The following is a 72,089-nucleotide window of genomic DNA, read 5'->3' on the forward strand; positions in this document are numbered from 1 at the left end:
CATATTAAATTGCTTGTTGTATTCAAAAAATATTTCTTTTGCTTTTGTAAGTTCCAAAGTTCAAAATAATTAAGTTTCACAAAGAATCCGATTCTATTGCATAACGGTGCTTAATTACCTATAACCCATGGTGTGTACCCATAACGAACATATGTGGGAAATACAGTACAGTTACTATTTCCCCTATAGCTGTTATCTTACTATAATCTATTCGTTCATAGAAGTTACTATTTCCCCTATAGCTGTTATCTTAGTATAATCTATTCGTTCATAGAAGATGTTTAAAATATACACGCATTGAAAATATAAAAGGTATTGAAAACCTTTAAACCTATGATTTTATTGTGTATTATTTTAAACAATATTTAGAACAAATACGATTCACTGCCATATTGAAACAGTTTACGAAAACCGTTAATTTTCTATAATAATGACCGCTATGTTTGTATAATAAGTTTAAAATAATTTTAAAACTTATAAATACATGTTTTAGCCTAAACATTGTGTAATATCCTAAATATTTACATAGGTATTAAACAAAAGATTTGAATAAAAGACCTCGTTTTTTCCAAAATGTATATTTCGATTATACATATATAATGCTGCCAAATGACGAATGTATTCTTAAATTTTCTAATTTTTAGTATCTTAAAAGGTTATAAACCAAATTTACTACATTCTATTCAAATATAAGTGCTAAAAAGGCCATTAACTACAAGCAATTAAACGTCCATTTAATATTTTCTAAATGGCGCAGTAATTTTAAAATATTGACATTTTAAATTTCAGAAACTACCATTTTTACAATAGAATAACTCAGAGGAGTGCATTCTGTCCTTGTTATATTGCAGTTGTAATTGTTCTCTCAGTATATATAAAGGGCATCTTTTTTAAAATAAGTGTGTTTTTTTTATTAAAGATCAACATGTTTATTTCCCGATGACTCTGATTTCTCTTCCTTAGCCATTTTTGGATTATACGTTAAACATGAACAGTACAGTTAGGATATCAATTATCTTTTCAATCCTAACAACAACTAAAGGAAACGTGCCATTAGAACGTGATACGTGTTTGTAAACCACATCTTGCAGGCACGTACAGCTCGACCATGAACTTGACCACACTCAGCTGTGGTTTCTACACCGGTTCTGACCATGGTTCTCCATTCAAATCATTCTAATCCCATCTCTATTCTTCATTTCTCAAAACATATTCATGATATTTCCCCGAACAGCATTATATTACATTCTTGAAGCTCTTTTCTTATTGGAAATTATATATTAATACAAACTCTCCAATAATATAAGTTTTTATTTTTGTGAGGCCTTTCGTACTCAATGAGAACATCTTCGGACCTACACAACTGAATAAAAGTAATAATAACATAAATAATTTTGTACTAAATAAAAACATATGTCATTACAAATACAAAGAGATAATATTCTATGACAGGACAGTATAAGATCCGGGTTCGAGTCCCGGCAGAGCAAGTACTTTTTGTGATGCAATGTTTATATAATATATATATATATATATATATATATATATATATTTATACAGGGTGAGTCAGAAATATGGTAAAATATTTTAAGACGTGATTGTAGAGCTAAAAATAAGAGAAAAATGTTATATAAAGGTAGGTCCGAAAACGCTCCATTAGTGAGTAATGGCTGGCGAAAAGATTTTGCTTTGTTTTCAATTCACCTGGTGAAATTAAGTGATTCTGATATGTTTTGTTCTTACTTTTTTAACTCAAATAAGATGGATGTATGAGGAAAACCACCTGAAAAAACCAAATAAAACCACTCTAGAGGTTGTAGTGTGAACGGTTTTTTTTGAGACAAAGTATGAAATTTGTCAAAAATCTAATAACAAAAATATAGTCTTAAATGTTTGATGTTCAATAAAATTTTTAAATGACCAATAAACAAATTGTTTTTTCCTAATACAGATTGTAGAGAAATTTAATTCTGAAAACAACCATAATAAGCAAAGTTAACTAAATGCGTAAAAAAGTTATGAAATTGACTCCTCACGTATTACACTACACAGCAACCTTTTGCTGTTTTATAATAAGGAATGAGTATCTGATTGGTAACAGCTGGTTGAAAAACTCAAATATTTTTTAGTTCAAAAATTTTAATTTTTTAAAATACAATAAACATATGTACAATCGCTTTAAGTCTCTCTGAAAGATTAAAGATGATGTCTCAAAGTGACCTCCGTTGTACAAAATGCACGCGTTCAGGCGTTTTCTCATCGAATTTCGGACCCGTTCAAAAACTCCAGGTGTCTGCTTAATGGTTTATATTCCATTAGAAATGTTTAATCGGAGGTTCTTCAATGGTATCTATTGGGAAGATTAAACTAATGTTTTTAAATGTCCCCAAAGGTTAAAGTCCCGGTGATCTTGCTGCTGGCCATGAAACTGGTCTACCTCGGCCTATCCATTGATTTGTGAAACTCTCATTTAGGTGTCCATGAACAGCCAGAGAGTAGTGCGCAGGTGCCCCGTCATGCATAAACCACATGTTTTGGCGCAAATGCAGAGGTACATCATCAAGCAGGTTAGGTAGCTCGTCTCTTAAAAAGTTCAAGTACAACACACCATTAGGCCTGGGAGGAAGCACGAATACGACTAAAAGATCTGCTAAGATTCCAGCCCGAACATTTACTGAAAACTGATGTGGGCAATTAGGTTTGATAGCATGAAGGATTTCTGTCTGCCCAAGTGTGGTAGTTATGGAAGTTAATGATAGCTGTTCTTGTAAAGTAAGCCTCATCGGTAAACAAAATTATATTTAAAAAGTTTGGATCAGCACATTTTCCCAGAAGCCATCGACAAAAAAGCACTACGGGGAAAGTCTTGTGGCAAAAGAGTTTGGACATGCTGGAAGTGGTATGGGTGTAACTGGTGTTCGTGTAGTATATTCTCTGAATACTAGATTGGCTGACATTGAACTGTAGTGACAATTCTCTAACGCTCTTTTCAGGATAATCAGAAATTTCATTAAGAACAAACCCTTCTAATTCAACAGTCCTACATGATCGGGCGATGCCTGCATTACTATGCTCCAAAGACTTCAATGGACCTGTTTTCAGATAAGCGTTGATGAATAGTGGCAAAAAATCACCAGCTTGTTACCAATTAGATACTCATTCCTTATTATAAAACAGCAAAAGGTGGTTGTGTAGTGTAATACGTGAGGAGTCAATTTCATAACTGTTTTACACATTTAGTTAACTTTTCTTTATTATGGTTGTTTTTCAGAATTAAATTCTCTACAATCTGTATTAGGAAAAACAATTTTTTTTATTGGTAATTTTAACAATGTTATTGGACATCAAACATTAAGACTATATTTTTGTTATTAGATTTTTGACAAATTTCATACTTTTTTTCTCAAAAACCGTTCACACTACAACCTCTAGAGTGGTTTTATTTGGTTTTTCAGGTGGTTTTTCCTCATACATCCATCTTATTTGAGTTAAAAAGTAAGAACAAAACATATCAGAATCACTTAATTTCACCAGGTGAATTGAAAACAAAGCAAAATCTTTCGCCAGCCATTACTCACTAATGGAGCGTTTTCGGACCTACCTTTATATAACATTTTTCTCTTATTTTTAGCTCTACAATCACGTATTAAAATATTTTACCATATTTCTGACTCACCCTGTATATATATATGTATATATATATATATATATATATATATATATATATATATATATATATATATATATATATATACAATAATTTGGATATGTAGTTATTTTTGTCTTCATGTTACACAATCGCGTAAACTCTACTGGACAGATTTCATTTAAATTTTACATGGACAATCTCAGGACCACTGGTTAACATATAGACCTATTCCCATTTAGCAAATTCCTTTGATTATGGCCCACTGGGCTTAAACATTTATTCTTGGCTTAATCAGCTGATAGTGAATCTGTGCTTTTATAAACTGCTCTTTGTAAAAACTTTTATGTAACAACACAACCACATATTTAATTAAATTAAGTACTATTTGTAATGTATTTACGTGTATAAGAATGAAAGCATAGAATTAGCTTAAAACATTTTTTTTGAAACCTTGTATGTAATCAATGATGAGGAAGAGGTTATTCGGATAATAAAAATGAAGTTTTAGTATAAATATATTTTTAACTATAAATCTAAAAAAATAATTAAATATGTAACGCTTGATTGATCATTGCCGTAGTTCAAACGTCAAAGAAAAAGTTGATATCTAACTTTTGTTATAAATACGAGATGTTCGTACAAAAACTTACCATAACATCTTAGTTGTTTTTTGACTGTGGTTGTTCTCTTGTATAAAGTCATGACACCAGAAATACACTACCCTAAAATAAACTGCAATACCCATAGGTCGAAATAGGCTTCTCAGGCCTACGTAACTGTAAATCTTCTTGTTTACGGCAAAATGCACATCAATGCAAAATGAACCTCCGTTTCAAAACAACATAGAGCCCTGTTATGCATTACATCAAGAGTGTGTTAACTCGAAGGCTAGGATCATCTAATATCTCTTTTCTCCATACTGACCTAAAGTAGTTTAATTATCTCACTAAAATCGTTTATCATGAAATCTTTGAATGAAACTTGTTATGTTATAATACTTAATTTCTTCATATTTCAACTCTAAATCGATCTGAAGATTTAGAGATCACCTAAGTCAGGAGTATTTAGAATGTAATTTAATATGTCTATAATTTTCCTGTTTTTTAAATAGTAAACTGCGTGAAACGTTGTGGGTAACTGCTGGTAAATAAATAAAGAAGGCTAAATCTCAACTCTCATGATCTGTGAGACCCGAATCTATACAACGCAGACACAAAAGGGTCACTCGATTGTGTCCAAATTGACCGAGAACGGTTGGAGGTCGCCTTGCCACCATTAAATATTGCGACCAAACCTCACTGCCTCGGATATATAAAATGCCTTGCCTAGATAACTGCTGTGTTATGTCCTGATTCACGACTAGTGTTGTCATTTAAACTTCGTTTAAAGACAAGTACCATTTACAGATTAAAACATTAATTGATACTATTAATATTTGTTTACACTCAGTTGAAAGCTAACTGACCTTGTCATACCTATTACATCTAGAAACTTCCTGTTTTAGACGAAATGCAACACACAATTGGACTAGCTCACCTTGTAGGCATCATTGCAGGGGCAATAATAACAATACTTTCAATAACAATTCATCCACATTGTTTTTATTGTTATTTATATTTCAATCGGTCAATACAAATATTTTTTCAAGCAAAATATATTGAAACGTTATAAAGCGTTTTTTAATCTTGGCAAAATTGAACTTATAACAGCACGAAATATGATTTCTTATAATGCCCCAAAAATAAAATACCACGTTTGTTAAATAAAAACACAAATAAGTAACATATGTTGTAGTAGTTTAATGTAAGTTATCCCTTAAGCCTTTATCGCGATGTAATTATAATTGAACACTTAGGTTGTAACACAACGTTGGTCCAAATTACGAAAGAGCCAAGAAACTATAACTCTTCCATCAATATAGGTACTGCATTTTGTGTTGTATAAAATGTATGCGTAACTTAAAACTTACGAAATAAGCAGTCAACAATCCTCTTCTCCTTCCTTACTCGATGCTTATCAGCCACTAGGTTTTTTGTAACTGGATGCTATTGTTATTTTTTTTTTTTTTTTTTTTTTGTAAAATGTTTCAACACCAATGTACTATTAGAACTGCCGTAAAACGTATTTAATACAACAATTGTTACACCTTTTTGAAAATATGAACTTAAAATTCCACTATGAAGAGGAAAACTATAGAAATAAGGAGAAGCAAAAGAAGATAAAACAAAATGCAAAATAACCACAATAACTACCATTGTATAGTGATAATGGTAAATATTTTAGCCTTATAAATTTCAAAATTGATAAAACACAGTAAAAGGTTTACATTTTTTATAATATGGTTGAAAATACTTCCTGGATAAAACATAATAATTATAGAATTTAAAAATTAACAGTTTACATTAATAGCATGTGCACTGAATTTTTGGTTGCTTCTAATTAAAGCCTATGGTTTCAAATATATCTTTTTAATATTACCATGAAATAATTAGAAATAAATAACATAATACAATTGGGTTAAACCTTTTGGAGCAAACTACAATCTTGTATTGTGTTCCTAACGATAATCCCTAAAGTAAAGAAATCTGTAAAAGTCTCAGTATCACTTAGCTAATTTTGCAAAGGTTTTTAGCTAATTATCTAGGGATATTTTTTAAGGCTCACTAAAATAAATTACTCTTGTCATTTTCTTGAATTAAAACACTGTTGGAAGTCTCCTAAATATAAAAAACCGATTCTGCAATATACTATTCTAAGAAACCGAAACTTTGTAGGTGAGGTGAAACATTCAAATTATAAATTATTACATTTTTCGTTTTTGTAAGCAAGTATTACCTTTTTTGAATAGTTTATGTTTGTGTATTTTAAGAAATAACAGTGTATTACATTGAAATTATTTATCAGGCACATTTTCTTGTACAGTATTTGATTTTATTATAAATGTCACCTATTGTACTATATTCAGAAAGTCAGAAAATAAATTAGCCTTAACTGTCAATAATTTTAAATATACATGCAGTTAAAAGTTATAGCTGTTAGTAATTATATTATATTGTGTGTTGTGATTTACGTTTAAGGACTCAGCAGGATATTAGTTAGGTCGCGTCGTTATTTGTCCTTCTGTCAGCTAACTATTTTGGTACGTTCTGTCGTGTCCTTCCATCTTCGTTTTATCTATTTATTGTTGTAAGTATGTATATACTTACAACAATAACATCCATCAAATTTCTATAAGTGCTAATAGTATCATTAAATTTAAATAAACACTGAATCACAAAAAGTACTTGCTCTACCGAGACTCGAACCGGGATCTCTCACTTGCCGGATGATTGCAGTACCACCACAGAGTGGTTTTGTGATTCAAGTTCAGATCATAAATTATTAATTTATAAAAATCATATTAACTTGCTCTTTTTAGTTGCAATACTTCTTAGGACCTTCTTTTAAGACGGACTTTCTCTATAACTCATTTATATTACAATACGTCCATAAAGCAATACCGTATACGTGAGAATATATAAAATCTATAATAAACCATATTTATGTAAGCTTGTAAAAGTAAATTTCTAGGAATTTGGTGCTATTTAAATTTCCAACTATACCCGGTTATTATGTTGCTAATCATTAAAATATCCTTAACAGAAACATAAGAGCTATAAAATATTTAAACTAATTCCGTTAAATACTAATAAAAAATGAATGACGTTAGGTATTTTATGTAAGGTTAGATTTAATCTATTTTAACAAACTTCACATAGATATATTAAGAACAAGCATAAATACAAAGCACGTATCTAATATACAGGGTGTCAATTAAGTCTGGAACCTCTTTTTTTAATTTTTTGAACCATAATAGAAAAAAATACCAAAGTTCACACGTGCTTACTGGTGATAGTAACGCACACATCTGCCTAATTACCAACCGGATAATCCCTTTGGGGGACGGTCCACAAGGAGTCAGACAAAATTCTTAAATAGCAGCATAGGTCAAGTTCAAATTAAAGGTCTTACTTAGCAGAGTACCAATGCCGCAAACCGGACTTCAAAAGGTGGATTCATTCAGTAGTTATAGCTACTGGAATTTTAAAACAATGAACAATGTAAATTATTAAGTATTACAAGTAAACACCAATTTTTAAGTACCTGTGATCAAAGTAAGTGTTCAAAATGTTCCCCTACCATCGTCTGGCAATGTCCTAGGCGGTTGTAAAAGATTAAACCCCTACACAACTTGATAATACTGAATTAGGGTGGGTTTTTTATAATATTTACATTAAATAACTCACAAAAGCTGACCAGTGCAGACTTTTCTTGCAGGCTCTGTGCCGGCTAAACCAAAGGTCCTACATCAAATCCAACGGTAGAATGGAAAAACAAAATTAAATTGTGTTTCCAGGCAATGAAAGGCCCAGTCAATTTTTTGTCATAACTCCTACGGTTAAGCCACAAAACGCCCTCAAACTCAAAACTCTGGTTAAAAATTAAACATTCAACTTACCACTTTCTGGCGAACCTAATCTCGGACTTTTATTATCTCCCCAGTTCTCATGTCTCCTAAATTTGCTAACAAGTCATTTAATTTTTTCGCCGAAATTCCAGTGTTTATTTTTATATACCACACGCAATTTGGCTGAGCGTTAGTGAAGCATTATCCAGTACGATTCTCCCAAATCGGATGCAGCAGGGAACATGAAATCTCATATGCGAATTTAACCAATCACCAAACCTATATAATCCCCGAATTTTTAAGCATTCACTTTGAGGGCCTGGGGCGTAATTTTCACGTGAAATTTTTAGACTCCGGACTCCATAGCGGCCAAGCCCGTTGATCGTAGCCCAAAATAGACGTGGTACTGGAATTAGCAAATCACGTGATCTACAAAAAGATATCAGTGACTTTTTGCCTTATCGTCAATGGTTTGACTGCAAAACTCGTTTATATTCAAATATTTAGTAATTTTTACATGAGATTTCTGTTTCTGTAGGCGGTAGCGGTTGAATGATTAGATCTACAAAATAGGTCAAGCACTTTTTTTTCGTATATACTTGCATAAGCTCGACAAACGCTCTCAATGGTAAAATGTTTGTCATGAATTGGCTATTTTATGCGGTTTTAAGATCTATGCGACCACAATTTGTAGAAATTGTTCCAGTTTGGGATTTATCTGGTCGATAAATTTCCCCCAGAAAAAAACCACGTATTCTGATAACCCCCGATAACACTAACTCCCTCCCGGGAATTACTCCTGAGTAAATGAAAGCCCCTGATCAACTTAATAATCCGATAAAGACCAAAAACGTGTGCAATTCATCCCGGTTTCCAGATTGAGTTTTTTAACACTATGTAAACGAATGACTAGTATACGTTTACTAGCCCACATCAGGAATTTGCTGAGCATAAGCGAAGCGTCAAAAGTAGATGGGGACAGAGTGAATTTTAATTATATTCGCAGACACAACACCCTCTACAAGAGGCCCACGTGTGTCATTAACTCCCGGTAACATTAACCCCCCACCCGGCATTTTCTGGTATGACCAGATAATCTCTTGGTAAAATTAAACCCCCTGATATCTTAACCCCCGGTAACATTAACCTCCCCACCCAGGGAATTTCCTGACAAGACTAGATAAACTTCTGAGCAAATTAAACTCCCTAAACAAGTTAAAAATACGAACTTAGTGTATGTTTTTTTACTATATTTACACTCAACAATTCTCACTAGCTGCGCAGTGCAGACTTTTCTCCCAAGCTATTTCTCTGATTATATTACGCTTTTCACCCTTGCAGGCTTTTCTTTGAAGCCCGATGGCGGGCGAACCGTTAGAGCTAGCTCAAATCTGAAGGAAAATCGTTAATCAGGAATGAAGTGAACTACAAAAAACGTCTAACGACTTTTCTCTATATCTTTATTGATTTGGTCGCAAAACGCGATTATGTGTAAAATTTAACTTCTGGGCCTATATGGCGGGTAAACCGTTTTAAAACATTTTATTACGATATAGGAAATTAGTTGATCTACAAAACATGTCTATTGACATTTTGCTCTATCCTCAATTGTTTGACCGAAAAACCCGTTTAAAAGTATTAATTTAAGTTTAAGTGACAATTTTGTTTTTTGGGCTCCATTGCAGCCAAAAATTTAACTGTAGCCAAATATAAAAATTTTATTTTAATACAAAATAATGCTTTAAAAAAAAATTGTTCAGTGACATTTTGCTCTATCTCCTTTCGTTTGGATGATAAATGGTAATATTTTTTAATCTTGACGTGACATTTTGTTTTTCTGGAGTCGATAGTGGTCGAACTACTGAATCTAGCTTAAATATAAAAACATCTCTAAATATACACTGATAAGATCTAGAAAAAAGGTCAAGTATCTTTTTTTGTCTGTCTCAATCGGTTTGGTCATAAAACGTGATCAAGTGCAAAATTAGTACAATGTTTTACGTAAAATTTAGATTCCGGGCTCTGAGACAAAAATTTTACATTTTTCACCCTTGCAGGCTTTCCTTTGAAGCCTGATAGCGGGCGAACCGTTAGAGCTAGCTCGAATCTGAGGAAATTTCGTTAGTCAGGAATGAAGTGAACTACAAAAAAGGTCCAATGACTTTTCTCTATATCTTTATGTACTAACCCTCGGTAACATTTTACCCCCCAACCCGAAATTTCCTGGTATGACCAAATAATCTTCTGAGTAAACTACATCCCCTGATGTGTCGTAACCCACGGTAACATTAACCCCCCACAGGGAATTTCCTGGAATGAATAGTTAAACTCCTGAGCAAATTATACTCCCTTACCATTTTAAAATTCTAACTTAGAATCGGTTTTTATTATCATTACACTAAACAATTCACAATAGCTGACCAGTGCAAACGTTTCTTTCCATGCTATGTATTTGCTAAACCGAAACTCGGAAGCTAAAATCCGAGGTCAGAATCGAAAGATAAAATTAAATTTCCGGCAGTAAAAGGTCCAGTCACTTTTATATAGTATCTCTAATAATTAAGCTACAAAACGCCCTCAAAATCCAAAGTTTGGTTGAACCCGGAATGAATCAATAAAATAGGTCTACGTTAAACTTCCAGATCCCTAATCTAATGCTCGGACTTAACCTGTCTCCGAATTCCGCTTATCCCCGCATTTAGCCAACTCCCCAATTTATTAGGGGCCTGGGGCGAGTGAATTATATAATCCAAATGTGCTTAAATGAGAGAGAATATATGGTCCAAAGAAATAATGAAATAATTGTTATGTTTTGTAAAGGATAAGCTTGTAATCCAATTGAATCATACTAACAACAATAATTACCTTGTGAAATATTTATAACAATCATGTAACAGGACCTATCAGAAACACTGATCATTAAATGCTTCGTGTAACAATCCGTGTTTAACATGACATGTCTGTCAAATCCATCCGTCCATAAATATAACTGAAACAGTGCTTTACCTGTTAGGTAATTAATCACCCCAGTTTCTGCATTATATAATCTGTTAATATCGTTGTTATACTGTATATAAGATACATATTTGTTGTGTGTGGCACATTCAGAATAACTGGTAACGGAGTGTGGTTTTTCGTGGGTCAAACCGAAATAACAGCTAACATTTTCAATATTTCCTTAGGAGTTTTACCAACTTTAACAAGTTGGTCTATTGAGTCACTCTGTTTATGGTATGTGACTCACTTTGATGAATTTTGAAACGTCTATTGGGTTGCTCTATATAAAAATTATACAACATTCTTTAAATTTTGTGTTTGTTAACGTTACATATACAATATATATCTTTCATTCAATGGACGATATCTCAGAGAGAACTAATTTGAAATAAAAATTTATAATTATTTCTTGCACTCCAATTCGATCAACATTTTTACATTACATTCAGAGCTTAATACTACAAGTAGTACGAAGTCCTTGAAATTTACCAAATAAAATAACAATAAAAGAACAGAATAAGACAAGAGTGCTAAACCTAAATCACTTTTATGTCCCTAATTTCGGTTATCTAATACACTCACATAATTCTAACATTATATGGGTTACATTATTTTACAAGTAGTATTATGTATAAGCCATACAAAATCTTTCAATTTCTTACAAATGTTAGACCTTTTTAGTATTTATCCCCAGAAGGACGAGTTAAAAATTTTTTTATTATCAATTGGAAATAAAATATCCCACAACTAAAAAGCGTTTCAATGTATAGTATCCACATTCTCTAAATAATTGTACATCCACCATAACCTTTTATTATCAATATATATGAGTAAGTTAGAAAATTAATACTTATATTATAGAGCTTAAATCAAGATGGCCTGTAGAATAGCCGGTTTTTTTAAATTCTAAATTTCAAGTTCATATTGCAATTATTGTTTTAGATATTCTGTGAAAAAAATGCGGATGCACAGAAGGAAAATGGTGCCACTAGGTTCTTGACCTCTTAGTGAAACCAAGATTTTTATATCAGATTCCTGCTCAAGATATCATGCGGAAAGTTTAATGTCAATGAAGGAAAATGAGGGAAAATGCAATAACATAAATCCGATATTTCTTATAAAGGCACAAAAGGTTCATTTGTAACACAAAAATAAGGTTTTATTTGCTCAAAATCCCACAAAGTTATAAAAAAGTAAGGATTAGTACAAAAACCTTTTAAAACCAAGAAGAGATCAAATACAATAACAAAATTCTCAATCGTAAAGTTTACGATACATACACTATGAATTATAACTATTAACTATTTAATTATTAGTGTAGGCTTTTATTTTCGAGTCATTTACAATAAATTTAATCTACTTACAAACACGGTTTTAAGGTAATAGTAGTCAGTCTCACTTAAGTTAAACTTGATCTTGCCTATATTGAAGTGAAGCTTGATCCAAAATTTCAATACAATAGCTCAGTTCGTTACCCAGATTTTATGCGGAAATATATAATAAATAAAATTTGTTTCAGCCTATCAAGTTAATTTTCGAATTAGATATGTTGAACTATAATGAGCCAAGCCACGTAAATTACTTTGTGATTTGAAAACGAGAGAACTATTTAGGTCTAATTTTAAGTACATATCAGTGTAACTCAGATTTTGAACCTTTTTTGCAAAAGAAATGCTGAATCTGCTACTCAGAATCCCTGAAGAGACTATTCCTTCAAAACTTCACGTCAGGGTGTTGGCTTTGTTATAAAGATCACCGATCCTAAGCCACAACCTTTCATCCTGAACGTGATAGGCAACGATTATCCTGCATCCTGCAGTACGACCGCCTCCGTCTTTGTTGATGACAACTCCCAGCTCTTGTACTTCCTGCCGAATTTGGGAAATTTACTCGTTAACTCCACCATCAAAAATCAATGATACTGGCGCCTCCAAGAAGGCCCAAGTAGGACCTTCGTCATTAGTACATTTTACAGCGTTGGGCCTAAGAAGACTGATCCCTGTGGCATTCTTTGGAAACTGTACAGACCTTATTTTATAAATGAATAGTACAATTAATTACCATTCCCGGCTAATTCCTCGCTTGTAGTATTCTCTGTTTACTATAGTCCATATTTTGTTTTGTCCCTTAGCTTAGTTGAATCTGACTTGCGGAACTCAATTCACGAAACAACAGTTTACCAGTTGAAAACCATACATACATTGTAACCTGGCTACACTGTAATCATAATGATGTGATGTGTACAGCGGGGTCCGTTCCATGTATGCCGTGTAATGAGATAGCTGATCTAATTGCAATTAAAACTGATAGGTACGGCTGCATGTTACAGTTCGTAGTTTAATTCACACTTCCAATCAATGTGTGTATGGATTAAATTACCTCAATAAATTAATGAACGACTTTTTACGACGCAATCCAGTGGTCAGCTGTAATATTACCATTGAATTAATCTATCGTTAACAGTCTGCATTTAGAATGGGTCTGGCTGTTATAAACCTTATTGGAACGGTTAATTTTACATAATATTTAAGTATTTGAGCTAAATAAATGTTTAGTTTCAAGTATGATGTAATTATATGAATTATTTTACAAATATTAAACTCTTAGATACATGTTTTAAAACTATATTTATAGTTAGATTCAAAAGAATGTTTATTAACCGAATAAACTGTAAGAAATATTATACCGTATTATATTATAAAGTTATTCCTATATGATTTACCAGTGTATGGTGAAAAAACTGCTAGATATAAGTTAGTGTTTTCTTTTCTACGTTAAACTTCACTTGAAATGTACTTAACGTAAAGCTAGTAGTTTAATTCGCTCTTATTGTAGTTTAAATGAAATATTTTATCTATCACGTCAGTTTAGATCAGTTTTACAAATAGCAATGTTCCATTATTTTTTCTACTAACGTCTTCATTATATCCTATAAGTGCTAACAATTCACTTTGGCACAGGCGGATGCTTTAAAGATTAAAAAATGTTGGTAAATCTTAAGATCAGCGACTACCGCTTCAATCGCCGTAATGTTTTGCATTCTAACACAGGTTAACGTAATTTCACCGAAGAAAATAGTCCCGATTATCGCTAACATATAAAAACCATTTTCGGCAGTACAATGTTGGCAATACAAAACACATAAATAACAAGATTTTCGACTATCAAACTAAAAACAATGGCCGACCATCGTCGTTTTGATGAGTTGACAGTAGTCACGTGACAAACAGGAAAGTTTCCGATCACGTGACCTATAGGACGGCTTCGATTGACCGCCAGACGTAAACAAACAAACCCATATGGACAAGGAATAATTAGTGAAGTTATTGACATGGCGTGCGATGGTTCTTGTCACATGCTAAAAACACCCTAACTTGCCTATTCAAAACTCAGATCACGCGATGCTTGCCCGCTGCGCAGCGCTTTGCGCTGCTTGCTCTTTTAGAAAGACATTAACTCGAGCTTGCAAAGTCCAAGCCCAGATCACGCCATGACTGCTTACACACACAAAACTCAGACAGAACTAACGCAGGTTTCATTACGGGCAAAAGATAAGCGGCGCGCGTTTATCACTGATAAGATAAGACGAGTTTATACTAGAAGTAGTACCTGGACTACTGCCCTACGAACTAATAAGACCAAAAAAAACGAATAAATGCACTGTCAGTCAGGTTTTTTTGAATTTAATTTTTTTCAAATTTTTTTTGAGGGGGGAGTAAATGTCTACGGCGATAATCGGGACTATTTTCGGTGAAATTACGTTAACCTGTGTTAGAATGCAAAAAATTACGGCGATCGGAGCGGTAGTCGCTGATCTTAAGATTTACCAAAATATTAAACTCGTTAAACTTAACCTATGAATTTATTTTTTTAACATTTTATTTGGATTTTTGTACAGCCTGCCTGTTGAGAGGGTTGCCTAACGTGGTAATAATGGACTGGGGTCCACTGGCAGACTCTCCCAACAAGAGCGCTCTAGGGGCCTACAACGATGCGGTAGGTAATGGAGTGGTACCTGCAGCAACCCAAGCTGTCCAGTGGTTGCAGAAGGCGTTGGAATATATCAACATGTCCCCTGAGGACGTCCACATAGTGGGCTTTAGCTTAGGAGCTCATGTAGCGGGCGTGATCGGACACCTCTTCAACTCCCAAATAGGAAGAATATCAGGTCAGTACTTCAAGTATCATGTCTAAGTAGTGAAATAATAATGAGATCTGCCCACTCAGCTGAGATTTACAACTGGATTTTTTGTTTTTTAAGTAATAGAATTATATTAACTCCTGAGTTTTTTACATGAAATTACAAATGTACTCATTAACAATTTTTACTGCCTTAAAATGAAAAATGTTTTGATTTTTAATACCTTTATTATATCTTAGAAAGGGTTTGCTTTAATTGTCTTTAATATATTTAAAAACATTCTACTGAATATATAGCAAACCATTATATCTTACTAAGACACGTTTGCAATTACGACAAAATCCCCTATATGAAAGTGATTTAGTAGTAAAATACGTAACTCCTGTATGTAATTTTTCAGATGTAATATGTAACGTTTATTGTTAAGTCATGCAATAACGATTAGTCATTTTGATTCAGTAATTTTGAATTAAATTTAAACTAGCAACATCTTTAGATATAGATTTACTTGTATTAGAGTATTTTGGAGATATTACTTTTTTGAACTGCTTCTGTAATACTAATATAATAATAATACTGATGTAATAAACTTAAAAACATACTAGTTATAAAATATTTACGTCAAGGTTACTGCACCATGTTATACATCCCAAGGATCACGGGTACAAGATTTAACACACATTCCATATTGCTGAAATGCATTTAATATTATAATTTTGTTTCTGTTATATTCTACTTCAAGTACATATATAAGTAAGTATAGTATAAGTACATATATTACTTATATCATGACTACATATTTTCATGTTTAATATGCACTCGTTGTGCATATGAACACAAAAATGATTAAATTATACATTTATGTGCAACTGCTGTCTCTATATAAGCTACTATACAAAGACTAATTATTAGTTTATACATGAATAATCTACGTTTATACATTTAGAAATTGTTGATAAAGGTTTCTAAAAACAGCATTGGACACCAATAAATAGTGAATTCTTAAGATATCCAACCCAAGATTATATGGCCAGTTATAACCAACAGTTTCATTTCATTGAGTTTATAACGTACCCTAAATACAAAAAACAATTAATGAAATAAAGAACACGTTTATGCCAGAAGCGTTATTAAGCTAACAATAACTGCAAAGTATATATTGGTAATTCTAACTTCAGAGTAATTCTGGAATTTTAGAAATCCCTATAACAAGGTCAGTTGGTTATTAATAATGTATTCTTTAAATTTAATACAATAAATACCATTGAACCGTTTGCAAAAGTATTACTTGGAATCATATACTTTGTTTCTTGTCATATATATTGTTATTTGTTCTTGATCAGGTTTGGATCCACCCCACTTCGGTTACGAGAATATCGTCAAAGAGTCTCGACTGGACGATTCGGACGCTAAGTTTGTAATCGTGATACACACCACCGCTGGAATCCTCGGCTACACACGTCCCATTGGTCACGCTGACTTCTATCCCAACGGTGACGTCGTGCCCCAGAGTGGCTGTCCCCATCACAACCCAATAGACATCAGTGAGTTCTTCTACTTTCCACTGTGTTCAGAACACCTAAGTATGGTGTAACATCCACTGTTTTTCTTCCTCAATCAGTAACCAGAGCTACACAGCTAACCGAATGCAGTGATATTAGAATAAGTCTTATCATAATATTTTAAAATTAATATTTTTTTCCGATTTAGAAAAATGTATAATTTGTAATGTATCATTTACAAAAAAGCATAATAATACTCCTAAAAATAAGAGAAGGATACTGTAAATGTTCCTTTCTTCTGATCAATTGAAGAATAACTAAAATTTAAGTTTGATACATTGAGGATTTGTAGTGGTAGATTGAAACAATTTAATGAATATCAATGAAATAAAAAACATCTCTACAAGATCCTATAATATTTGGATAGATTAGCTTAAAAATGTAAATATTCTGTCAAGAAGATATTATAGCCTTTCTACGGGCTTCAACACCATTTCAACCCCTATGAGTGGTTAGTCTTCATTGCAAATATTTCATTTATCGGTATATTTTTTTAGAACATCAGTTAGTTAAAAAATTATCATTCCTCTAGTAGGTGCAGCCTTGTTTCAACGTCTGTATATTTATATCATTTAAGAAATGTATATTTCTATGTAAGTCATGACACACCTGTATGTCAAATCTATTATCTCTAGGACACTGGGAAAACAAAAAATATTTTTTCGAGGGATTTTAATCGACTTATAAATACTTTATTTTCATAAAATGATTTAGTTTTTTTACTTAGGTGATGAGGAAGGTATGTGTCAAACTTTATCTTCGTAAGACATTGGAAACTTATTAAACCTAAAAAATAACATTTTTAGGGGGTTTAGAACCCACTTCAACCCCTATGAGTAGTTAATATTCATGAAAAACCTTTCATTTGTCTTTTGAGAGCATATGAAACGTGTGTGTCAAATTTAATTTTTCTACGACACCCGCATTTAACACCTACGGATGCTTGATCTTTATGAAAATGCTTTTCTAATTAATTCATAAGGCGTAAATTTCAAATAAATTTCTGGGACGTAAGGAAGTTGGAAAATTACTGATGAGCGAGCCAGTGAGTGCTTTGCCTTTGATATAAAGGAATAATACATATTATACTGCAATAATGCAAGATTTTGATATTTTATCAAGTTTGCCACTCTCTGCTAGTGTCCTTACTTTTCATTTGGGACGTTTGCAGGTTGATGTGAGATTTCTATTTCCAACAATCCAAAATTAAAAACCGAGTTACAGTACTTGTTATTGCGCGTTTGTAAGTTCACGTCCTACGAAATTTCTTTCAAAATCACAAATTTTTATTTTTTTTATTTATAACATTACTAAAATTTTCGTAAATTCAATTAAAAATTTAGAAATATTGCTGACAATTCTAATTGTAATTTGGCTGCAAATGCATTAAAATATTATTTTTACAATTTTTCAGGCCCATCACTTTACAACGTAAAAATATTTGATTGAGTATCGGTGATAATGAGTAAATACATTGTTTGCATTATTCGTTTTTAAAGAAAAAGTGCAGTCTTTACTCTCAGAACGAATCAGTGTGGCAGGCGAGAAAGACAGAGAGCCTGCTGCGTTATCATACTGGGCATTACCTGGTGAAAAGTAAGGGTGCTCGTAATGTAAGCTGTAGTAATTTACTTTGTGTTAATGGATTGCCTCTGTCTCAGTAACGTGCAGCCATTACTTCGCCTTCTGTGTGTTTGCTGAGAGCATCTTCAACCCTAATGCCTTTGTCGGCACAGAGTGTCCCAGCTGGAAGAAGTTCACTCATGGTTCCTGCAAGAACAACACTAAGGTTCTCATGGGTTACAGCACACCTAGCACGTTAGTATTCAAGTAGTACTGCTTTTACATCACTTTTACTATCGTTCATCTCTTTTTTGGCATATCTAGACTTCTAATCTTTGTCAAAACAAAATTAAGTGTTACCCTGATGATGACCAGCCTTAGATATTACACTAAAGTTAAATTTTTTGCATTTTCAATTTTTTGTAAATGATGGTAACTGACCAGGTTTAAAATTGTAATATTTATGTGTGCTTATAGAAATATACTTTTAGTTGTTTTATAAGTTCTTTAATGACATCTAAATACTTAAATAAAAACAACTTTGACATAAAACATTCCTCTAGGTAACATGTACATAGATTAATTTAAACCGTAATACCTTAAATTGATTACACAGTATAATATGACATATTTTTCACAGCAGCTAGAAGAGCACAGTGTTCATTCCAGAAGCTGATTTATATTTGTAAGATTAACAGTTTTTCAATGTGTATCATTCATATATTTCCAATTTATTTGTAATTTGTGTATCTCTTCATACATTTAAACTTTATGTTATAACAGTTTTCCAATGCTTATTCTGAGTCATTAAAATATTATAATTTTCTTTATCCAACAGTTATGCAAATTTTATGGTGCATAGAAGTATAAAAATGTCTTGTTGTTACATATTATGCAAGAAGTATTGTAATTAATCTTGGCACACAATTACACAATAATGTAGAGAACTTGAGGTTAATAAAGCAATATTGTTAAAATTGTTCTGAGAAGGCGTCACAGCATACTTGTACTCTATTTACTAAAATATATCACAACAGTTATGTTTGTCACCAGTCATTTTCAGTTTCTAGTTATTCACCATTTCTGTAACCACAAACTAAATGATTATAACACTTTACATTTCAGAGCCCGCGGTGTATTTTACCTCGAAACGCCCTCCAAGACGCCCCCATTCGGTGAAGATGACAAAGAAAATCCGTTGCCACCAGAACTTCGCCGCATGTTGGAGTACACGAAGAATGACAGCATTATAAAACCCATTGACATGATGGACTTCCTGATGAACAAGGAGCCATCACAACGGGCGGCCGGGGATGACCCGGGTGTTAAGAGTCTGGAGGGTCTGAAGGGCCTGGAGGGTCTGGAAGGCCTGGAGGGTCTTGAAGGCAGTTCCATCTCAGATGATAAGAAGGTGATGCGAGTAAAAGCCTGCACACCACGCTTCGACTACCCCGAACCCTCCAGCCTTCTTAGAAAATTTAGCCTCTGCCATCCAATCTTCCAAGGTCATCATTGCCGTATTTGCTGGAATATCAATTATAAGAATATATTGTATTAGATGCTGACCCACGTTTAAGTTGCAATTATGGTATTATGAGTTACCTGATGGAAGTAGGTGATTGACAAATTTTCTGAAATTTCCCTTACTTTAGAAAATTTCTCCTGAAAATTTCTTTCTGTGATATCTGTGATATGTAGCTAGATTATTGTTATGGAAAACCTAATTAAATACTCAAGAGTAATTTCATCATATTTTTAGTGATTCATAGTTTATAAAATTATGCTAAACGTATATAACACACAAAATACTATTTGATTTAATAACCGCGGGTAAACAATATCCGGATCTAAGCTGAACAATATTATCTTCATAAATAAATACACTTGATTTAAAAATTATATTTTTTATTAAAACTAATGAAAACCCTCTTGAATATTTAAATATTTAAAATAGTTACTCCTGCAATTAGTGCATGTTTGGTATGAAACGTTTGATTGTAGGTTTTATCCAAATAACCCTGTCAATTTGCTTATATTTTGATACTTGTAATTCATTACAGCTATTTAAAAAGTGATCGTATATTTTGTTATAGTAGTTGAGAAATCTTTTCCTTTTTTTAAAATAAGGTCAAAGCAGGTGTTAATGTCAGGTAGTGAGATTCCGTCAAGAGAGAGAGAAAGGTTAATTCTCATATATGTCTGAAATATTTTTATAGTATATTTGGTAATGTTGTCAAATTATTACAACTATAAATTATTGATTATAATATGTTTGCGCCTTAACTATCAATCTAAATTCAGTGAGTGTTTTGAATGAAAATTTTATAGTGTTATGGACTTTCCATGACAGAATGTGTAATAAGGGAGTGCTCTTTTACAATGTAAGGTAAAATAAAAGCTCATACAGAGTTAGTTATCAACATTATGATATTACAGTCAAGCTAAGAATATTAGCTTGCTCATTTCGTTTTATATAAGTTCTACAGTTTTAAAATTACTAAAGGTATAGACATGTAAGTAATATTAAAAATGGAACAATTGCGTTTTAAAACTTTTTACAGAGTAATAACACTTTTTAAATGTTTTATAATATTTTATGAACTAAACTAAATGAAGTTTTTACCAAATATCATGAAGTTTCAGAGGAAATAACATTAAGCAATGTTGGCTTTTAGAGCATCAAATCTTAATTAGCTGCTTCGCGTTTGTGGCAAAGCGCCTCCTTTAATAACGGTTAATGTTCGATCAAATATGTACTTTGTCTCTTTTGTAGGCGAATTCAAACTCCACCTCTTGTCTCGAGGGAGTAAAGCCGTTGCTTCATGTAGTCACGCTAAAATGTTCATACATTTGTGTGTGAGTCGTATTACATGTAGGGAAAGGTATTATTTTTAACATATATATCGTTAAGTAAGAGTTAAAAGTATAATTAACTAATAAATGTTTAATACACGTTACACTCCGCACAAACTCCATTATATAACTAACAAAACTCGAGAACCGACCTAAGAGTTGTCATTGGGCTTGTACATAGAGTTACCATATAGATCTTGCCTTTCTACATTTTTATGGAAATAATTCACAATTTATCGTTACTTAATTAACTATAGGTGATGATAATTCACCCAGTCAATAATCATTGTAGATGTCTGATTCTGTATATAGCCCATTAGGTAATTATCATGCTATGCTTAATACCAATAGTTTTGGTACTAAATCCAAAATTATGTTTTTGGAAATTGTCAATCTTTTGGTTTTTATTCAAATTCATGAAGGTTTTTGTAATTCCTTTGCATGAGTACTTCATGCTCCTCTTAATCAGTGGCTGAAGTTTAGTTTTAGTCTCTTTAGACTTGTCTTTAGAAATAAAAATTTAGAAGACCAGTGCTTTCAGTACGCATAGCATGACTTTTAATGTAAATATATTTAGAAGTTATATAAATTATTATTGTTTAGTAAATTGGAGCTATTTAGTAGGTCTAATGTATGGTGGATATTTACATAGAAATGATTATCTTGTTATTTATATTGTGTGTAATGTATGCTTGACGAAAATCTATGTTGTTGTGTAATGATAAAGAGCTACTTACTTTGTTAACTACAAATGTTTTTCAAGTATTTTAAGTGTTGAAATGTATTTTTGTTTATTTACCGAACACAAATTTTTCGAAAATAAAATTTATTTGTGAACAAGACTATTGGATATACTTCAAAATCAACGTATTCTTTCATAGTTTTTACATTCTCACACTTATACTTAGAAGGTTAATTTAAATATGGTAACCAATCTTCATGGTTTTATAGCATTTGAAATATTAATATTCTGTTATATAAATCATAACTTTCTGTGATATTTCCCTTTTACTAGAACCATAAATTGAGATTTTTACAAACAACTACGTGGGGCATATCGAGTTTCGGTTATTGTTAGTAACGATGTAAATGAAATAGCTGAGTTCTCAGATTAATTAAAAAGGTATTCCGTAGAACAAATAGTTCAACAGACCCATTAATTCATTGGATTAAAATATTTTATTATTTATGTGATATAGCCCTTTAGAGCCCTATATATAGCTAAAATGAGCTTTTTTAGCTATGCTGCGATAGTTTAAATACTGTTACATCATATATTATTCCAACGTAATGAATTTAAAATGGGTTTTATTACATCATTTAAAAATGTTGTACAAACTGTTGATAAATTTACGAGTTAAACAAAGGTGAAAAAAGAAATCAAGTAGTTAATAATGTTTATGTCGTATACATGGCGACTTCTCGATTCTTTGCAAAAAAATAGAATGTAGGTCAGTTATTTAGATCATTGCAGCTTTTATAAATATTCGAAATACATTCTTTCAAAACTATACATAAGGTAAGAATACGCCTCACACCGTGTCGCGTGACAGGCTTGCTTCGAAATTTTAAATCTAGAGCTCATCGTTTCACTCTTTATGTAATGTGCGGACACATACACAATTTTCAACTATACAGAAAAGAAACTTTTACATCCCCTCTGCAGCCAAATGAAAAATTGTGACAGACTACTCAGTGAGAGTTTTCAATGACGGACAGTACAGTCCCATGGTTGGTCATGCAACATCATAGAGTTCATTCTTGTCTATGTAGTAATTAACTTTTATGCACAATTGAAAGTCTACAGATGGGATACGTACCCACAAATAGAATATTATCCCTTACTTTTAACATTAACTCTCTGCTGTATTTTTTATCTTTATCGTACGAAAATAAAAGAGTAACATGTATTTCTGCAAATTTAATACTCTGTAACTCCTCGTTGCCATTATGGTTAGGCATAATACCAATTTAAAGGTTATAAGCCAGCCTACAAGTGACAGGTTTCACTAAAAAAAAAAATGTTAAAAAACTGACTAAAACTGACTATTACTCAGATCTAGAAGTAAAATTTAACTATCATTTTTCCTAAACTGAATTCTTTATTTTTCAACAACAAGAGTCTCTGGTTATCTTGCTTGGAAGCTTTTTGTCGTAGATCAGCTATTATACTAAAGGAATAAAGTTTACTGAGATAACCACAATCGATCTTACAAGGTATTTCGACTCTCTTCCAAATGTTATGATTGGACATACAGTATCATCGAACTTATTATTTACTATGTACAAATTTAAAGACCGCAGATGATCTAGGTTTCATAGCAATTTGGAAATAAAAGTTCCGGTGGGGCATACAACGCAAGAGATTATAATAAAATAATACTTTGTCGCTTACATTTAACATTGACCTTCTACTGTATATTTGATTCTTTTAAGTCTGTGAGTAAAAATATCACAATTTAAAATCGCATATGATACGATTGTATTGTAGCAAAAGGCATTGAAATCAGATCTGGTCGCCAACTTTTAACACCGACTCTCACTCTATTATTTTTTTTATTATATAAATAATTATATGTGATAATATTTCACACGTTAAAATCTCATATTCTTGTATTTATCTTTTTTGAAAATGTATTTACTCGGCTATTTTCTTCTTGTCATAATTACAAAACGACAATAAATATTTACTATCTCTCAGCCAAATCTCAAGTAGTGTCATGACAATTAGTACTGCTAATATAAAAGTGAATCTTAATCGAAAATCTCAAATCTATAGGTCAGTTCATTTCCGAAACATCGTTCGGAAAGACAGACGAGTAGACGGAAACAATTTTTTTTAGGTCGACGAGTGATGTTTCCTGTTCAAACGATAGTTTTAGTAAGTAAACAAAATGCTAAATAAGTATGTTTTTGAATTTTTACTTCAACAGTCAATTCATTTCAATAAGTTCAATTCATAGCGTATAGTAAATTGATACATAAGAATTATTAATTGAGTACACGTGTCGCTTATCGTGATGATTACATGTTTGTTCAAGTCGATATGTCTAGTAACTAACTCTATATGGCAGCCTGTTAAACATTTATTTTTCGTTAGATAGCATGTTTATACGTTTTATAATTTTGCAATACGAAAATAATACCTTACAAGTATCTTTATAAAACAGGTAATGATATAGTAAAAGTAAAAAATCTTAAATATATAGGTTGATGATTAACATTTTAAACTACATATGCACTAAACATATTGTAAAATTTAAGCCGCAGTGTACAGTATCTACGTTTTACTATAACTTATCAACGCTTGAATGTACGTATTATGTTGTCAAAAGATTTAGTAGGAGAATTTATTCAGATTTCATTTCATCGGTCGATTTCTTACGTAAATGCCTTGTGTTTACAGAACCAGAAGCCTGTCAGCCTTGACCTTCTTAATTAACCTTCTTCATTACGCTTAAATAATTTATCTTTACTGTTTTCTTTTTCTTTATTAAAATTTAAAGTATTCGTATGATTTCCATTTAATTGTATCAATCATTATTATTAAAAAAATGTACAAAATCGTTGCCTAGTCATTCATGAATTCAAACGAAAGCTTTGTCATTCAGATTTAGTAGCATTTTATGTTAATTTTGGGTCACCCTTTTTGAGAAGAAAATAGGCCGTCTCGTTTTAACGCTAAATATAACTATATATTGCCACAGTAACTAATTCAATTTCAGACAAAAATGATCTAAAACCATTGACACAGTTGCAGTCAACAATAATCAGCGTTAATCTAATCTACAATGGTGCAAAGTATATCTATGGAATTAGCATTGCTATAACTCTTGAAAACTGTTTACAATATTTAAGTCAGTTCAAGTCAGTATGTTTTTAATGATCTAAACCGGGGTTTTTATGTTACCATTATTACTTGTACTATTCGATGGTATTAATGGGGAATAAAGGCATCTTCGATTTAAAGTTCTGGTAAAACTCTCTGTTCTATATAATTTATACACATATACTACTCAATAAAAATTGGTTTCTAGGACAACTGTAGGGTAAAGAGGTCATTATAAACTACATATAAAGTACAAATTTTTGCTGCATAAGCTTAATAGTAAAGTAATAAGTAGTTCCAGAACAAAACACAGACTTTCCTCCTCTATATATTGGTGATATGCGCACCGGTGCCACATCACCACATTAGAAGGTTTTGGAAGGACATTGAAATACGTCAAAGCTCTCCGTGGTCACTATAGAGCTCTATGTTACCTTGTGCGACAAGGTGGCTGTCGTTTCATGTGGTGCTGGTTGAGCTTTAGTACACCTGGAGTTTAATATCGACTAAAGACCGTTAAAATCTCAATTCAGTCTGAAATGAGAGTAAATTGGTGAGTAAATTGCTGCAAATTTAATTGGATTCAATACCATGTTAGAAATGTTCAAAAATATGTTTTGTTAAAAAAATTATAATTCAATCCAATTAGGCTTTATTTTTAATGAGCATATATTGACTTCATACAAATAGCATGTATATTGTTATGGAGTGTTTATAAAAATAGCTCTTCCGGCTCAGCCAGAAGAAGCTTGTACGATTTATGATATCTAATGAGTTGTGACTTTGTTAAGTTTTTAACGGCTACCATAATGGAAATAAATGGCATACTAAGCTAAGCTGGCCAACAAAGGTAGTCAAGGTATTTCAAAAATCTAAGTTATACCAAGCTGAACTTGTTTTAACATAACCATCGCTATCTACCTAGTAATAGAAAAGTTATTACGGTTTTTACACTTAATTGATATCTTCAAAATCGTCCGAGATACCATGAAAGTATTAAGAATATATCTGTAATACATTTTACAAGCATTACAGAATAATTTTACCTTAAGGTTCATAAATAACGCAGTTGTAATTTTAAACGACTGCCATAGTAAAATTTGAAGAACCAAGCTGGCTGACGGCTTAGCCAATTAAAGTAGGTAGGCTGATGCGTACAAAACCAACATAATTCAAATCATACTCCTGCAAATAAATACATTTTTTTAACTATTATTAACTTTCAAATATCTTTTCAAACTTCGTTTTCAAAGATTTAAAAAATAATAATATATATGGTATTACATTTTAAGATTTAAAAAGTAAGAGATATTACATAATTACTATAAAGTATAGTTAGTGCTCGATAAATTTACATCAAGAAAATGGAAAAGTAAAAAGTTCCTTAATTATGCTGACAAAGCGATTAGCCAGAGCGGAGCTGTTTGGATATGTATTAAATTCCGTGTTTACACTGTTTTAGGCAAGCTCGGTTACTTAATTAAGCAACAACTCGGAAAAAAATACTTTTTGTTTCCTTTACTCTGAGCCAGTATACATTTTATATACAGTTTCACTAAAAGAATCTTACGACTATTTTGTAACCAACTTTAACACACCTACATAATGTATAAATAGTATATTTTAACTGAAATATGTGTGGCCATTGTTCGGTATATTTGCAATTTTCTTAAGTATTTATAAACAATCCTTGAAATTAAATGAAAAGTCCTTGCAAAAGAATCGAGTGCTCTTTTAGATAACTATGAAAAGTTTCAGTATTTAAAACTGAGGGCATTTACCACTCAGTTCTATATTAGTGTTGTGCTGGAATATATAATAAACAACCTCCTTAAATTTATTATAAAACTGAATTTTGAAAATATTGTTATAAGAATAACTAATGTTAAGAAAACCAAAAGTGTAAAATCAAAGAAATGATTGAAAAAACAGGCGTCGTTGACCTGAACATGTGTATCCAATATTTTCACAGCCTCAATCTCATAACGATCTCTTTAGATCAAACGTATTAAATTTCGTTTTTCGGCCAATCAATTTAAATTATGTGCCGGCCAACATTTTCGCAGAATCCATACTAGAAAAGGTACACTCTACAAATTTCTGGGAATATACCTTTACTGCGGGTTGATGTGGAATGTTTGTATTAATTCAGTTGACACCAAATTAGCCTCAGTTATTTATGTATTGAGACCTTTAGACAAATACTGCCCAATTCATGTACGAGTATTAATAACGGCTTATTTTGACTTTTCCATATCTTACCTATAGAGTGGTTTTGTGGGAAGCTTGTGCAGGCAATCAATTTAGGCGAGATTACATTGTATTGCTCAAGTTATAATATATTGTCAACTGTGGAGATAGTGTGATAGTGTGAAGACCATGTGACTATTCTTTCATGAAGAGGTTAATCAATGTCTGCTCTATCCGTGATGTGTAGTAGATGAACTTCTGTGAAATTGGCCGTACTATGATATACACATCTATAAACTTTATCCATTTGTACACCTTTCTCTCTCTAAAATTGTAAAATTGCTCGTATGTATATATTCCAACTGTAAAAAATACGTTTTATATAATCTAATGTTTTATATTTTTACATAATAGTATGTTTGATAAAAATTCTATTTCTTATTTTAGGTACACTGTATGTAAATATTGAAATTTTATTTTACTTTAAACAATTTCACAGTTACATTTGTTGACGTTCATATAATTTACGACACCAATTCTCGTATTATAACAGATAAAACGTAAATTACTCTTCGTTTCTATAAAGTGTAACAGTAATACAAACTTTCAATACTTTCAATATGTTATTCTTAATAGTTTTATGAAAGTCTTCCAAGTACAGTTCTTTAAACTGTTTTCAGCACACGTACACAGACATACATACTGAAATTCTAAGAAAAAACTACAGTTGAGGTTTATCCAGTTATCAGCTGAGGTTAAAATCAATTTCAATTAGCTTACTTAAGTTGGGTGTAACCTTATTAAAGCAATCGATGCCCCAACTTGGCCAATAAGGTCGGGCGGTCTTAATGCATAATTCATTTACTAGTAAGACGGTCCCTTTAGGGTAAAGCGCGGGCTCTTAGTTAATCATTTTATCCGTTATATTATCATACAAAAGGTAATTACTAAGAGAATGTACTCGTATTCAAATTTACTCTGGAATCACTTAAGTATTTTTTTGTAACGATTCAATTGATTTTTTTTCATGAGGTAAATAAATATAATACAAAATGGTGGTACAAGGTTTTATTTCTTTCATACATGACACTATAGAGATAAACATATTAAGCAATGACATGTTTTGAGGCTTTCATAAAGGTCTATTACTCAAAAATCTGGATGAGTAGGGTGGACTATAGTCATATTTCCGCAGGGTATCTAATCTCTCTTTGGTCAAATTTCTGTCTCAAGTTAGAACCTGATTATATAGTATGGCATCTGAAAAACCATCCCTACTTTTAGAAATGACCCGCTCTGTAGGTTATGTAATGAGCAGGAGGAAACCTTCTTGCTTTACTAAAAGAACGCCATGCCATCTTTTGGGTTTTGGACTGGGATAATAAATTTCCCCAGGAAGGAAATATTATCGGTTGATATCGGTGCTGTAAAACTGATTAAATTACAAACCGGTATGTTTTATAGTACACTTCAGTGATGCGAAAAAGGACTGTAGTGTATTCAGTGCTTGACTGTAGGCCACCTCTTAGGATAATTGAAGGAATATTAATATATAAGTCGTTCTTTTCTTTAAAAGATAATAAGTGCGAATATAAAGGTTCTCATTTCACCAAACTCAAAATTCACTTAGCAGCATAGATGGAGGGGAGTGGAAAACGTAAACCCACAGTTACTAACTGCATTTAAACACGGGACGAAGGAGAAAACTAAACACATAAGAGGAAGAGCGAGAATACACAATGTGCTTGGCCTAGGAACTCCACACCATACAAGGGAACGTAAAAGGGGTACGTAAAATGCGTTGACATATGGCCAATCAGAGACTAGAAGCAATCATCTGATTCTATTACAGTAACCTAATGTAGCTCGTTGAAATTGTATATAAAGTTATTCATGTAACGAAATATTAAAGATAAACATTACGTCCCTGTGTTATAATGGATTAATGTTATACACGCTACACAACAGGGTTAATAAGAAATTACTTCCATTACAGTACAAACCAAATTTTCATTACCTGAAATATCGTTGAAAGTAAACTACGGTACGCAATGTGGACGTTATTTGTGGACTTGCCTCAATAGGAAGAGTGTAGAGTCCACTTAGTCGCTCTTAAAACAAATTTATCACTATATTGTATTAAGGAGGTCTATCCAAAATCTTCAAAAACGAGTATTTTTTTGTTTTTTTCAAAAATTCAATCACTGAACCTCCTGTCAATAAAATAGTATTTTTATTTTATCTGAGATAAAATATCTTTAGTAGAACCATCCAACCCTTGTTGCCCTAAAGCTTAGTAGCCTCCATCTTTTAAGTCCATTGGTGCCTTGATTTCCTTGCCAATGTGATAGTGTAGCAGGAACGGCGGTTATCGTGGTGGTTATCGGTTACTTAGTCAAGCAAGATTGAGCTATTGCTTAGATGGCCGCTGAACGATCCTGTCCTTGCATACTGTCAGGTTGTCCGGCTAAAAGTCCGGTTTGGCACTGTTAAGATTGTGGTCTCCAGGTTAAATGTCAGAGAGGTTAACTGTGTGGATTCAGGACAAACTTCGGATTTCAAGGTTTATTAATGATTGTGGAATTTGGTTTTGAAAATACTTGAATTATGGATTTGGCATTAAAAAAACTATCGCAAGCAATAGATATTTTTGATCTAGACACTTCATTTTTTTGCGCATTATTTTAACACTCCAGTTGCTTATATTTGATCTTTTATATAAACAGAGTTTGTCTTTCTCATGTCATTTCATTTTCCACATTATTTTCAATCTTTGTTAAACATTTTAAAGTAGCGATCGCCAATTTGATGCAGTCGGTACCAAACCATCCAGTAATTACCAGAGAATTAGTATTACCCGTTTTTTTATAGAACTCAGAATATCAATCTTTCCATTTAGAAATCAATAAAAAATAACATGTATACTTTAGTACATTAATCAGTACAATAGTTCAAGATTGTACAGTTTTTACGATAAAAATATATAACAGGTAACCAACTACATATACTGCATTAAATTAATTTAAAAATCAGTTCAATAAAAACCACATAAAAACAATAAATATAAAAGTGCAAAACAAAAAATGTATTGTTATAAAAACAATCTTTTAAACAAATTAACGATATTGATTCAATAGTTAGATTAAACATTTTTTGAAAGTAACTTAAATGTTAATTTAATATTAGAAACTTTAAATTATCATTAACTAACCACCGAATCGATTATGTGGAAGAAATGGTCAACGGTGTTGTTGTTTCACATATCATGGCAGCTTGAGCACTCATCCGGCAGTCGAATGAGTAAGCGGCATCCGCTAGCCAATCAGCAATATCAATCTCATGCTGCGTTCAAGCATTGTTTACATTAGTCGACTCAACCGACCAAGTTATTTGGCCCAGTTTACTAGCCATATCTAGAAAACTACGGTTCATTATACGCGGAAATCGTACAATAGTTTCATGTGTATCAATGCAAATTTTGTGGAAATCATTTCAAAATTGAATAAATTGAATTCTATGGGAAATAGAGATAATGTTTTTGGAAATGTATTTTTTACTGTCTAAACTTGAGAAAAAGTATTTTCCGAATATAGAGAAAATAGCCGTCCAAATGTTGGAAGAATGATTCTTACCATTTTTAAATGGCAATTCTTGAAGTCTTACATTTTGTTGGTATTTTGCAACAACAAATCTTCTCCGTAGTACTTGCGAGAAATAAAAACACAACCCTCGCCATACCTATCAGGTAGTTTTAAATTTTTTAGAGTTTTAATCAGATGTACGTAAGCATTAACTTAAGAACAAGTTAATAATTAAGCACATTTGTATAAATTATTGTAAATTTTCTGTATACAATATATGGTTCAGTGGTAGGGAGGGCTTAATAGCCCTAAATCCGTCTCTTTAATAAAGGCATTTTTTAATTTTTTTCATTTCATTAAAATATTAGAAATAGTCCTTTCAAAATCTAAACGAGTATTAAGTCATTCGTCCTATATATTTGGACGTTTGTTTCTTTTATGTTTACCTGATGCATAACAATGAACAATACGATTACGCTGAAAATCCAAATAGTGTCCCTTACAATCTTTTATTACAGAATTTATGTTTTATTACTCGTAAACTAAACCATCCTTTCCTATGTTTCTTTCGAGATTACCAACTGCTGATTGTTTGTTTTATTAATTTTTCTATATGTTGAACGTATGAAGTTCAACACCTTTCTAGATAAACCATCAGTTCAGATATTGATGGTTGAGTTATAATATATGCAATAGGCCGATTTTAGATTATAAAAATGCTCTAATTGCTGTTTTCCCACCGAAATTACTTTCTAGACTCGCCCGCCAGTTGGGTCTGAATCTCGACTTGTCTTTCATTTGACTGTTCAAATGTTACACACCAGTCGAGTTGCTGGTTCGATACTAACTCTCCTTTCTACTAGAGTAATATAACACAGACTTTAGTTCGGGAAGTGTGGCAGCTCTATAACAAGTACAGTCTGACTGTATACATCCTACTGGTCATATGAATATCTAAAAACTAATATTTTGATTTTAACGTTGTTTTTGTAACAGTACTAATGGACAATATTCTGCATGATATAAATGTACTTGTGAACATTATTTTACTTTGTTATTTTGGTTAGTTATATATGTTTCTTTACAAACACATTACTTACACTTTTAATAATATATGCTATTACACATAAGACCACTGCAATAATACAAATACACATATAATAGGTTGAACAGCCCTGGAGAATAATGGCAATATAGATTAGGAGGTGAGAAATAGAACCAATGTGAGAACTCGAATAGTGATATATTTAAGGGTGATTGAGCGAATAATAAAGTAGTAGTGTATCTTTATGCCTTACTAAGTAATAGAGGAATAGTGTGTTGGGTCAGTTTTGGTGAAAAAGGAAATAAATAAGTAATTAGTGAGTTAATAATGTTTTTTATTCTAACGTTGTATAATAATGCAGTAGCCTCACTGCCGATCAGGTTTAGCCTGCTTTGTATCCTATATTAGGGGATCTGTAGTATTTTAAGTAAGATCATTTTATTTTTATTAGCCTTGGTGAGAAAGGTAATGGGGAAAGAAAATTGAAAATTGTCAGTCACACAATTGTGTTTATTCTCGAGCTGCATAATCAAGTAGCTGCCACAAGGACGGTCAGGATTGTCCTGTTTTGTATTTTAATAGCAAAGAATTATTTTAATTAAGACCCTTTTATTAAAAATTAGTGAGAAAGTAAATGGGCAAAGGTAATAATTAAATATCAGTTAAATAACATTGTTTATCCTCAAATATCGTTGTTTTTCAAATTGGAATAATGTTAAATCCAATTGAAATGTCTTTAACGTTAAAAATTCAGATTATACTAACAAGTCAATACTATTACTAGTATATTTAACGGAATTATATACTCAACATGTTAATTATTACATACTCATGGAAAAATCTCCAACAAATATTTCATTGAATACGCTATCATACTACGCTAGTAGTTTCATTTTACTAGATTATAAATTATATTTTAATATAGTTTGAATGTGTATACTGTAATAACCACATTATAATCACAGGGAATTCTGTAAAACCAACGTTGAACTATTTAAAGAGAGTAAATAATGCATCTTTATATTTTTGGTTTATTTTATAGTATTTTAAAGACTAAAGTCGATACTCGCTCATCCAATAGGTAAAGTTTGGTTTCATTATTTTTGAAATTTCTTACTCTAAGAATTCAGATAACATCCCGGTCAAAGGACGAGCTTTTACCACACTACTTCTCACTTGTCTGTCGTTCCTCCTCTAGCATTTTAATAAACGCTCGTTGCTCACAACTTGCCAATTGTAACTGTGTCAATCAGTTTGTAAATGTTTTTGTAAATATGCTATGCTCCAAGTGCTCAAAAGCCTTAGATACTTTCGTTAAGTGTATTTTTCGTACAAGAATTATCGAGAATTATTTTATAGAACATTAATTATCAACATACAAGTGAGACCTAAATCGTACTAAATCTGGTTTTGAGGCTTAAAATTAATATTTGATGAGCTATTTTAAATAGAATAATTAACTAAAGTCAATCTACTTCTTTCTCAAGTACAAAGGTAAATCGTAACCTATACCCAGCAGGAATCACTTCTGCCTGGTTAATACCTTCCGGATGAACTACCACTGGGCACAGCAAAAACCGATGTGTCACTTAAATCTGGGCAACCTTATGGATGTACAGAAGTGGCACATCACTAACCGCAAACACGGCCCCTACTCTCTAACCTTACCCATCCTGAATATCCTGTCACTCCGGAAGCAGCACTAAGGTTTTTATAGGACTAAGTGCAATTTATAAGCCTCTTTTCCTAAGAGAACAAAAAAATCATAACCATTAAGCGAAAAAGAGTAATCCTCATATTTCACTTCACCTCCAAGGGCTTCACCGGCCGAGTGACCAGACATTTATTTAATTATTAAATATATTGATTAAATATATTGATACTTTATTTTCATTATTGAAGTTTTATTTACGTTTGATGATTTAGGTCTCATATATTCCAATTTTATTGACTCTTTCCTGGAAAAGCGTATCAAGCTCCATAAATATCACCTACTATAGAAGCCAATAATGTTAACATGAATCAGCGCTAAAGCAACTTTTGAAGCAGTTTTTCAAGATTAATTAGAAGCTTGCACTTTAAAATATACTAAAAGCAAGAGAATAAGCCCTATGGGTATAGAACGATAGATTTGAAGAGTTGTTGATTCTCACCTAAATCCATAACAAACCTCATTGAAGTTGAGGCTGATTTTGGAGGTCCTAAACTTTAGGACGACGAGATATTAAGATATCGGTAAAGGTATTGCTACTAACACTCGTTTCAAATCTTATTTTTGGGGACTTTCCACCATCTAGTTAAAATGTGCTGATTATATGAATCTACAAAGTTCCGGGTTTTCAGCATCGAGAACATAACATAATATTTAAAAAACCAACAGCCTCTAGGAGCAATGAATACAAATTTCCGATCACAAAATGATTCTAAATTACAAGTTTTTGGAGTCCAAGACTTGGAGAAGTTTCAACATATACGTCTCATCCCTCTGTCGTTTACGGTTAAGAATGAAATGGGTACCTTTTAAAATACAAATGCAGTTACCTGTTAACATTTTCTGTCAATTTTTTATATGGAATACAATTATGTTCTGCTGTCGTAGTCTTATTAGTATATGAAAAGATAATATTTAAGAAATTTGCGTTGCACTGGTTAACATCTTACCAAAAGCTTTAAATATCCGGAGTCTGTAACAAATTATAATATTTAAAGTCAGACTTATATTTACAATTATTAAACTCGTATTGGAATTCAATGTTTTGAACGCCCTTTCTTTAGTTGAATGTAACTTAATACCATATTGAATTGTTAAAGTTTACGTAGAAGGGAGGCCTTTTAGCTAGGTAAAACTTTACTGCGATTTCAATAGCGTGTGAACTTTCAACACCAACTTCGCTGAACTCATTACATAATTTAAACGTTTCAAAACTTTCACCCAGTTTAACTTTTCAACTGATTTATTCATGTCCAGTGTACTGCTTGAATTCATTTGAGCCTCGTTTTTTCAATTTAGATCGAGCTTTTTTATTTTAATCCAGTGAGGGAGTTAAACTTTCGAGTGACATCAACTATGGATCCCGATTAAAATAATAAACGATAGTCAATAATCCAATAGAAACAAACAATGAAATATCCATATGTTTGCAGAGTTTGACTTTTCTATAGATATTTTTATACAAGGATTTGTTATTATAGTATTATGTAACACACCAGAACCAGGAATCCATAGTTAAAGTGCCTTACATGAACAGAAAAATCATTTTAACGGTTCTTATTATATTATAAAATAAAATGTTAGTAATTGCGAAAAAACTGAGTGTTGCGTAGTCAAGACAATATTGATAAATTTGTTTTCCTTGCAAACATATTATTTTAGAGAGACCGTTGCCTTTGTGCAGAGACCCTTATTCTGTGTGACGTCATAATACATTGGGCTGTGCGGCGATCTCAACTTCATCTTATTGGAATTCAGTAACACCCAGCCTTCAATTATGAAGCAAATTCTATTTAAAATCAGATCCAATGATTAATTCAATATCCATCTCCTAACATATAAAATACAAGATGTACATATTCACTCAAATATAGGTAAGAGTCCCTGATATCTAATACATAGGAGTACAAATACCTTAGAACTCTGTATTGCTTAAACATTGTAGGTTAATTTATTCTCAATATGTTTGTAAGTCTTTTAATAAAATTATTTAAATTGAAAATAAAACTTTAGTTGAAGAAAATGAATATGTAGTCATTAGGTTTTCTGTATATGGGAAACATAGAAGAATTGCTGGTAAAGCTGATAACAAATGGAAATGTATTGATAAAATCTTAAAATTACATTCAAATCATTCAAACCACAACAATATTTTTAAAAAAACACTGAGTATTGATACTTATTTGACAATATTATTCGTATTGTCAAATATGTATTTAATTTTTTTTTAACGTTTAGTTAATATTTACAGTTACCTGCATCCACTCAATTCCAGTACAATATAAAAAATGATCATCCAAAGTGAAATTAATCATTTTCTTTAACGCTACCAAACTAATACTATTATGTTAAAATCTTTTACTTTTAGAACATTGTTACATTCATAATATTTTTAAAAAGCTAATAATTGTAAAAAGAACTAGAATTAATTGAATATTTTCAGTGCTTATTTAATCTCAGTTGGAAACAGTAAGCCAGTTCATTTGCAACAACCATTCTACCAACTCATAAACATATGTTATAAACATTAAATATTATTCATTTATCCTCATGTGATGTGTATGTACTCAATCTCAAAACCTTTAGAAACAACCATTCTACCAACTCATAAACATATGTTATAAACATTAAATATTATTCATTTATCCTCATGTGATGTGTATGTACTCAATCTCAAAACCTTTAGAAACAACCATTCTACCAACTCATAAACATATGTTATAAACATTAAATATTATTCATTTATCCTCATGTGATGTGTATGTACTCAATCTCAAAACCTTTAGAAACAACCATTCTACCAACTCATAAACGTATGTTATAAACATTAAATATTATTCATTTATCCTCATGTGATGTGTATGTACTCAATCTCAAAACCTTTAGAAACAACCATTCTACCAACTCATAAACATATGTTATAAACATTAAATATTATTCATTTATCCTCATGTGATGTGTATGTACTCAATCTCAAAACCTTTAGAAACAACCATTCTACCAACTCATAAACATATGTTATAAACATTAAATATTATTCATTTATCCTCATGTGATGTGTATGTACTCAATCTCAAAACCTTTAGAAACAACCATTCTACCAACTCATAAACATATGTTATAAACATTAAATATTATTCATTTATCCTCATGTGATGCGTATGTACTCAATCTCAAAACCTTTAGAAACAACCATTCTACCAACTCATAAACATATGTTGTCAACATTTAATACAATTAATTTATTCTCAAGTGATTTGTATATACTCAATCTAAAAACCGTTATAAATACATAAATATCGGTTATAAGGAAAAGGTAACACAAGTTTACAAGCATTATATGAACAGTACTTGATGATTGAAATATTCTTATGGGATTTACACGTAATCGATATCTTATAAACCTTTTCAAATAATAAAATATCGTTCATAAAACAGTTTAGAAAATATTAAATTCATTACATTAGCAGTATTTGCTGGTTGAAATATTCTTATAGGATTTACGTATAATTTATTTTCTTTGAAACCGTTTGAAATATATAAATATCGTTCATAAGAAAAAGTTTAGAAAATATTAAAAGCATTTCATTAACAGTACTTGCTGATTGAAATATTCTTATGGTTTGAGTATTATTATGTAATCGATACATTGGATACCGTTTGAAATACAAACTGATTGTTAATTATTTACAAAAATCTAGGATATGCTATTAGAATGTCAGTACCCTTTTTGTTTTTGTCTATGTTTAAAGGTGGAAAAGGTATTACAACACAAAAGTATCAACTTGTGGAAACAACTTTTTTAAATCTATTATCTTTTCTTTTTACTGTATGAATAATGTACATGTGTTAATATATCATGTTTCAATCTCATATGATTATATTAAGATTGTTTAATATTTTATTTATCCTGCCATTATCTCATTGAAATCGTGTGTTTTTTTTTCCTTAGGACAAGAAGCTTATAAATTGCACTTAGTCCTGTAAGAACCTTTGCGCTGCTTCCGGAGTGATAGGATATTCAGGATGGGTAAGGTTAGGGAGTAGGGGCCGCCTCCAATCAAGATCCATGAGGAAGAATTAGAGCACTACATCTCAAAGTCATCCCGGAAGAAGGGGAGGCCAGCTCTGAACCAGCCTTTCCAGTCAAAGTAGGCAGGGGGTGGCACACCCTTGTTGAGGTTAACAAGAGCCTCTGAGGTAAGGGAACAAACCCCACCAACTCCAACAGTCATCTTCCACAGTGGACTAGACCTATCGAATTGCCCATGAACCCCAGAATCTCAACATTTGCAGTTAGTGATGTGCCGCTACTGAACATCCATTAGGTTGCCCAGATTGAAGTGGCACATCGGTTTTTGCTGTGCCCAGTGGTGGGTTCAACTGGTAGGTATAAACCAGCCAGAAGTGATCCCTGCTGGGTCGACATCGTGGTTACACATAAGACCGATGTAAAAGTATTGAAAAATCCACAGCAAAATACCATGGACCCATGGACCAACATGCACTAGGCTCAGTATTCTTAACATATAAATAAAGATTCATCCCAAATTTAGTCTGTAGGATAGTTTGTTTTCGAGATATCATTTGTGACAGATAGCAGAGACAGACATACAGACACACAGAAAGGTTTCAGATAAATTACATTTTCCAGTTCTTAGATTGATTTTACAACGATAATCAAATATGTATACTAACGTCTTAGTTTAATTTTGTGATATAATTCAAAGTCTTTTGTCAGTAGTTATATAAATATTAAGCAGAGCTGAATACTATGACCTAAATAAAGATGTACATTATATTCTGATTACTATTAGTTAAATAAAAGTATATGTTTTGTTTATTGAGGGCATTTAATTTGATAAAGCTTTACCATAATAAAATTGGACTGGTTATGCTAGTGAAAGCAGAACAGGGTTTCTTTTATATCGGCTAACAATTTTATTAAAATATTTGACTTCAGTCAGTTCATACTCACAAGTGGATGTTTAACAAGTTCCATTAATTAGTTTCTAAGTGCTATTTCATTTCAACAAGCTATATTGAGAAAGGTGATTTGGCTTTCAGTTATTTATGAATATTCAAACATGATCCATATTCTTTTTATATTTATTGCTGTTGTTATATTAAATTGTTGTTTGAATACTAAACTATGAAACGATTATTAGACCAACATATTTCGTGTTACGTTCGATAACAATATATCTGTACAATTTATCCATCTTACATATACAATTTTAAGACAATTGTTTTCATATTTTACCTTTAATAACAAGTTTCTTAACGCTTACAATCTGAAAATCAAAACATCTATAGAGTAACGCTCATTAGATATGGAATATTGATTTTAGCAAGCAAAATTATAATGAATTTTTAGTCCTATAAGTTTTGAACATTTGTATATTATGAAACGTAGAACTTTTCGGAGTAAATAAATGCGGTCACCTCACTTTCCGGACTTTCACTTCACTGAACTGGAACTGAATTGCAAGTTTTATAGAGTGATGGTCAAAGCTTTATAGAAGAGAATATAATGTAACTAAAACTGTACTACCATCTGAGAAAACCGCTAGTCATTAGATAACTTGTATTTCTCAAAATCTATTGTGGCTTATCTGTTATTATAAACAGTCAATATTAATATTGGATATTTCGTACATTTTAATATTGAAATACATTTCACTATCATGAAAAGTTCCCTACAGAGAGTTTCAAATCGTTTTCTGGGTCACGTTTAAAACTAAATACATTAAATGAATGTGTAAAGGATAATTTTCGAACATTGAACCATTATTATAGCTTAAAATGTATCATTGATATTTGACTAGATAAGAACTGGTAAATAAGTTTCTTTGATTGACCGATTACTTGAGTTTACCGTGAAAAGCTTGTACCAGTCATGGAAAAAAAATTTTTACAAATCATCATTAATAAACTTTGTGTTCTCAAGTACGTTCAAGCCACACTAATAACAGTCGTTGTGTTTAGAGCAACTCAATTCACATAATCTTGAACTTAAGATTACCTACTACTCTTGTTAAAGCATACAGGTACATATTGATATTGTGAATTGAGTTCAAGTGATAAAACTCCTGAACGCTAATGTCGACAAACAATAAGAGTCCAATACCAACGAGTGTCTAAATTATAAATTAGAGACTTGACTCTAATGCATAGAAATTCAATTAATTAAATGGGCATTCACATAAGTAAAACTACGATGCTTTACTAGTTGAGTCATTGTAGGCCCCAAATAAAAACTTCAGATACGCTGCCTTTTTTAAAAAAAATATTAAAAGTAGGTAGGCCTATCAAGGATAGAGTCCTCAATCATCTACCATTCAGCCAGGATTTATTTCAATCTCAACAATAGAAGACCTCAGCTCCGTTACAGTACCCGTCAGTTCTGACTTATCAAAATTTGAATCTTTGATGTTTGATTTTTTTTTAAACCCATCTGTATCGGTGACTGGAGATTTTAATGACCAACATTCATCAGTTAAATTCTCTAGATTGGCCTTCACTTTGATTAAGCTAGAAGATTGACGCTTCTGTTCTTAAAATGAGGATCTATTTTTCCCGGAAATTCTAGCTTAATAAAATATTAATCTCCTCAGTTTTGATTTTTTTTCATGTCTGGACTCGAGTCCAGTCTTGTAATATTACCTTAATTGCAACTTAAAGATTGAGTTTAAGTTCTCGGTTATTCATCCAATCGCGTAAATACGTTAGCACAAGTATATTTAGCACACGGTCAGATTAAGTACTGTGAGGATGATTTGCTTGTAACGTTGTTAAGGTCATGCATAACTCCTAAACAATAGACTCAGTACAATCGTCAAAACTGTTAGTGTAATATATCTTCGATGGCAGTCTTTGGTGTATTTGACATGCCACGAGCTATCAAAATTTTAATGATCATGTGTAAGAATAAAAAGGATTCAAAATTCAATGTGTTGTCATAACACATGCTATTCGAAAGCATGATATAATTTAGAATAATTATCTTTCTTATAATGATGTAATATTTGGTAAATTATTCTCAATAAATTAATTCACAAATAAAAAAACACCCAAACAATATTAAAATGAAGGAAAAAACATGAAAGTCTATTTTAATGTTGCAGACACTGTTCAAAAGTATGAACCACAGCAATAGATACAATAGTGCACAGCCAACACTCAAAGAACCGAAACCCACAAGACAGGTGAGTAGCAATGTAGTAGTGAATGAATTGAAGGCGCAAACGGCAACACCCACAGCGGGAAGGTGGACGGCTCGCTCGTGCGAGTAATAAATGAAAGAGACAATATACCACAGCATGCAAATGTTTTGCCGAAACACAGATGAGCTTTCCGACATATAAAAAAATTCCTATCCTAACAGTTAGTAAATATGGATTTAAAACATCAAAGCATCACAATACACGTCATAATTCTGCAGACCAGGTCTGCTAAACATTATTCCTTTGACGCAAGTGGATGAATTTCTATCAAGGATCAAGAATACATCCGAAACGAAATAACATTAAATTTAGAGTCAAACCTACGAAAGGTTCAGATGAAATAACTTAGTTGTTTCAAAGCTTAAAGAGGATGATTCATTTAGGAGTAAGAATTACATCAACAAAGTTGATCCCACTTAAAGCTTTGCATGTGGTCAATATATGTAATAAAAAGTGTTATTTTAAAGAATGTTTTTTTAACTAAAATTATATTTCAATTGTAGAGAGAAAAAACTGAAATTTTAAGTAATAATTTGAGTGTATTAGCCAAAAATTACCTTTTAGTATTAATGGACACTAAGCCAAAGTAAGGAGGCATTTCCTCTCATATTCTGTAACAGAAGGAAGTAAAAGTTTTATGTGTTTTCAAATTACTATTTATTAACTAAGGATGTTCTTCATTATCTCCATCCGGCTCGGCCATGTCCTTTGAGTGAACGTTTGTAGGAACAAGCTTGTACTCTTCTGCTGGAGCTTTGACAGGAAACTTCTGTTTCTGTGGGAGAAACTGACGAACGAATGGAGCGAACAATGCTGGTTCCAAGTGTTTCATCTCCACAGGCTCCGTTAAGTAGGAGACCGGAAGGCCCACCAGAAGAACCACCAGAGTGCCCATAGTGATGTAATACCAGTAGGACAACTGGAAGATGAGAGGTACTGATGCATCAGCGACTACCGGAGATCCCACGCCGACATAAGTTTGGACCCGTGCTGATGCGCTGGAACAATAAAAATAAATCTCAATCTCAAAACCGATTTTCAAACTCTATCAATTATTCTAGATCGATTCTTGTAAACTATAGGTAACTCATTACAGGGTAATGTTACATTGAATCGTGATTTATTGGGGATGGATTATTGTGAAATAATATGTGATCATGCCTGGAATAACCCAATCGGTGTATAGGAATCAATCCACTAATATCTAAATGTACTCTGATCGATATAAGAAAACCTCAGGATAATTGTATACTCAATAAGTATCATAAATATCTTTGAAGTATATTTTGAAATTAAATCTATGTTGGATAGTTTTATCCTAATCAAAAATATCAATGTTCGCGAAGGTGTAAATAATTTGTTATTTGATACTTATTTTGATGAATATTTATGCATAACAATATCATTTGTGAATATAAAAAGCGAGTTAAAAGTTAATCAAACTTCAATCAGATAATTTACAAGATAAAATGTGTGTTTAACTCGTAATAGTATTAGTGCCCACCTTAATTCAAATTCTTAAAAACGATGTAGGCTATGCAATTTTCTAATTAAGTATTTTTAGAGAATAGTGTGTTTATAATACCTCTGTTTATGACTGTTATAGTAACTTAAACAAGAACAATTCATTACTTACTTGAAAGAAAGACTGGCGAGTAAGTCTGCAGGACAGCCGTTCACACTGGTCACTTTTCCAGGAAATTTGAGCATGCCATTTGCAATGAAATATTGCGCACCGAAGACAACTATGATCATTACCATAACGCTCGTTATTATTCCTACTATAGCTCCCTGGAAAATGGAAGATTAAAGATTTAAAAATGTGCAACAGCTTTAAAATTCACTTTTACGCCACTTTATGCATTCTACAATAACATCATAAAGAAAATCAACATAATTCACTCATCCTCGTAAACCTATCACCTCTGCCGAGGAATAGTTTCTGAATCTTTCATAGTGGAGTTGGAGAGTTTGATAATCAAAAGTCTCAGCGAGTAGCCAATAATACAAAAACCGAGTAAACGGCAGCCTTCAATGTGGGCTATGTCTTGTCACAGTAAATCTGCTATAAATCAGTTATTTATTTGTGGATTTCAAATCATATTAGTATCATTAGATGTGTGAAACCCGCCTCTAAAAACTGCTATTCTAGCAATCCTTGAAAACAATGCTAGTTTTTTAGATATTCAAAGTTTAAAAGCTTTAATGGCCGCCATTTTTAAAATACTAAAGATAATTTGTTTATAATCTTTTCAGCAAGTGGCCTTGTGATTATTAACATTTGACTCAAATTCAGTAGAATGCTTCTTGAAAACCTCGTGCTGGAATATATATATATACATATGTATATATATATATATATATAAAACCGTTCTTCAAGAAGAGCAGTCATGTTGCATGTTTTGTAACACAATATAGAACAGAATAACATAACATGTATCATGTTATAACAGTGTAATTATTACCTTGGCGTTGGCTCTGGGAAAGAAAACTCCTAGGCAGAAGACCCCCACAAGAGCGCCACTATTAATTCCATATAAACTGTAAGCTACCTGTAAATAAAATTGTAGCAAATTTGGTTAAAAGTCACTTGCATAATTAAATAAAAGTAGACAAATATATGTTACCTCGTAATGGAGTACATTTTAAGACCCTAATGCTTATTGTTTTGTATAGTACTTTGGTAATAGTATTGGTATGTAATGATAAAACTAATCAAAATATATATCGTTGAATTTTGAGTATATTGTACAAAATAATAAAATACTTACTATAAAACCAATTCCATAACGATGGAACACTTAATAGGTTAAAATACTATTACTGTACTACCATTTTTTTTTTTTTTTTTTCTCAAGAACATTTTTCATAATTCCAAAAACGTCATTTATCTAATTATGAACATTAAAATACCATTTGAGCTAATAATTTAAATGAAGCTTATTCTTCATTTCTTTATACCTTAAAACATTTCTATAAACATTCTATGGGCGGTTAATAAATATATTTAATTTTGGATTAAGTACATCTAATAAGTTGCATGAACGTTAAATTATTAGATCACATGCTCGAATTTTTAACATAAATAATGAATTAAATAATTAGAATTAGCAGATCAAACTTGTTCTTTTAATAAACAGCTTAATTCAGTCACTAAAAGTTTTTAATAAACCAAATAGTTATTGTAAATTTACCTCTAAATTTTTCCTTATTAAATAAACCTCTTCAGTTATCCGCAGTGGTCTGGAACATCCTCTACATCACGAAATGTTATTTATGTAAACATTAAAAATTAAAGTGAAAAACTATCATAATTTAAACCCCGCCTGTAGTGTAATAACCTTGAGCTTTGGCGCATAACAACAACGATAAACTTTTAGGTCCTTTCTTCAGAACCGTATTATTGTTTTAACATTTTATGGGTGAAGTATAGTTTGAAAAATATCAGTAATATGCTTCAATTGCTTTTTTAGATTTCTTATAAAATTTATACTCTTTGGACATTTAAACGATCTTGTATCAAAAATTAGAGAATTCTTTTTAATTACTAACAAAAACATTTAAAAACCCATTTGGATGCACGAATATACCTTAACTATTAAACATCTTCTGTAACTATGTAACTATATGGCCACAAGTAAGAGTGTACAGGTGTTTGACTTTGACATTGTTCTTACAGGGGCTACAATCAAGAGAGCTGACAGCGCAGTCTACTTATACTTACCTCATGAATATTTCAACTCAAAAACATTCACATTACAACGCTATAGTTATTGAATCGGACAATTTACATTGAAATAATTAAATTTTTATTTCCTTAGTATACCTGGAGCAAAGCGCCGAGCCTTTCTACAATGGGAACTAGTAATGAGCAGATCACGCCAATCACCAAAACAACGACTTTGAGTGTGAATGCCTGCATAGCTTCGGACTTTTGTTTCCCTTTTAGTATAAACTGAACAAAGTCCTCGTATATTGTGCCAGCCACTGTGTTCAGACCCGCAGACATCGTGCTGTGAAACATTACAGATATAATAAGTACATGGGGTTGGTTACAGTTTTAGTATGTTGTACTCATGTAACTTCGTCTATGCATCTTCACTGATTATATAAAACAGAATTGATTAGAATTTTATCTTGAATCCCCTTCCAAGGAATATTAGTGCCAGTAACTTACTAGGTAGATCTTTTCTTTTTTTTGGCTGACTTGTAGCGGAATACTATCGAGTCAAAAAAGATGTTATATTTCCGTAGGAATACCGTTTCTCCTCAACCGAGCAATTTTAATGACTCTAAAGCTCTAAGAAAAAGCGCCAGATACGATAAAGCGCTTTTTAAGCAAAAAATCTACTATGAAATGTAAATCAGAATTCTTATAACACAGAGACGCTCGAGAACTATTAAAATCATCAGTACACTATTGAGATAACATAAATACTTCATAAATTACATATACTAGCGTTTAACACATAGTAAAACAAGAAATATATATATATATATATATATATATATATATATATATATATATATATATATATACGTACAGGGTGATTGTAAAGTAAGTTGTACCCCTCTTAACTTTTTTGTTGTTTTAGATATACCTATAAAATATTTTGCGGGAATCTTACTAGCTATATACGGCAACGGTAATAATGATGGTTTTCAAATTTTTGAACCTCTGACGAAAGGGGGGTGAGGGGCAAGTCAAAATTTTCAAACAGCACTTATAGTCTTGTTACATACCATTTTAAATGTCTTGGTTAGTCAATACAAAAACACTTAAAGAATTGAAATCGGACCACTTTACAAAAAAGGGTAGTCCCAAACGTATAATGTTAAAAAGTAATTTGCACACCCTCCTCACTTGTTTGTGATTCTAGATATTTAAAATCTGTTTGCGTCACTCTAACTAGTTACAAAGGGTTACAGGTGCAAAATTTGCATCAGAGTTTCATTATGATCTGAGCGGTGGCAAGAATTTCAGTTGGATCGTCCGTAAGAATAGTTTGAACAACATGCAATTTGTGATTCACGTGGATTCATGAAAAATGCCATTACATCACACTCGAGTCCAGACTCTGCTTACATTCCGGAGTTCAAACTCTGCTCACAGTCTGGAGTCCACGCATCTTACACTCCGGAGTTCACATTCAACTTACACTCGAGTACAGACTGTGCCTACATCCTGGAGTTCTCACTCTGCTTACCTTCAAGAGCCCACAATATGCTTACATCTGGAGTCCAAAGTCTGTTTACTCGAACGGGCAAGTCCCACAGCATTGGATTGTTTCCCAATATTTATATAATAATATACAGTAAATACATATGCAGCTTCGTGATTTAGTTATTTGTGTACCTGAGAGCAGCACTTAAAGAACCGGATATGAACAGCCCCGTGAGTCCAGGGTAGTCTTTCGCCACTTCCATTACATACAATGGCATCACTTGTCCAGACTTCTGAACCATCTAAAAAATAGAATGTCACACTATAATTCATTTACAGAGTTAACTAAACTATATAAAGTAATGTCATGTGTTTACATAAAACACTACATGTTAAAATTATTTTAAAAATAAAAAAATCCGTCCTTTTTTAATTACAATGAATATATTCCGATTCAGTATGTTTTTAACACTTTTTTCTTGCTAGTGCAAAATAGCCTTGATTGTATTGCTGTCTGTCTAATTAAACTTTTTATAATGTAAATTATGTTCAACTGAAAATACCGTAAATACTTCATTGATATCATCGGAAAATATCCTGTTTCCTGCAAAAAGAAAAGTGGTTGTACAGCATTGCAAGGTTACATATGAACAATCAATATTTTCAGTTTTACCACGTTCTTTAAGTACGTCCAACATAAATGTTTCGCATTGGTTTAGTCTTGATCCTGGACGGAGAGAGGATTTATTTAGTGGTTGAGATAGAACTGCATCTCGCCTTCAATGATCGTTAATTAGAATGTAATGAATAGGAAAGAGAATAGTTACTCGTACCTTGGTAGCGATAGGGTCACAGTCGTGGTAGTGGGCATAGATCAGCAAGCCTAGAACGGTGATGAGAACCTTAATCCATACGTAACCCACACAAGTCCACAACAACACCCTGTAACGTACACATCATCAACAGCCTTTTATCTTTACTTGTTAAGAAGAAATATAAAAGGTCCCAAAAGTAGCTGAAGCTCTTCAAGTTTGAGTTGTAAGTTAAATCTTTAATACTGGCGTATGTAGTATATTTCGTTATGCCATTAATATAATATATATATATATATTATATATATATATATATATAATTTCAATAAACAGTGAATCACAAAAAGTACTTGCTCCGCCGGGACTCGAACCCAGATCCCTCATTTGCCGGGTGAAATCCAATTATTTTGTATTTGGCCTTTTCTTTCATATATGTGTCTAAATAATAAAACTAACATATGATCGGAAGAACAAATACCTGTAAAATGACTTTTATTTACAATAATTAAATTTGTATGAGTGGCAATAAATATTGAATCACTTTTTTTCTTTATTGAAATTAAATTTGGCTATTGCCAATTATACACATTTAATGAATGTAAATAAAAGTCATTTGACAGGTATATATACATATATATATATATATATATTATATATATATATATATATTGCCAAATTCCAACATAATAATTAAGTACAAGGCAGAACAATAAGTTGGTCTGGCTGTGTATTTTTAAATTATGTGTGTGATCCCACTAATATTATAAATGCGAAAGTTTGAATGTTTGGATATTTGTATCTTTGTATGTTTAGACGTTTAGATATTTGGAGGTTTGTCCTCGAATCACGCTGAAACTGCTATACGGATTGTGCTGAAATTTGGAAAAGGTATAGCTTTTGGTCTGAATTAACATTTAGAGTGCTTTTTACCATCCATAACACATTCATTTCACCAAATAAAGTCGTATTCAAATTGAAAAATTAGTTTGTTTACATGCGAAAGTTATGATAAGAACGAAACGTAATAACGTTTTATAATTCAAATTAAACTGGCACTAAACAGCTGTTGACAGCTATAATTCGACAAACTTTCTGAAACATCTGTTTATAATTAGATTTTATCAATAATAAGTAAACAAGGCTTGATCGGTAGTGTAATGCAGATAGTAAATAAAACATTAATATATCAATTTTACTCAATATTGCGCCAGTGAAGAATTAAAATCATCTACTGTATTAAATACTGTTATAAAACTAACCTTAATAAACAAAGTTACGAATGTTTTCACATAAGTTACTTTAAACTGGTGGGCTTCCTTAATATTATGATATTACATTTTAACAATGGCTTACGGAAAAACTGAAAAATGAATACTAACATACCTTAACGATTCATTCTTTCCCTGGCTACAGTCCAAAAAACAAGTGTAACGCAAAACGTTAATAACGATTATTTTGGAATGTTGCATAGCCTTAATAAGGATTTCCCCCTTATATCGGAAGTACAAAAGAAGTAGGTAAGACTTCCCCCTAGGTCGTAATAGGCTTTTCAGTCCTAGCAAACTCAACTATGCCAACACGATTTTGACCAAAATAGATTTCCTAGAACTATATAATCGAACGTATATAGTATTTTAATCGAGGCAATACGGCAAGCTAACCTGTGACATAGTAGGTAAGTGAATTTAAACGGTCTTAAGTAGGCACTTCTTAACCGAAGTAGGCATCTCGGTCCTATGTAAGTATATATATTTTTTCTTCGTCAGAACAACAAGGCAAACTCTACTATGGTACTGGAAATATCTTAGACCTGAAATACGAGTATATGACAAGGACTGGATATATACGCTTTTTGACCAAAGTAAGTTTCCGAGACCTGTGTGATCCGAAATTGTGTTTTCTTGATCAGGATTACAAGGCAGATTCAGCTGTGACGTTATTTATTACATAATTAATTAGAACCAGAAACGCTCCCACACGAGCCAAACATGATATAATAATTAAGTTAAACTCTCATACTATTTACCATGAACCTAATAATATCTACCTGATGTATGCCTACTTACGTTTTAAAATGTTTGTAGGACTCCCATCATATTACATCATAATTGCTTTTTATAAGGACTTCGGTTCTAAAATTGCGTGCGAAGCCGCGGGTAACAGCTAGTTCTAAACTAAAAATGAATAATAACTGTTTTCCAATCTCGACTTCGTTTAGCCGCTAGCCACTATTTTGTATTTTTATTAAAAAATAATATCTCTAAAACTAGTAAAGCTAAAGATACCAAATTTTGCACATAGGTTTAAATAGGTAATAGAAAATAAAATAAAATAATTCTATTATTTTCTTTAATATTCAAAATATAGAGTCTTTTGAAAATTTGAGTCAAATGAAAAAAACGGTATGGTTATGGAAAATGTACTAGAAGCCAACTATTTGGAGAATTGTATTGAAATTCCACTGGTGTTACTTAATGAAAATTGTTGCCAATATAAATATATTGTAACATAATTAAATTATATTTATTTAATTAAAGAGCCAGTTTGTTTCAATTTGTATTATAATTGCAATATCTAACTTAAACAAAGTCCTTGGAGTCAGAATCTGCTTGTTTTATTTTTCTGATGCAAACTTATTCAGTGTATATAGTGACTTTTAATTTTCCATCTCGTATCATATTTTAATATATTCTCCCAATAATCTTTGAACTAAAGTATACTTAAAGAATTTTACTGCCCTAATACACTTTATTGGTTTCTGCTTCCGTTAGAATTCGAGACGGAACATTTAGACTAAATTTCACTTGATTTTCACTCGACTATGATACTCGCTTATCAATTCCACTCACAAGATGTTATTCTTTTAAAAAGCATGATTTCGCTAATATAAGGAACATATTAAATCTTTTAAAATGTTTTAATCATTAGTTTCATGTAAATCTGTACGCTTTTTAATTTAATAAATTGCACTAAAGTATTTAAATAGTATTGCACGTACGATCTGGCCTCCTTGAAAGTTGAAACGGCGATGAATCTTTGTGAAGTGCCCGGGTGTACACCCACGTGACTTAACCAAGTGAATACGGACCCCAAGCAAATGGTCCAGAACGTGTTACGTCTAAAAGGACTCGGATCCATGCTAGAAGCAATTAACTGTAATAATTATTAGTCATCAACATAATATCAGATATTTTCAATAATAGCAGATTTAGCATCCTGTTAAATCTACCATCATTATATGCTAAAATATAGAACACAACATTTCAAAAACTGAAATCTACCCTCTTCTTCAGGTTGATACTGTACAACGCATTAGGTTCGTGTTTATTTTACTTGGGAACTGATTGCTTAGTGTGTTAATGCATTATACAATCTGCCACTACAGAAAGTTTCAATAATTACTCTATGAACAAAGGTTACTTCACTAAAACTGACTTTCTTACTGGAATTTTGTGAAATTACAATATGAAACCTCAAGTAAGTTGTTTTGTTGAAATAAAATTTTGCAATGTGTTACCTTATTTAATTTTCTTAGGTGTCTATATAAAAATATCCATTCTTTATTGAAGAGACATTTCGTAATAAGTTTGTTTTTACTTTAGCAATCTATAGATTTTTATATACATCAACTATATTAATCATTTATTATATCGGCATATTTAAGCAAGAGAATTTGTTTACAACACTCTGTTATACATAAAAATTACTTTTATAAAAACTTCAGTTGGAAAGTAACAACAAAAAGCATTCAGCGGAATTATCTTAAAGTGCCCATCATGCTTAGAATAATCTTGTCAAGCTGTCGGATACACACCATTGTCTGTTTTTGCCACCTTTTACTTCTTTTATAGCTCAGAAAACCACATTATTTCAGAATGAAGCTCATTTAAATTAATACTTTAAATTAGTTTCCGATCATAACTTATTGTTTCTTATTCAAGTACCTGTTTCATCCCAGTCCTTAAATTTAAAACATCTTCATTATTGCGACTCTTAAATATTTTAAAATTATCACACAGAGAATTAAGATTAAAATTTGGATTCAAACTTCCTTTTAAATGCAAATCTTTGAAGGTGTTATACAATTTGTGCGCCTGCTTACTTGAATAGCTCCAACCTGTGACTTTCTTCATTGATCCTGATCATCTCTGATATGCCACCAATCTTCAGAAGTCCCAGAACCAGAATGAAGATAATGGTTGACATAGTAAATATACTTTGCAACGTGTCTGTCCATACTACCGCCTTCAGGCCACCCTAGAAGAAATTCAATTTATTTATTTTGCTTACAAAAGTACGTTAAATTGATTAACTATTACCATGTCCTAACATAAACAATTAATAAATGCGTTATTCACTTTTCACAAGCTAACGGCGAAGCCTTTTGTAATATTTGTATTATTATAAACTGAAACGTAGAATAATACTAATATTTGAAAAATAATAACACCTTTAAATACTGCAACAAGCATAGGGAAAGAACAGCTACCATAAGCCAACTTTTTTACCAATAGTGCAACAACTAATAATATAAAAATATATACGTAACTCACAAAAGAAGTGTAGGTAACACAGATGAGGCAGACGATGGGCGTGATTACATATATTGAGACCCCAGTCACTGTAAACATAGTTTCAAATTTCACAATCTCGTTAAAGAAAATTTAACTAAATTCATGTCTAAACTAACCGTTTAAGTGTTTTTATTTTATAACATCATTTTTAAAGCAGTACTAAAATGTTTAATGTTCCTGCATTTCATGTCCTCATAATTTAAATGACTGCAGTATTATAAACGTCCAACACTCGAATTAACGATAGAATTGAATTACGACCGGAACAATTTAAATGCTGTCAGTCTTGTTTACCCTGTTAAGTAATATCCCTATAAGATTCTCATTTTTGCCAGAAGTTCGGGCCGCCGCGCCGAAGCCTACACTAATGGCCAGGGATATCTCTGATTGGTATTTTCCCGACCAAAGGTCACGTCCCAGAACGTCGAACTTTTCCGACGTCACATCCCGTTATACGATCTAGGAAGGGATTTGAGGTAGGGAAAATTCCAATCAGAAATGTCCCCTGGTCATAAAAGTACGGTGTCGGTGACACATGGCGCCACCTCGACTTCTTGCGAAATGAGAAACGCATCCCTCCAGATAGTACCCAAGTCCAAGCTTAGATGACGTGAACAATTGTAAACGTTATATTTAACTTTGTAATATATTTAACTAATAGTTATATATTTACTATAACCTAATTTTTAATTATTTATATAACCTAAAACCTATTTATGTTACATAACATTCCATAGTGTAATATTTCCATTCCTAGCCTCATTGATTGCACGAAATGACTATTACCGGTACCAAGTAAACTAAAACCTGAAAAACGTTATGAAGAACACCAAATCATTCAGTCCAACTGTAATTGATATATATATAACAGTGTCCTGGTAATAGGTTACCTCTGAATATTCTTTTACTAACACTAATACTTCCCATTTGTAATGGAAGCAAGTGCAATGCACTTTTAGACATTTTTTATTTGTGCCAGACACATTTATCCTTCAAAATAGTCAACCATAGGTACATGGTCTATATATTATATGGTTTAGTTCGTTATATTTATAAATACATATTGCCTAGATTGTTTTTTATTCGCCATAACATCATTACTTTTTTATACTGGAATTTTAAATACCTATAATGTAATGTGGTTTAAGTAAATATACCAATTATTCTTTACTCATGAATATCGGTGATTCGATATTATCGATAATTACACGAGTACGGCCACATATACCAACACGGGCATGGAATTAAAATAATTTCAAACACGTATCGGCTATGGACCGGCTGGATTGGATTATTTAGTTACGACGACTGTTATCACTGTCGTTATCAGCTGGTCAAGGATTAGTTGAACGGTAGTTTTCTTCCCTTGTATTACAGAGTTCAGGATTGAGTGTGGTTTGAAGTTTTATTTCTCATTCATCACGAAATTAATTGTTTGATTACTTTAAAAAATTGGCATGTCTGAAATTCCTCCGTATTAATTTTCTACCCTTTGAACATACATGTAAAAATCTGAGTCCATCCATAATTTTGAGTATGGAATTAAAAAATGGGCGATGACATACAAAACAATAGCAACATTATAGCTTCACAAAGAGTTAAAGTGTACTGAAGACTGTACATATTGCATAACTAAGAAATACGAATTAACGTAATATAGACAGTATACAAGAAAATATGCAAAACGATACAGATTTAATTTAATGTGCAAGGGTTCAGGCACAACCCTTACCTTTGGAGTTCAAACATGCTGTCATAAAATTTAACAATATTGGACTTTTTAAGTGATTTCTCTATCGCAATGCTGTTAAATATCAAACCATTAAGAAATCTGAGTACACCGAGTAATATAGTAAATTACTTGTTTTTATTTATTTATTTCCAACGGCAGCAGCCATTATTACAATTGATTACAAGAAGTACATGCATAATACAAGTTAGCAAAACGACAATACTTCTATAAATATTAATTAATAAATACGCTAACTTATAAATGATACGAATTTGCAAGTTTCAAGAAGACTTGCAGTTGCTATTAAGTCACTACAGTATATAAATATAAAAATATTAAGAAACCCCAGCTGATAGTAATATTTAGACTTAACTTATTGACATTTGCTTGATAAATGATAATTCCTCGTTGTACAATACCTTGATTAAAAGCCAGCGCCGGGATGTAGATTACAACAGGGATGAATATCACCTATAAGTAGACATCCGATTGTTACTGAACTAAATTAATGTTTATAACCTCGCTACATGATTAACTCTGAGCTTTCGTATTAGATCAGAATGATCTGATTGCATATGTAATAATTATAATATTCAGAAACTTATATTCAGTGTTATGTTATATATAAAACTCTATATAAGGTCAAAGAAAAAACTCACCAAAGACAACGCAAATATTAACGAAGCTAAAGTCCTCGTTCCTTTACTGAACCGAAGTTCTAAATACTGAAATCATAAAGAAGAGTTAAACTATTTTTCTATTAAAATTAAGGAAATAAAGTAATATAAATTTTACCTATGATGTTATTGTTGTGTTTGTACAATACAGTAATAGTATTACTCATTACGCCTAGAAGATTAGATAAAATAATATAACAACTGTCATCGATTCTACGCTGAATATAGGTAAACGACTGATGTAATACTAAAGGTTGCAGTTTTTACGTTACGTTATTACTGTTTTTGTATTGTTAATTTTGAATTTTGGATACGCTAGAGTGTGTATAAATTAAGCATTTGTCTAGACTCTAGAAGACACAAAGTTTTAATTTTCAGGTCAAATTTCAATAACCGGAGAAAACAATAATGTGATTGTTGCATAAAATTCGAATATATCTAATTAATAGCTTAACATCCATATTGAATTTAATTACAAGTTTATAAAATTTATATTTATCGCATATACAGGGGTGCTGAAAAGTCCGGGACAGTCTAATAACTTTTGAACTAATTACAATATAAGAACCAAAATTTACATCAAGCTTTTGCTCATATAAAACTATTATTTTATGTATTTCACCATGATATCCTGCTTATGGGGGACGTCCCACTAGGGGTTGGTGAAAATTCTTAAATAGAAGCATAGGTCGAGTCGTACATCAAATTAAAGCTCTTTTTAATTAGAAACATTTTAGCGAAAATCTGACGTAAAACAGTTGACGCATTACAAAATGGCGGACACTCAAAGATTATAAAATACAGAATTTTTTCAAATGCAAACATTCTGGTTGTTAGAGAAAACTGAGACACTTAATCTTTTATTTTACTTCTTTTACTTCAAATCACTTACCAAAACAGTTATAACAAATGTTCAAAGTGTTTGCCTTCAGTTTGCTGACAATATCCCAATCGATTGTAGAACGCTGATATCGCATTGTTTAAAGCTTGGACAGGAACACCCTGAGCTTCTCTTACAATACGGTTTCTCAACTCATCCAAATTTTGAGGTTTTGTTTTAAACACTTTTTCTTTGAGGTAGCCCCAAAAGAAGTAGTCTAAACAGGGACAAATCTGGAGAACGGGCAGGCATTTTAAAAATGTTTCTAATTAAAAAGAGCTTTAATTTGATGTACGACTCGACCTATGCTTCTATTTAAGAAATTTCACCAACCCCTAGCGGAACGTCCCCCATAAGCAGGATATCATGGTGAAATACATAAAATAATAGTTTTATATGAGCAAAAGCTTGATGTAAATTTTGGTTCTTATATTGTAATTAGTTCAAAAGTTATTAGACCGTCCCGGGACTTTTCAGCACCCCATAGCAGAGAGTTACGTACTAAACATTGGTTGCCTGCCTCATTTTAAGTAATTAGAAAATATCTCTGGTAAACTGAAATAAATATATCATCTGGAATTCCTTAGTATACCCAAAAAATTTTATCATTTGCTTGTTTATGAACCAAGGAAGGTATTTGTTAATTATGGTTATCACATGTTGTTGTTCTCGGTGTTGTTCTAACATGTTTTAACTGTAGTCAGCGAGAAAGCATGTACACGGCAATAGAATCCTTGCTAAGGCTTGACAGTCATAAAAAGCTGGCAATATTATAAAATAACACAGTAAATTATCCTTAGGCTAATAAAATATTCTAGATTCATATGTAAGTTTGACAATATCGAGTTTGAGAAGGAATTCATTGTGATAGCAAAGAATGCTTTACGTGTATCCTCTCTTGGTAATAAAACGCTTACCTCGTACAGCGAATTCAGCTGGAGGTCGAAGAACACCGGCAGGAAGCTGTTTACCACTATGAAGTACATGATACCGAAACTGATACACATTACTATATATTGAGTCCCATAGGAGTAAATCTCTACTGGAACCCCGATCAGACTTACACCAGAAACGTGGCTGAAAGTAAAATTGCATTACACAGATTTACATACTAGCAGAAGAATTTGGTGCAACATTTACAATAAACCTGGTCTTAATACTGTGCCATTAAAAAGAAGACCTTGAAAAAGGTTTATTATTCAAATTGTTATTAATGGTTATATAACCTTATTTTATGGTTACCTCTATCACAGATAGTAAGTAATTAATCGTAACTAATCATTTTCGTGGAAATATGAATTATTATCTTAAAATCACCTGAAGGTAAGGGACATTGCTACTGGAAAAACTGACATCTTCTTCCCTCCTAGTAAATACTCGGCGACGGTGTCCTGCTTCTTATACCAACCGAAGTACACCCCGACCAGCAGAGAGAGCAGCAGCATGGAGCAGAACACAGAGTACTCAACCCAGTTGAACATCAGCGCTGCTGAGGCAAAACTGGGTGCTTCCGTCCCATTCATCCTGAACATATTGGCATTGTTAACTATGTATTTCTTAGTTGAGTCCTAAGTTATATGAATTCATAACAAAATCCTTTTGAATGTATGAACTGCAAATTTCAGTGCCAATTAGAATGATATATCTTGCTACTACGAGATGTTACTATATCAAGTTATGTAAATTTTAGCATTGTTTGCGATATTGTATACAAAATTTTGTATTTATATTCCCGAATCAATAGTCTGCGCCGAATTGTATCTTGAACTCAGGCATTGAATCAGGTAATCTTTTTCATTGGCCTATTGTCATGGCGTGATGATCTGATTTATTTAGGTTAGCTAGGGCTGGACGCTCCACAGGCAGTGATCCGCCGGATTTGTTCACGATATGACCTAGCGTAAGCATTCTCGCTCTCAAAAAAGTATGTTCGCAAAACCAGTTAGTTTTTGGTCGGAGTTGTTCAGTTTGGAAACTTGAGAGGGGCATCTTGACAAAGTGCGGGTGTTTACTCGATTGTCAGTATATAAACCCGTTAGTGATAGACCGATGGTATATTTCAGCCACGAGTTTCAGCCTACTACGATTCCAGTAACTTTTATGAAGTGATATATGTGGACATAGAGCGACACTGGGAGGCCCAAGGAAGGGTCCAAGCTAGACCTTCGGCCTGACCTGAAGCGAGGACGACGTTAGTGAGTTATCGTTCCATATAAACTCTTTTCTTATCCCGTTACTCTTGTCCTTTCCCAGCAATGTGTCCTGATTTTTAAATTATCAAAGAACACAAAATGCATTGGTCCTTCGATTTACATTTAACTCTTAATCTTAAAAAGATTGAGTTGTCCTGTCCGATCCGGATATTATGAATCATTAATATGATTCAATAACTTAAACGAGATCAACTTTCGAAAACTGTAAATCATAAAAACAAACTTTGAGTATATTATTAAAACAAAACGGGTAATTTCACATGAACGCGGTTTTTTTCAGTGAGAGATGTTGTGCGGGTAATAAATATTTATTAGTTTTTGCCTGCACAAAGAACATTTAGAGGTTGCCAGACTATTGCACATTGCACTATATTTATTTATCAGTAAATAACACAACTAGCATAAATAAAACAGTTCTCAGCGATCTGTTGCGTTAGATCATTACGTTAATAATTACTTAAACTATTAACACAACAGATGATAGGTTATCATGATGTTTAGTTAAACATATCTAGTTTATAGCTAGATTATTTATATCATTAGATCATTTTGGTTGTAGGTTGAGTATTTAGCTGTGAAATAGGAGCCCAATAGAGTCTAAGATCCACAATAATAACTGTTTAGCAGTAAAATAGCAACTAATTACAATGTAACAGCCGTATAACTAAATTTCAGCAGTTAAACCGCATTCAAATGCAATATAAGAGTAGTGCATTTAATTTGACCAGTAAAATATAAATAATCTATTATAATACTATTAACAGTTTGAAACTGAACTGGTAATCTACTACCAACTAAAAGATGCACTATTAGCTATTTTTCTGTGAATTAGCAATGTGATATAAACTTCAAAACATTATAAAAAAGAATAAATTAAAGTTAGTGCATATTGTTATTTGACTAGAGGATAAAATAGTGAAGTTTTTGCTGTAGGGAATTAAAAAAAGAAGATTAAATGTTCGGTAATTCTTACCTTATTCAGACTTCCAACCCAAATGTGACAGGGAATAATTGGTACAGTTTTTTCCTTTGAGACCATTACCTTTCTTTGGATTGCGATACTAGTTATGGGTGCGTTTATGTTGTGATACGTATTTCCAAGGTTAATTGTTATATCTCTCTACTTATCAGGTTAACACTTTAACCACTAACTAAGGAGTTTCCTGCAGTTATCCTTACATTCCTCCGACTTTACAACAATTATATTTGTTACATAAAATATTTATAGATAGGGAAAGTTGTAGAAATTACTAGAATTGATAACATGCCAACCAAAAACATTATTTTAAAAGATATTATTTATTATATCTAAATCAAAAATGAGATGTTTCTTATAACCCAATAAAAGACCAAATACCCCCATCCATGAATTGAAGTAAAATGTGCACACATTTTTAAGAAATATATTTTTATATAGATTTGAAAATTATAATAAAACCATATATTAATTATTTATTTCGGCCCCAACACGTTCTTTAAACTGTAATTTTGTGTAAAATCTTAAGAAATATTGCAGGCTTAAATCTAGTTAATAAACAAAGTTAAATATTTTGTTAATCCAATGACGATTTTCCATTACACAAATCTGTAAAAATAACTTAACTTACTCAAAAAATCAGTTTTTCATTGGCTATCATGTCTGTTCACCTGAATTCTGTCACTTATCAATAAGTACTGAAAATATATCACAGCTTCTTTTTAAGTCTGCCCTAACATATCATTTCATGATCCAAAATTCGATTATGTCGAGTTTTTTGTAAGTTACTAAACAGTGCAACATATTATTTCAGGGAATATAGAACCCATCTCTTACTTAGTCCTGTTTCATTAAGATCTAAAGCTTTAAATCTCTCCCAGGATATTAATTTTCACTGTGGAGTTAGAGAAGAACCATCAAATATTTTACTCAATCACTATATACTACCTAGGCCGTATGTTCTCCCTATTTCAGTTTACGCAAACAGTGTGGGTCTCTATAGTGGGTAACAATTATGCAGCTTAAACTACGTTCCATCATAATTAGTGTGTTTTTTTGCCATCATAATTACCCATAAGATCAATGCAAAAATATTTGATAACGCTCAGCCAAATCCCATAAAGTGACATGCATCACCATTGAACTTAATGTTGCTTACATAGAAATAATTACGTAGACAAAATTTTAAGTCGATAGGTCAAATCTTTCTTGAAATATCATGTGAATAGACAAATAGACATAAATTAAATTTGTTATACCCTTAAGTGATAGGCTTGGCTAAATAAAAAACACCCAATAAAGGAGTTTCATGTGGTCGAGAATCATCAATAACATTCGGATAACATATACAGACGCATGTTAAATTAAACATATATAAGCCAAATTCACAGACGGACTCGTCACGAAATCTTGAAAAATACAGAACGGATTAGATGAAACCTTATACGTGTTTGTCTTACTGATGGGTGCTCGCTAATAAATGGGTTTAAAATACTTTTATGACAATTGTTATCACATTTAGTATTATTGACGTGACAACGTCTTAAATTAGGTTGCGGCTCGGAGTCACTCATGAAAAAGTGTAACGCCCGGTAACGTTACGATGCCCGTCCAGTGGGTCCGCCGCACGGGATCCGCACGGGATAAAGCAGATAACTGTGGGTCCGCCGCACGGGATAAAGCAGATAACTATGTTTATTCGTGAAAATGTGGAGTGCTTAGATTCGTCATTTACAACAACTACAACAATAAAGGTAAATAATTGTACACTGATATTTCATTATCGTAAACTATGATTGATTGATTAATTGTTAGATAGACACAAAAGTTGAGAAACTGAGTTTATAGGTTATGTCATACTATTGACAAATGTTGATAGTGTTAAGTAAATTATTAGTTTAAATCACTCTGCAATCAATCGTAATTCAGTCGATTGAGAAGAAACAGCGCGTATTGTTAGTCAAACATTTAAAATAACAAATTATAACCTCTAACCTGTCATAACAGTGCGACCAAACAAACGAACTAAACCGACCAATCACCACGCGCGGAGTTAGAATTTAACTGTGTTTAGCAAGAATTTCAAATTCCAATTTTAGTAAATTTTTTATTCAACTTTACCATTTACAATAACAAATTTTAATTAATTTCAAATTATGTACAATGTTTTAGTAAACAAAATATATTTCTATAGTTAAAATTTGTGCAATTCTTATTTTCATTCAATTCCTTGTTCCTATTGTGCAATTTAATAATATTCATATCAATAAATATTCTACCGAGAAAAAGACGTTGTCACGTAAAATCTTCGCCCGTAAAACCGACTTTACAGGCAACCATAATTTTTATTTTAATTACCAATATGATCCCTCGTGAGTGGTATAGATACGAGCAAGGCGATTTGTTTGCATTACTAATTAAGAAATTCAGCAAGATACTGCGATATTGATAATGAAAATATTTATCAAAATTAGCAGAGTTAACATATGACCATTGCCATTAAACGTCCTCGTGAATCCTATAGATACCCTCAAGGTGAGCATTTTACATTATTGCATAACCAATCGTTTCTCTCAATGTAATTTTTTTCACAACCAAAACTATTCGAACATGAATATTATCATTAGAGTTCCTCATGAGTCTTATAGATACGAGGTTTTGCATGCTTTCAAAACCATTCGCAAGAACTTGTAAAAAGTTTCATCAACGACGTATCACCTCATCACAAAATATTTACAAGTATTAGGTGCAGTGCCTGAAATATGGTACTTTTACAGTAATCGAGCCTTCGCTGCCCTTAGGTTACCCTTAAAGTGAATATTTGAAAAATTTCTCAAACTAACTTGAAATTTGTAAGTTTTGTATATGCTTTTTAAAAATACATATCTCTTTACATAAATCTCCTGTTGTATTATATTTAACGACAATAAAATGTGGAAGGGCAGGTCTGCATCATCTAATAAGGAGTCCATGGCCCAGGCACAGCTGTTATAGGATGCTCCCTATTCCACACCATACCGACTTTGGTACTACACTGTACATAAACTCCACTACTATTTAGATAAGCTGGAAATACTGCCGTTATCTTTAGGTTATTCATTTTCAGATTTTATTTACGCTCTCATTCAATCGCTCTTCCCTTCTCGACGCATAGTTTTCTAGGTACAGCCCACACCTAAATTCACCTGCAACGTTCTAAATCAGATATTTACTATTACAACAAATATGTATCATTTCAATGGATTATATTAGGTGGATTTTGGCCCCTTGGGGTTACACTTGTACACTGAATAATTCTTATCAGTCAGTCTACAGTTCTTATCAGTCAGTCCCTGAGGACGGTCGTCAAGAAAAGCCGCTCGTGATTGTGCAATCCAGGCGGCTTGCCCGTCTTATCCCGTGCGGTACCGTATCTTAAAGTAATTATCCTTAAAACTGTAAGTCATAAACTTTTGTATTATGTAACAGTTCTTTTTTTGTGAATTTTATTCAGTTATGAATTAAGTTTTTTTTACTAAATAATCACTTGTTATTCTAAATCAGGCATTTTCTATTTTTCATTTTACTGTACATTTAAGTTAACTCTTAAAGAAATTTCTGTAAGCCAAGCTGCAAATAGAGACGGTTTTAGCGCGATGGACAGCATGTTACTGGTTTGCAGGCATCTTTAGACAAATTTCATCAAAGGCTTTCTTCTTTAGAGGCGGAAAATTTTGTACTCAAAGCGGAATGTGTTGAACTCCGAACTAAACGTGAAGTCCTATTTCGACGAGTATTTGACGTAGATTTACAAATGGCGGATATTAAACAGTACTCCCGAAACCATAACATTACAATTATGGGTGACCCTGTCAAAAAAGTGAGAATGTTTATGAAATCGTCAAAACAGTGGCCACCACGCTTGATCTGACTTACGAAAGACAGTCCATATCGATTACCCACCGCTTGCCGGCACCTCGGAGCAAGTCTTTTCACCCCTCTATCGTCATCCAGTTCGTGTCCAGCTCAACAAAGGCTGAATGGATTTCTGCGGCCAAGAAGAAAAGAATTCAAACTACGGGCAGTGTCTCTACACCGGTTATAGTTCTGGATGATCTCACACCATAGAATAAACATATACTGGTGCGAGCCGAGCTATGTCCTTGGTCAGAGACGGACAATTGCCGTCCGCTTGGTCGAAGGACGGGAAGGAGTCACCGGAGAGGATAGTGAGGAACATCGACGAAATAGAGGCCTTCGTACGTCCAGGGAGAAGCAGCAGTCTCACGACAAGGAAGTAACTATGCCAGATTAATGGCAATTAAGACTTTTTTTTATTCTGTTAATTTTTTTCCACCGTTTATATTATCAATTAACGTCAACGTTTTACATAAATTGTTGTATAATCCATTGCCATGTGCATGTGTGTTTTTGAAATGAGGCTTAGCAAAATGAAAAGTGCAAATAATTTCGCACCCACGTACAATATTAATACAATTACTTTTAGATCACTCTGCATTCAAAATTAAATATTTATTATACTATATCAACCTGTATATGAACTGTAATATACTGTACATATGGTGCAGTATCCCACCACCATAAGAGTAAATGAATAATTTTTCCATTTATACATTCTAAATCTCACCTATTATATAAATGAAATAATTAAATTATAAATACATATGTATGTGTGGGTGTATGGAAGTATGCTTATGCATATGTATGTATTTATGTAAATGTATGTATACATGAACTAACGAAAAATATCAAAATAATGTCCTATAAAATCTGTTATCTTCTAATGAAATGAAATGAAGTGGAAAAGTAAACTTTGCCAATCGACTATTTATTACGGCACCCTCAGCAGTATCCAACCCCATGTGTCTCGTCCATTCGGTACAAATTCTGATGTTCATTGTGTCGTGTTCCTTAAAGTAGGATATTTATTTTTCACATTTAAAGAACCACATGAAATAATAAGCGTTCAACATTTTCAAATGCGTTTTTAATGTTTTTTATGTAGTGTCATAAAAGTGACGTCTTAGTAACGGCTTTTCATGAAAAGCTATTCTAAATTAACTCTTAATGAATCTCATATGTAATAGTTTATCATGACTGTCATATAATATAATCTGTCTTTCTTCCGAATAAACTAGGAGGGATTAACATTTGCTGAGCTCAGTTTAAAAAATAGTTTAAAAAAAAACGAAAAATATTTTTATTTTATGGTATTTTAATTCACGAATATAAGTGATACTAATTTTGTTTAAAAAATAATCAACTACAGTTTTAACACCATACTAAACTAACTCTTTAAAATTATAGTAAAATGTGAAACTCAATATACAGATACAATACTTTGAATGCTTTAAAAATGTCACCACTTGAACATAATCACATGACTTATTTCCTGCTCAACAGTGATAAATGGAGTTTGTCAGTCTGGATCTTAAAACTTATTGAAAAGCTCGTTTGGGGGAGGGACATTTAAAATTCACCCCCTTTAGTAGAAGATAGTAAATCAATAAACACAGCATTCCTATACTATTTCCGACACCATATTTATATTATTATGAGATATTAAAAGAAATATTGCTCTGTTATAAGTTTTAAATCATACTAAAATAGTTAAAGCCCAATTACTTTCATTAAAATTTATTTATACTTTATTTTGTCTTTTAATGAACTTAATACAAATGATCAAACTACCATTTTACACCATATAAATGATTTATTTAATTTTAAAAAAATATCCAGCAGAAAGGGTTAAAAACAAAACAACTACAAAGGTTAAAGCTGAATATTTGAATCTATCTGCACTTTGTTATGAATTTCACTTAGTAGTCTTACACGATTGCATTAAAACATCACCGAGTTTATGAAGCATCCACGTGGAACGTTATAATGTGGAATGGAGGTGCTACACGTCAGAGAGTGTTTTTACGGCACTGGAGGTAGAACACTATCCAATAAATTTCTAACCATTTGACCGTGACTTCACAAATTAATTTTGCAGCCATTTACGGTTATCTGAAATAAAACATATCTGTTTGAAAATGCACTTCTCGACCACGATTAATTTTTTAGACTAATTTGGTGTGATTAAATTTAGAACGTATTCATCAATTTTGGAGTATCAAAACACAAGTTTTGTCTGAGAATTAAATACAGTTAAGTTTAAATAATTTAATGTATGCAATTAAGATTAATTAATGATTAAGTGCTGAGTCACTCCCGTTTAGAATGAATATGCGATTGTAAAATAAATCTTTTAAATTTCATCACCAGCCTTGAAATTTTACGAAATATTGTTAAATGTGTAAAACGGTCGTCGGCCGAACAAAGTGAAGCCTAATACATGATAGAAAGAGTTATAGTTAACTGTCTGCCATCTTGTACAATACTACAAATATACATAAATTTTGTCCTTATATTCCCTTAAGTGATAAGTATTACTATTGGTGCTCAATTACTTGCTACTATGACGTAGCTGCCTAACAATGTACTAATGCTAATAGGTTATTCCGACTAAAACGTACACTGGTTCCACCTTATTTTATAGCAGACACAGAGATTCTACAAATAGTATTGTGCCTTGTATAAGCACTGTACTGGATACATTAGTTATTGTTTGCGCATGTAGCGTGCTCTAATGAAGTATTACTGAATTACGTCTCAGGCGGTATACATGACCGTGTACAGAGCTCAAAGGTCGTAACTCCACACGTGTGGATATTTTTATAACCAATACAGCTCGGTCGTTATTCTTCCATAACGGCTCTGTATTTGTCTCCATCCATAAAGTTTTTTATTTCTGTTTCCTTGTTATAAAATGTCGCTCGCTGAGATAGTTCGTAAAGTAACCAGCATTAATTAACTATTTCTCAGAGGTGTGTAATATAATCCATTATTATTTGCAACGATACCTTGGTGAGTTAATAAAGATCACAATTGATGTTTGAACATGGTTTATTATGTGACGTTACTAGTACATGTATATTAAGAAATTTTTAAACTTGCCGGCGATAATACCTTTAGAATAAAACACAATAAATTATACTGTATAACTTTTACACGGACAATACTTAGATGAAAAAAGTCTTAATTTATTTAAGACCAGCGTGGTTGAATCGGTTTCTGTAATCATAAAACACTCATCCCGTTATTACAAACAGGTTATTAGCAATAAAATCTAGTTCACTTTCATAAGCAATAACTGTCTCAGTCATAAATAATAGTCACTTTTGGGAAAACTACAAATTAGGTTATTAAATTTCAATATTAAATTACGTCCTTTTACTTGATAAGAATGTCATTATTTTATTATTTCTTAATAGTAATTTACAAATCTGACACAGAACACTAACTATATGTTTAATAATTAAAATACCTACAAGATTATCTAGTTTTAAAAATCAGTTATTTTTCTAATAAATAGGCAAATATAATATATAAACCTGCAGCAAGAGAGAAATGTCAGCTTTTGTTTTATCCAACGGCATAATATTTACCCAGCCCTCGTACTAAAGTCGCTCCTAATAACGGGCATCCCTACAAGGTACAATTATACTGGTCTGCGATTGATACCATATATTTAACCTTAAGTTAAAATTCTATAAATATTTTGTGAACTTTAACTATAATTAGCTAACAAAATTACTTTATTATACAAAACAACTTACAAAATTATATTATTATATTACTTTATCTTACAGTAATCCTTTGGTTAGTATAAACTATTTTACATAGATAAAACATAGTATAGTACATATATTGAGGTTAAGACCAACTGCAATGCATACACTATATAACATTGCATTGAATTAGTTCAAAGTAATTTTTTTTTAATCTAGATGACTCTCCACGAAACTACAGGAAGTGCTGATATCGATTTTATCCTCAGTCTTTCTCCTTACCTGGTGCGTGTAGCGTGTGCTAACGTGCATAATAGAGTTAACAAATCTATACGAGGGAGTTCATAGCTGCACATTTTATTCTTTAGTTTTTGTGAATGCTTAATCTTTTGTCTTAAGGATACCTGAAGAAAAGGATAGATGTCAATACGTCAAACCTACAGCAATGTTCAAAATTGTATATCTTTATCAAACATGTTTTGTGCTATGAAATCTAAAAATATTTTAGACTTCAGATGTTAGATGTTTGTCATGTTTTGTGTAATGAAAGGAAATATTTTGGCAAAAGAGGAAACTAAATTTTGCAGAACAAAATGTTCTAATTATTTTTGTGAAAAAATTGCATTAGCAGTTAATAGCTTTTTGTACAATTGAAATTGGGTACGTAGATTAGATATGACATACTATAATCTGTTAAATTTATTGCTTAGAAAGATTTGTGTAAAGCCTTGAAGTTAACAAGTGTTGACGTAAAATGATACATTATAAATGCAGACTTCTACCTGTTACACGCATCTTTTCTTGCATTATGGCAATAATTTAAAGACGTCTCACAAGTGTATTCGTGAGATAAGTTACAGCTACAAGGGTGACAGTAGTTCTCAACTTAGTACAAGAAAATCCCAACCCATCGTGCAGAAGAGTACTGTAGCAGGTATGGGTAGGCTTCACGGTACTGTTTGGAAAGCCTTACACTCACGATTACTTTGCCTCTTTATTCGTATTTACAAGTGTACAGGCTCTACCTTTGGGGGAACATGAAAGAAGACCGTACATGTAATGTTTGTAAAGTTCACGTAATTAATTGTGGGGCGTAATGTTGTTTTGTGTTTTACTGCAAACGCCCTCTGATTTTAGGCTGTCCAGTGGAAATATGTAAATTAAATGATAGGTAGTTGTCCGCTGTCGTGATCTTGACCGTCTCGCAACCACGACGCGGGGCGGTCCGGGCGTCTAAGTTTAGAATGTGTGTGTATCGGATGCCTGCACATATTTCCCCTTTTTTGACTCGCGTCTTGATTTACTAATGTATGATTGTACTGAACTTCAACGAGTAAGTAGTTGCTGAATAATTTTTTTTATTTGTATATTGCATATTACTTTTGAACATTTGAAGATAACCGTAGGACATAACATAAATTAACACAAAGCTATTACAATCTTTAAGCAATTTAGAGCAGATAGATTTTATAAAAGGGCCAACTACAAAATTGTTTACTACTTTACATGAAATACTGAGGCATCTCCAAATATTCAAAACTTTCAGGAAAGTAATTCAATTAGTTCAGAAGGAATACAAATCAATTCAGAAATCATTTTAAAAGATTTTAAGAATTTACACTTAAGCCAAAATATTTATTAGAGTACCATTCTATCAATTTGAAGAGAGCATAAGTGTATTAGAAACCATAAGAACTGTGTGAGAGAGATTTTATTTCAATTAATCAATTTCTTTCCTTTCATTCATTAAAGTTGAAAGTGAGTAATTTTAGTTTATGTTTTTAATAATTTATCAATAAACTCACTTTATACTCAATAAGTGAATTTTTATTTTTATTATTTAGCTAGTAATAATAGTAATCCGTATTTTGATCCGTAATAACAGGAGCAAGTAATCCGAGATTTTTGGGGATAAATTAAATATGTATTTCGTCCCGGTATAGAATACACAAAAATCCCGGTTTCTTATCCGATTTTTTGTTCAATGATAAAACATCATTTAGAAATAATGTAATTAATAATCTCCATATCAACTATGTTTGAGTGGATAAAAACACCTATGCTATATTAGAAAGGCGGTACCAAAACCAATTTAAGTCTTTGTTTGGGCAATAATTGTTTTAAACAGACTCACCAATTGCCATAGATTTTACCTAAAAGATTGGTTGGCTGGCATACCTTAAATCTCTCAGAGATTATTTTCCTTAATTCTTGAACTGGACAATTCACTCTCAAACATTAAATTATAAGCTTTATTAGGCTTGCATAATTTTAAGACATACTTTATATTTAATTATTAAGGAAAGAGCCTTCAAGCACCTGTAATGTCTAGACACTAAAAATATATAAAATATCTTAATTGGCACATAATTAACTTATTGACATTTAATTATCCATGGTATATTGCCATTGCTTCATTACACAATTATTATTAGCCTATATATCAGCTAAGATATTAATTAGGAAATGTATGAACGTTGTCATATATGAATGTATGTCATTATCCCACCTCTCTCTAATGTTGGAAAGACGTCACTTATGACATAACGTTTCTGAATGGTATTAACAGTAATGACTGTCGTGGAGTAATTTTCATTATTTATTCAAAGTTACTTGAATTATTGTGTGTCTGTTACATATAACAACCGTTGCAACAGATGATTTTATTTTTGTTACAGTTACACAAAACTGTGTATAAAAATCATAACCTAATAACATTATATGCAAAAATGCCTTTGTTTGTTTGTTTTGCTTTCACGAATAAATCATTCAATCGAATTCACCGAAATTTGACATGGTCTTTGTTAGGATCTCTGGGATGAATATATATATATATATATATATTTATTATATATATATATATCTATTCTTATTTCGTAAATCCCTCCTGTCTATGCCCCACTAGTTTTACAGTAGCGACCCACGTCGGTCCCTTAAGTTGTGAAATAAAAAAAATTAAAATCCCTCAATTAAAAAACACTTATAATGTAGTCAAATGTTCTGTGTAAACATTGTTTGTTATTTTCAATTGATTTACATTTATAGTGAGTAAAAATATTATTACGCCGTCTTAGATTCCAGCAATTAGCTAAGTACTCATTTTTCTCACAAAATGCCCTAAATCATGAGAATTTGACACCGAAGACTCCCTTCGAAGCAGTCGGCAAGAACTATGCTAGAAGAAAGTTTGCTCGATTGTGCTTTTGAGCTATTGTACTAACTTAAGCTCTACATTTTCTAAAGTATTATCAATATTATTCAGTTTATAAAAAAAAAACCTCGTAATATTATTGATCATGTAGATTTAACTCTACATTTTTATCAAACATTAGTAGTTATAAAGTGTAGGTTCTGGGACAGGACCTTTGACCCCTGTTATCTCTCTGCGGGGGGTCCTTATCAGTGATAACCTTTGACATTTCCGCATATTTTAAGATAAGCACGTGCCAGATAACCTTGACCCCAATTAAAAAGCAATTGACCTCAATTAACTAACAATTAGATAAGCCCGCGAGGTCGCTACTATTGTTTACGTTTCGTTATCGGCACGCGCCGGTTCGTATCGCGAATTCTTCACCTCTAGGTCATGGACCTGATATCACTGTCAGGCGTCTGCCAACCAGTCCATCAGACCGATAAGGTTTTTTTCTCTTTAAAACTAGGTGATGAATAATATAATGCAACGATATCCAAAAAAAAAAAAAAAACAATTCTTCTAACTATAGTACGATTGACTCGAGAGTGTTTCGAGTTATATTTTTCTGCTTAATATGCATTTTGTAAGAATATAAATGGATTGACTCGCTATTGATTTATTATTATTATTATGTGTGTTAATCATGTCGGTAACAATGCCATATGTAATCTTCCTTTATGTTTTGAGTGTTGTGTACAGTCAACAAAATTTCTCTTCACAACACTGGGGTAATGGAAGTACACTTGTAGCTCACGCAATATCAAACAGAACAAGGATAGATTTACATTACTCACCTAAATCTCCCCATCAAGCGTTGTTCACTTTGAACTATTTCAATGTTAGTAGCCAAGAGACAACTAGTGGATCTGATGGAGAAGAATCGTTGTCATTTTTTAATGAAGAGACTATGAATGATGCTCCGTCAGAACAAGGTGATGAAACGTTTTCTTTTGACGAAAACGACTCTACATTTAATGAAGACAACTATAGTGATGACACGACCACACTTGAAATTTTAAATGAAACAAATGACTGTTGTCTGCAAGCTGATGATTGCGCATATGTTAAAGAATCTTTACAAAAAGACATTGAGGAATACATCGATAGAATAGGACAGTTAAATAATGAAATCTCAAGATTGAATACAACAATTCGTGTCCTAGAATATGATGCTGAATTAAGAAACAAGGAATTGTACGAAGTGAAGTCACCCAAATATAGAAGTCGAAGATGTTACTGTCGGAGAAGAAAAGGAATTTTAAGACGTGGTGTCTAAGTCTTAATAAAGTTAGAAGAGCAGAAATAATCAACAGTTCAGAAGATTTACTAGAAAAACAATTTTATGTATATATGTTTAATATAAATATAACTTTTTACTGAGGTATTAATTTTATTTGTGTTAACGTCCCAATAAAGACAGAAGATGATTGGTATAATATTCATTATACTAAGCTTTGATATCAATTGACCTGACCTCTGATAAATGTTTTATCTAACAACCAATTTAATTTTAAATGAAGCGCTATTTGTCCTTTATTTACCCTTGTTTACTACATTTTGTCGACACGTGGTCACCTTAAACCTTTAGAATGTTTAAAACTGCAACTTTCTATCAACACGTGTTCGCCTTTAACCTCAAACGTCAGTTCTGGATGGGTATATAGCGTTCTCCTCCTCAGAGAGTTGATCAAGTTCAATTTTCGACTTCTACTCGTCCGCTTCTCACTTAACAAGTAAGTAGTAATCTTTCACTTTATAGTCAGTGTGATAGAAAATGGAAACCTTGCGGTGTTAACACAAGTTTTCTATTACACTTTAAAGAATTACAAGTCTGTAAATAATATACTTAGTGCTGTTGAGCAGAGAACGGAAACCTTGCGGTGTTAACGTAAGTTCTCTGTTTAACAGTTGTTTTATGTTAAAAATATTAATAAAAATTCACTTTATAGTCAGTGTGATAGAAAATGGAAACCTTGCGGTGTTAACACAAGTTTTCTATTACACTTTAAAGAATTACAAGTCTGTAAATAATATACTTAGTGCTGTTGAGCAGAGAACGGAAACCTTGCGGTGTTAACGTAAGTTCTCTGTTTAACAGTTGTTTTATTTTAAATATTGAAAAAAAAAACGTTAAAGATGTAAAATAATAATTGTTTACAATCTTACGCTTTCTAAAAGTATAAAAGATTAAAAATCAACTTTACTTAGAATAATATTTAGTGTAAGTAACACTTATTTGTTATTAATTATTTCTTTTTTTTTTATTAGAGAAAAATGGATTCCGACAAATGGTGAAGCAGTCTATTGACGTCAGAGAACCACGTGATTTTACAGCTCATCACTAGAAGAAGAAGAAGAAGATGGAGTTCATAATAGATTTTCAAGGGTTTAAAAATAGTAACAATGAATTTATAGTAAAAGAACTTGCTCTTATTTCAACTGATGCACAAATATATGAGCTCCATTTATTTCAGCCACCGTGTAATTTTCATGAACTCGCACCACAAATACAAAAACAGGTGCTGTGGTTGGAGAGACAATACCATGGACTGTATTGGGGATCTGGTTTTACAGAGTATAATTCAATGAAAGATATATTTTCAAATGTTAAAATAAACGGAAATGTGTATGTGAAGGGAAACGAAAAACAAAAGTTTATAACTAGTTTACTGTCAGATTTTTGTGTTAATGTTATTAATATAGAAGATCTCGGTTGTCCCAATTTGTCTATTTTGAGATCTCAATTTGTACAACCGAGTTCGATGAAAGAATGTAGTTTTAATCACAGTCCACACAATTGTGCTTATATTAATGTACATGTATTGTTGCAATGGTTCAATGCACAAAAGCTTGTGGAGAAACAAATGGAAAATGTCAATTTAGCCTTTAAGGAGTGTTTTCAAAAAGGATACAAACATATGTCGGCTGGTATGGTCAAGTTTATCCCAAAACATTTCATTGTAAATCATTCTGAGGATGTGGAAAATATATATGATAAACTACCCAGCAATTTGAAATGTGATATAGACATTGTCTTAAGCATGACATGTAAAGAACACTACCCGCATAACGTTAAGAAAAGACATTGTACGTACTGTTTAAATAAAGTTATGACATCATTATCTGTTCAAAGTTCATAGATAACAAATGTATTTTTAATAATTGTTCTTTTGTAATAGTCTTTAGTACGTGCGCTGTTCTAACAACAACAACAATGTCAGTAGATACCGTTAATGGGTGTTGTAACATTTTCAACTGTACTAAAAAGGACTTAACAAACTCTGGATTTTATCGGACAAAGTATTTTGAGAATGTTATTTGCTGCGGATGCGGATGGCAGTCAGACAGCACCAGACTAACTATTAGACATTTAAATTTCGTTCATAAAATCAACAATCCAGATTGTGACCTGAGTAAATTTATAAAGGAGGATTATAACAACTATTGCAAGTACA

At 32.0% G+C, this 72,089-nt stretch overlaps 2 protein-coding genes across 3 annotated transcripts in view; one reads left to right on the plus strand and one right to left on the minus strand.

Moving 5' to 3' along the window:
• The window catches only part of LOC124353822 (phospholipase A1 member A-like), a 64,321-nt gene extending 42,266 nt beyond the window's left edge, over positions 1 to 22,055 (plus strand). For both annotated transcript variants that reach the window (XM_046803841.1, XM_046803842.1), the window contains exons 4-7: positions 14,992 to 15,261; positions 16,578 to 16,778; positions 18,458 to 18,614; positions 19,485 to 22,055. In XM_046803841.1, the coding sequence (XP_046659797.1) occupies positions 14,992 to 15,261; positions 16,578 to 16,778; positions 18,458 to 18,614; positions 19,485 to 19,917 (1,061 nt within the window). In that variant the 3' untranslated portion in view covers positions 19,918 to 22,055. The remainder of the gene's footprint in view (positions 1 to 14,991; positions 15,262 to 16,577; positions 16,779 to 18,457; positions 18,615 to 19,484) is intronic.
• Positions 22,056 to 41,434: 19,379 nt separating this feature from the next.
• On the minus strand, positions 41,435 to 57,913 carry LOC124353823 (sodium-coupled monocarboxylate transporter 1-like). Its single transcript, XM_046803843.1, has 14 exons — positions 57,820 to 57,913; positions 55,951 to 56,157; positions 55,551 to 55,710; positions 53,736 to 53,801; positions 53,496 to 53,547; positions 51,324 to 51,391; positions 50,873 to 51,027; positions 49,769 to 49,909; positions 46,792 to 46,900; positions 46,151 to 46,260; positions 44,621 to 44,807; positions 43,260 to 43,346; positions 42,431 to 42,585; positions 41,435 to 41,792 (listed from the first exon to the last, which is right to left on the minus strand). Exons 2-14 carry the CDS (start codon positions 56,154 to 56,156, stop codon positions 41,459 to 41,461), a joined length of 1,830 nt encoding a protein of 609 aa, XP_046659799.1. The 5' UTR covers position 56,157; positions 57,820 to 57,913; the 3' UTR covers positions 41,435 to 41,458.
• Positions 57,914 to 72,089: the final 14,176 nt, after the last annotated feature.

This window comes from Homalodisca vitripennis, chromosome 2 (genome assembly GCF_021130785.1).
Source record: "Homalodisca vitripennis isolate AUS2020 chromosome 2, UT_GWSS_2.1, whole genome shotgun sequence".
Taxonomy (NCBI): Eukaryota; Metazoa; Arthropoda; class Insecta; order Hemiptera; family Cicadellidae; genus Homalodisca; species Homalodisca vitripennis.

Bases quoted from the DNA above. Each gene is read 5' to 3' on its own strand.
- LOC124353823 (XM_046803843.1), bottom strand. From the start codon at position 56,156: ATGAATGGGACGGAAGCACCCAGTTTTGCCTCAGCAGCGCTGATGTTC. The intron at 53,802-55,550 runs GTAAGCGTTTTA...TTATGATTTCAG, and splicing joins AGCTGAATTCGCTGTACGAG to TATTTAGAACTTCGGTTCAG. The intron at 51,028-51,323 runs GTGAGTTACGTA...AATTTCTTCTAG, and splicing joins GTGTTACCTACACTTCTTTT to GGTGGCCTGAAGGCGGTAGT.